The following is a 54,086-nucleotide window of genomic DNA, read 5'->3' as shown; positions in this document are numbered from 1 at the left end:
ATCGATGGCGTATTTTGGTGGTTATTTTAGGTTCTCTGAACTCCAAACCTGAAGACAAATTTGATCAGAATTTAAGCAGATATAGTTACTTTTTGTTTGCTATACGCAGAATCGTAAAAGCTCAAACGTTATTTACTTCTGAGAGTATTATAAAATGGACTTGGATGACTTGCAATTGAAGGTGTGCCACTCTAATATAGGGTAAAGCTAACGGTAACACACCAAAGCACGTCATTACTTTCTTTTTTAATAAGGAGTCCAAAGTGGGAACCCATCGCATTGTTGGATGGCCTTTTATACCAACTGGCAACTACTATAAAGGCGACATGACTTGGTCTGTCCTGATTATTACACCCTGAGGCCTCAGGAGTCACGAGTAACAGACGTGGTTAGTTAGTGTTGGTCACCTCAGCAAATTGCATTATCCACCCTAACGTTCCTGCATTACCTTTAACGGGTTTTCACATAGTGCGAGCGAGATGAGAAACAACGAAGTGTTTTATAGCTTGGAAACACATTAATTAACTTCTCTTATTCCTTGTTACATTTAGTTTACATTAAAATAAAGTTACATATTTACACACGAGTTACTCTCACTTTGGGTATAAACTTTCACAAACTTATAGAACCTAAGTTTTTTTAAGTGAAGTTTGATACAATTTTAGACATCGGTTTGTACGGTTTTCATCCCTACCCACATATATAGTACGAAAGTGTATTTTTTATTCTCTAAACTATCAAAGTGCCCAATTTAGGTTCAAACCACAGTACACCACATTTTATAAGCTGACATGACAAAATAATCATGTAGTGACGTAAAACCTAATATGTGGAAACCTCTCTGGTCCTCTCTCCACTATGGCCCTTCCTCCAAAATCAGATATTTTTCACCATTCAACTATCAAAACCGTTTACGTTTGGACATCCGGCGGTTTTGCTGACGTGAACGCCGCATGGAGATGGGCCCACTTGTCGGTATTACCCCCTCTCTTTTCTTTTCGTCTCCTTCTTTATCTCTCCTCTCTCTCATCTCATTTCTGTCATCTCTTCAGACGGCTAGCTGACGGTGGGCTGATAGAGACGTAGCGGCTAGCAGGCTGAGCAGGGACCAGCAGGCGGGCAGCCGGTGGGCGCGGGAGCCGGGCGGGATATCGGAGCAGGGACCGGTGGTCGGCCAGGCGGCAGATGTGGGTGTCGGCACGGGAGGCGGGCGGCAGCGGCCCCTGTGCTCGGCCAAGGCCGGTGGAGGCTTCCGTGTCACCTTTGGCGGGTGCATCGCGCGCCGGAGATGGAGGGTGGGGGCGTCGCGCTGCACGCCGAGACGGAGGAGGGTGAAGGGGAGCCACTTCACTGACTTCCAATTGAACTAGTTGACTTCCAAATTGAGCCCACAAACATTCAAATCGAGCCAACAAGCATCCAATTCAAGGTAACCAATATCCAAATCGAGCTTGTTCACCTGACGGATTGAGCTTTTCCATGGGACGGGAAGATAACAGGAGGCAAGGAAAAGTATGGTGTTGCCTGGCTCGAGCTCACCTTGGGCCTACTCCATGGCCTCACCTCCGCCCCTAGCCACGACTGCCCGTCACTGCAGCCGGCCAGTCTTGCATCGCTACAAGAGGCTGCGGTGGCGGCGGCTGCCGCTGCAGGGAAGCCGTATTAGCCGGCGCGGGGGGAGAACCCCCCCCCCCCCCTCGTCGCACCACACCCCCGGCAAGAGCTTCGCGAAAACGTGGTGCAAGTCGTTGCCGGTTGGCCCGCTTGTCTCTGTCAGCCGGACTCTCTCCGGCAAGGTTGCTCTGGACGCTCCGGCGAGGAACGCAGAGAACACGATGAACACTCGATGAACTCAGTTGAACACGAGAGAATATTTTGGAGTCGCGCTAACTAGCGACGTTTTCTGTCTATCTCTTATAAATAGTAAAGCCTACAAAGGAAAGGGAGAGGCAGGACACGATCTGCTCTCCTGCATGCGCGCCATGATCCGTAAGATGCGTGCGCCATCCCGCACGCCGGGTCATGCCGCGCGACGCGGACACGAACGCCACGACGTGAACTCGCACGTCTCTGGCCGTTACAAGACGCGGCTCTGATCCAGATGACCCGGAACGCAGAGCCCCACAAGCTAACAGAAAAGCAAAACCGAATGCTAACTGAAACTGGGTAAAACGAACACAAGTTTATTCCTAACATTTCACCCCCTAAACTTGATGTTCACTGACAATCTTGGCGACCCCCAACTGAATGCGCAGTTCACAGAACTTGTCGCGTCCAAGCGGCTTCGTCAGAATGTCAGCGAGTTGCTCCTCAGTCCGGACATGTTCAACATCCATCTTCCCATCTCCAATGCAATTCCGAATGAAATGATAACGAACATCTATGTGCTTACTTCTTTCATGGAAAACAGGATTCTTACTGAGTGCAATTGCGGATTGACTGTCCATCTTCAGAGTGAATTTCTTCAGCTGCTCTCTTCAACTCTGAAAGAAGCTGTGCCAGCCAGGTGCCTTGACAGGCTGCCGTCGTCCCTGCGATATACTCTGCTTCACAGGAAGACAGCGCCACCACCTTTTGCTTCTGTGACTGCCAACTCGCAGCACATGGGCCGAAGAAGAACAGAACACCAGTGGTGCTCTTTCTTGTGTCGATGTCGCCGCCCATGTCTGCGTCGCTGAAACCGAGCAGCTTTGCCTCAGCTCCAGCCCTCTTGTAGCAGCAGCCGTAGTCGATCGTCCCCGCCATGTACCGGAGGATCCTCTTCACCGCCGCCAAGTGCTCGGTGGTTGGTGCTTCCATGAACCTGCTCACGTAGCCCACAGCAAAAGCAATGTCCGGCCTCGTGTGCACCAGGTACCTAAGGGAGCCAACTATCCCACGATACTCGGTGGCGTCGACTGGTGGAGCGTCGCTGATCTTGCTGAGCTTCAGCCTGGGCTCCATGGGAGTGTGACAAGGGTTGCAGCCGCCCATGCCCGCCTTGTCGAGCACCTTCCGCGCGTACGCAGCCTGGGAAAGGTTGATGCCATCGCCTCTCTGAGTCACCTCGATGCCCAGGTAGAAACTGAGCAACCCAAGGTCACTCATCTTGAACTGGGCCTGCATCTCGAGCTTGAAGTTGCCGATCTCGGTGGCGTCGCTGCCGGTGATGACGAGGTCGTCGACGTACACTCCCACGAGCAGCCGGGAGGAGCCATGTCCTCGTGTGTACACCGCGTGCTCGGAGTCGCTGTTGGTGAAGCCGAGGGCGTGCAGAGTCTGATCCAGCTTGGCGTTCCAGGCGCGAGGGGCTTGCCGCAGCCCGTACAGGGCCTTGGTGAGTCGCAGCACCTTGTGTTCCAGCCCCTCGACGACGAAACCTTGCGGCTGTAGAACGTACACCTCCTCCTGCAGCTCACCGTTGAGGAACGCCGACTTGACGTCCATATGGTGAACTGCCCATCCTTCTTGGGACGCGAGAGCCAGCAGCAGGCGCACTGATTCAATACGCGCCACTGGTGCGAAGACTTCCTCAAAGTCCACTCCCTGCTGCTGCACGTATCCCTTGGCAACGAGCCTCGCCTTGTGCTTGATGATCTCCCCGGCGCTGTTCTTCTTTACCTTGAAGACCCACTTGAGGCCGATTGGCCGGTGGCCGGCGGGAAGGGTCTCTAGGTGCCAGGTGTTGTTACTCTCGATGGACTCCATCTCCTCCAGCATGGCCTGTCGCCACGGCTGGTGCTGCTCGGCCTCGGCGAAAGAGGCTGGCTCCTCCCCAATCTGCAGGTGCAGCTCGGCGTCGAGGTTGCGGGGAGCGAGGCCGGGCGGTGTCGCTAGCCCAAGAACGTTGTCGACAGCGCGGTAGCGGGGCGTGACGTCGTCATTGTCGGAGTCGAGGTACTCGTGGGCGTCAGGCGGCGGCGACACGAACACAGGTGTTGGAGTTGTTTCCACTGCGCCCGTGTTCGAGGTCGTTGGAGGCAGGGGCGGATACAGGAGGGGGGCTAGGGGGCTCAAGCCCCCCCTAAGCTCCCCTAATTACACGTAAAACACTGTAGCAAGACCTCCAAATCACCATTAAATCTTCACACAAATCAACATCTCTATTGTTTCAGCCCCCCCTGCCTCCAATCCTGCATCCGCCACTGGTTGGAGGAGTGGGTGCGCCGTGCCCAGGTGACGAGCTCGACGTGCCCTGGTTGCTGATGATGTCCTCCACGGCGTAGTCGATGACGAACTCGGGGTTGCGCTCGGCCTCGTCGCTGTACGCCACGCTCCAGTTCCAACTCTCGTGTTCCTGGAACACGGCATCTCGTGACACGTGCACGCGCCGCGCCACCGGGTTGTAGAAACGCCATGCCTTGGCGCCGGGCTCATAGCCGATGAAGACCATGGCTGTACTCCTGTCGTCGAGCTTCTTGAGGTGAGGACGCGCCGACTTGACGTACGCGACGCAGCCGAAGGTGCGCAGGTGCTCGACATCCGGCTTGTGTCCGTGCCAAGCCTCGAACGGGGTCTTGCCCGTCACACTCTTGGTTGGAGCCCGGTTAGGGAGGTGCACGGCGGTGGTGACGGCCTCGCCCCAGAACGCCGCCGGGAGGCCCCTGGTCTTCAGGAGACTGCGCGCCATGGTGACGACGGACTGGTTCCTTCGCTCGACGACACCGTTCTGCTGCGGCGTGTAGGGGGCGGAGTGCTGGCGCTTGATGCCGTGCTTGGCGCAGTGCTCGACGAAGGTGACGGAGGTGAACTCACCCCCGTTGTCCGTGCGTAGGACGCGCAGGCGACGGCCCGTCTCCACCTCGACGCGGGCCTGGAACTGCTGCACCGCCGCCAGTGCTTCTCCCTTGTTCGTCAGCAGGAACAGCCACATGTAGCGGCTGTGGTCATCGACGAGTAGTAGGAAGAACGCCTTCCCTCCTGGTGTCGCCGGAGAGATGGGCCCGCAGAGGTCGCCGTGGACCAAGTCGAGGAGCCCGTCGGCGCGCCGCTTCGCCTGAGCAGGGAACGGCTTCCGCTTCAGCTTGGTGGTGGCGCACCCGGTGCAGAGTTGGTGAACCTGCTCCACGTAGGGGAGCCCGTCCACCATCTTGTCCTTCCCCAGCTTCCGCAGGGCGTCGAAGTGCAGGTGGCCGTAGCGCTCATGCCAGAGCCATGGCCTGTCGTCGCGTCGTGCCGCCAGTCAGAGTGGCCGAGCGACCTTGACCCGCAGCTTGTACAGCCGGTTCCCGGAGCGCCTCACCTTGACGAGGAGGCGCTGGTTCTCGTCACGGATGCGCAGGATCCCGTGCTTGATGTGGACGTCGCAGTCGCCCTCGTCGAGCTGCCCGAGGCTTATAATGTTGGTGGTGAGCCTCGGGATGAAGTACACCCCCGTGACGGGAGTGTGTTCGCCGGTCTTCCCTTCCAGAACCACCGTCCCGGCACCTTCGATCGGCACCGCGGAGCCATCGCCGAATCTGACGACGCCGCAGATCTTGTTGTCGAGGTCCTGGAATGCGGAGCGGCACCCGGACATGTGGTTGGTGGCGCCGGTGTCCAGGTGCCACACCGAATCGTCGCGGTCGTCATCCCCATCGTCGAGCTGGGCGAAGACCTTCGCCTCGACAATCTCGAGCGGCCGGCGCTTGCCAGCGGCGTGCGGAGGGGGCGAGGCGGAGCCCTGCGGAAGGGGATCGGAGGTCGCGTGCGGAGGGGGCGAGGCGGAGCCCTGCGGATCGGAGGTCAACGTCGCCCACGCCATCAGTAGTGCGGGCTCGTTATCCTCCTCATCCGCCTGGGCCAGATGGGCCTCATCCCGCAGCCTGGACCTGCATTCTTTGGCCCAGTGGCCCTTCTTTCCACAATACTTGCACTTATCAGACTTCTTGGGCTGGCTCGTACCTTCTCCGGCCCCTGGAGCTTGGCGCACGCCGCTGTTAGCACGGCCACGCCCACGGGATCCGCCGCCGCGCTTGTTCCCCGCGCCGCCGCTGGAGCTCCCCTTCTCTCCGGGGCCTCCGCTGATCTTGAGTTTCGCCATCCACTCCTCCTGTGTCAGGAGGAGCCGGCCCTGGCTATCGACGACGGGCGGCGGCTTGCGGCGTTGCTCCACGGCGCGCAGACGACCGGTCACCTCCTCGACGGAGATGGTGTTGAGGTCGAGGAGAGTCTCGATGGAGATCGCCACCTGGGAGAGGTCCTCGGGAACAACCTGAAGCATCTTGCGCACCACCTCCGCCTCCGTGATGTTGTCGCCGAGGATGCGCAGGTTGTTGGCGAGTCCGGTGAGGCGCATGGAGAAGACCTCTGCCGTCTCGCCGTCCTTCCATCCCATCGCCGCGAACTCCCGTCAGAGCTGCTGGGCGTTCGATTCGCGCACGCGCTGGACGCCGACGCGGATCATCTTCACCGCCTCCCACGCAGCTTGCGCAGTGCGCTTGCCACGAAGTGCGGGCAGCATCTCCGCCGGGACGGAGCGCAGGATGGCCGCCATCGCCAGGCGGTCGTCGCGGTACTCGATGATATCGTCCTCCTCGGGCTCGATCGCATACCAGATGCCTTGAGCTTCCATGTCCACCTGCATGAGCATGACCCATTCCTGATAATTGGAACGGGTGAGCATGGGGTACTGCACCGATGCACCGGTCTCCTTGACAGTGCGCCGGATGATCACTTCCGGCGGACGGCGGCCACGGCGTGGTGTAGGCGAGAGCGATGGACGGCGGCGGCGCGGCGGCGTGTGCGACCGCCCGCCGTGCGGCTGCGAGGACATCAGGTCCCTGGATGGTTAGCTCTGAGGCCAAATGTCAGCCGGACTCTCTCCGGCAAGGTTGCTCTGGACGCTCCGGCGAGGAACGCAGAGAACACGATGAACACTCGATGAACTCAGTTGAACACGAGAGAATATTTTGGAGTCGCGCTAACTAGCGACGTTTTTTGTCTATCTCTTATAAACAGTAAAGGCTACAAAGGAAAGGGAGAGGCAGGACACGATCTGCTCTCCTGCATGCGCGCCATGATCCGTAAGATGCGTGCGCCATCCCGCACGCCGGGTCATGCCGCGCGACGCGGACACGAACGCCACGACGTGAACTCGCACGTCTCTGGCCGTTACAAGACGCGGCTCTGATCCAGATGACCCGGAACGCAGAGCCCCACAAGCTAACAGAAAAGCAAAACCGAATGCTAACTGAAACTGGGTAAAACGAACACAAGTTTATTCCTAACAGTCTCTCCACCCTCGCCGGCGAGGCCATTGATGGCTGAACCCGCACCGCTCGGCTGCAGCGGGCTTGGGCATCGGCAGAGGGCTCGGCTGCAGCGGGCTCAGGCTCGGCGACGCGGGACGGTGGAGGAGTTGCCCGACGCAGGAGGTGAGAGGATTCACAGATTCGAGTTGAGAGGAGAGATAAAAAGGCGCTAGTATGTGGGCTCAACTTTCACGGTCCACATCAGCGAAACAAACCACCGGATGGCCAAATATAAACATCTTTCATAATTGAAGATATTTAATTTTGGAGTTCAATGATCAAAATCAAACCGACTCTAAAGATAATGGTCAAAAATAAATTTTAAAATATTATTTTAGCAATACAATTTTAGTAGAAATTTTATGGACATTATGTAATTGCTATTCCACTGTGTGGTGATAGATCACCGTTGTATTATTCGATCTATCTTCGCACCTTCCTGTTACATCCACCAATATGCTTCCCCATCCCACTCTTTAGCTGATTTGCTCAGCTTTAAGATCAAATTTGCACCTATATAAAAAGGTAAATTTGTAGGAGTGTGTTTAGTTAGTGAAAAAGTTTGGATTATGGTATTGTAGCACATTTTGTTGTTACTTGATAAATAATATTCAATCATAGACTAATTATATTTAAAAGATTTATCTTGTGCTAATCAGTTAGACTGCATAGTTAGTTATTTTTTTTCAATTTTATTTAATGCTCCGTGCATATGTCAAAAGATTCGATGTGACAGGTACCGTCGAATTTTTTTTGGGAACTAAACAAGGTCTAAACAAAGTCTAGATATACTTATGTGCCTATGTGGAATCTCTCTGGGATTGTTTAGTTCGAGGGGCTAAACTTTAGTCTATGTCACATCAAAGAGAATCTTAATATTTAGAAATATTAAATAAAAATTAATTATAAAACTAACTACAGAACCCTAGGGCTAAACTGCGAGACGAATCTAATGAGGTATGCTAGTCCATGAGTAACGAATGGTTACTGTAGCATCATTGTAGCAATCATTAATTAATTTGACCCATTAGATTCGTCTCGCGAATTAGCACTCAGCTGTCATAAAATATTTATAAACAGATTTTATTTGATACTTCAAAATAATAAAATTCTTTTTATATGATAAAGACTAAAAAAAATCTTGGAAAACAAACCAGGCACTTCAGCGTGTGCGTGGGGGCGGCTGACACAGCGCGCCGACGTGGCGTCCTACACCACCAAGGCGTCCCGAGCCGGACGTGGCAGCTTCCCATTGGCTGCCACCACGTCCCGCACCCTCCCATTGGCCGGAACAAGTCACGCGACGGCCTTTTCCTCGCAACTGCCGGCCCCGCCAGCCGGATCGGCCGATCCCCACCGTCCCGTCTCCCCGTCGCCCAATCTCAGCCGTCCGTCCGCTCCGCGGCGCCCACTTCAAATACCCCCCTCGCCCCTTCTCCCCCTCGCGGACGCCTTCGCTCGCTCTGGTTGGAAGGTTTCGAGAAACTCCCCGGCCCGAGGAGATCGGGAGCGAGAGGATGATGGGAGGGCGCGCGCTGCTGCTGCTGCTCGTCTCGGCGCTGCTCGTTCAGATCCGCGCCTCCGACCCGGTAATCTTAGCGAACCAATAGAGGCTGTTTATTTTTTTCCTTGGAATTATGGGGGCGAGATTTGTAATGGTTCGTGCGGGTTCTGATGGTGTTGCTTGCAGCTGCTGTACGAGTCGTTCGACGAGGACTTCGAGGGGAGGTGGGTCGTCTCCAAGAAGGACGAGTACCAAGGTATGCGCGCGCATCTACCTCTCTCCCCTCGCGTGCGAGCTTGTTGTGGTTGGCTCGATCGGTGCCAGATCCGGGGGTTTAGTAGGTGTTTTGGGGCGGCTTCTTGTGAGATCTTAGTTGTTGGTGTCGTAAATTAGGAGCGATAAGTAAATCGCGCAATTGCTTGTGAGATCCACGGGTGTGTGTACGGTGGTTTGGTTTGAATGCTAGTGTCAGTCAAGTATGAGCTCTAGTCAGATTAGATCATTAGATGTGCCTTGCTGGCAGGACCCGCCCTAGATGCAGAGTTTGTACCTTATTATTTTCTTGATACACTGAGCTGATAACCTAGCACAGCGTGTTTTGGCTGGTAGGATAGGAAGCTATAGGATCATTATAGTGACCGGCTGTTTGTGCGCCCATTGTTCCGATGATAATGTGGTGTGCTTAATTGAACTGTTTTTCTGACACTCTCAGGATGTGTTGATATGGCCATGTGATTTCAAATATGGAATTTGTGTGATAAGCCTGTGTCATGGAGAGATATTATAGATAATTCCATGTATTTTTATGTGATGATGCACTGAGTTGAGATCACAACATCTGACCTACATTTACTTATAATATGTTAACACACTTCAAATGTATTAACTTTGTAATCCATATTTGGATGTCTGTTAGATTTTGACATTTTGCTGGTATTTGTCTGTTGAACGTTATTCCCTGGTCATATCTTTCTGTTCGTTATTTTTTTTCATTGTACCAGTGTCATCGACTAAGAATTGACATACTCTGGTTTGCAGGTGTATGGAAGCGTGCCAAGAGTGATGGGCATGAGGACTATGGCCTCCTTGTTAGTGAGAAGGCCAGGAAATATGCCATAATCAAGGAGCTTGAGGAGCCAGTTACTTTGAAGGATGGGACAGTAGTCCTGCAGTTTGAAGTAAGGCTCCAGAATGGCCTTGAGTGTGGAGGTGCCTATATTAAGTACATCCGCCCTCAGGAGGCTGGATGGGATGCCAAGGAGTTTGATAATGAGACTCCATACACTATCATGTTTGGTCCAGACAAGTGTGGGTCAACCAACAAGGTGCATTTCATCCTTAAGCACAAGAACCCCAAGACTGGAAAGTATGTTGAGCATCACCTCAAGTTTCCGCCTTCTGTCCCATATGACAAGCTGTCACATGTCTACACGGCTATCATGAAGCCAGACAATGAGGTGAGAATTTTGATCGATGGGGAGGAAAAGAAGAAGGCAAACTTCCTGTCTGCTGATGATTTTGAGCCAGCGCTCATCCCATCCAAGACCATTCCAGACCCTGATGACAAGAAGCCAGAGGATTGGGATGAGAGAGCTAAAATCCCTGATCCGAATGCAGTGAAGCCTGATGACTGGGATGAGGATGCCCCGATGGAAATTGAGGATGTGGAAGCCACCAAGCCTGAGGGATGGCTGGATGACGAGCCTGAGGAGATTGATGATCCCGAGGCAAGCAAGCCTGAGGACTGGGATGATGAGGAGGATGGTGAATGGGAGGCACCAAAGATTGACAACCCTAAGTGTGAAGAGGCACCTGGATGTGGTGAGTGGAAGAGGCCAATGAAGCAGAACCCAGCTTACAAGGGCAAGTGGCATGCACCCCTGATTGACAACCCCAACTACAAGGGAATCTGGAAGCCTCAGGAGATCCCCAACCCTGAGTACTTTGAACTTGACAAGCCTGACTTTGATCCAATTGCTGCTGTTGGAATTGAGATCTGGACGATGCAGGATGGCATCCTGTTTGACAATATTTTGATTGCTGATGATGAGAAGGTTGCCACCTTCATCCTAGAGAAGACCTGGAAGCCCAAGTACGAAGTTGAGAAGGAAAAGGAGAAGGCTGAGGAGGCTGCTGCTGCTGCAGATGGTCTTTCTGAGTTCCAGGTAATCCTGTCTTCTGGTTGTTTACAATCATTATTACTGTTAATTTCTTTACTGGATTGTGTTTCCATTTTATCACTAACTTGATTTGCCACCGCATTGCAGAAGAAGGTTTTTGACATCCTATACAAGATTGCTGATGTTCGGTTCTTGGCACCCTACAAGACCAAGATCATTGTGAGTTCTGGAAATATTTGCTAACCTCTCCTGTCAAACATCTTAATGTGTTGTCTAGAAAATGACATGTTCACCCTATCATGTTCTCAGGATGTGATTGAGAAGGGAGAGAAGCAGCCCAACATCACTATTGGCATCTTGGTTTCGGTTGTTGTCGTCTTTGTGACCGTGCTCTTCAGGATCCTGTTTGGTGGCAAGAAGCCTGCTGTAAGTTCTTCCCAATTGTTTTACTGCCCTCTTCATCCTGAATATGAAGAGAAGCTCAACCCACAATTGCTTGTTGCAGGCTCCAGTGAAACCTGTAGTTGAGGCGAAGAAGCCCAAGGCCACCGAGACTGATGGTGCTGGAAGCAGCGGCGACAAGGTGGAGAAAGAGGACGACGAGAAGGAGGAGACCGGCGACAAGGTGGAGAAAGAGGAGGACGAGAAGGAGGAGACCGCAGCGCCACGCCGGAGGTCCCGAAGGGAGACATAGAGCCTTATTTTTGACGTGTTTGGCCCCTCTGGCACCTGCTTTTTTTGAGAACTTGCCTCTTAATATTTTGAGTGTATAATAGGAGCGTCATGTCACCTCTGCTGCTTCCCAGCTGATGATTTGTTGTTTACATGGTTAGACCATCAGGAAGGACCCTTCACGAGCAGTAGAAGTTAGTTGGTGTCTGTCGTTTGTGTGCTGTGCCTGACATTTTATAATCGCTTTGAATCAGACAGGTGATTGTTTTCTAGTAGATCGAATGAAGGAACATTTCAGATTTTACAACTGTTCAGAAAGGTGAATGCATCGTTATATTTTTAGTTAGGTGATATTTGTCTTTTCATTCTGGTCCACCGAAAATTTTGCTACTGTTTGGGTGATTGATGTGTTTTGGATTCACCAAAAGTTTCAGCAGGGGATCAAGTGGTTTGAACTGAATGCTTGACAGCAGCAAGGTTTGAACTGAATGCTTGACAGCAGGTTGCTGCCTGGGTGTTCCATTAGATTAAATTAATCACCGTGTTCTGTTGGTGTACTAGCCTCCAGTCCTATAGTATTTTCCTCTCACACTGCTCCAGCGCCAGTCTGGAGCCACCAATCAGGCAATAGTATTTTTTTCTCACACAACTCCAACTCCAGCCTGCCGAACGGAGGCAATTATACTGCAATGGTGAATCCATCTAAAAGTGAAAATTGACAAAAAGTTAGCTGAACCAGCGGAAAGTCTTTTCCTCGTGATCTTCAGTGTGTGCAAATGCTACTCACACTTAGCAGTGTGAATGAATGAATGGGTTGAAAATGAGTCTTCCAGTTAGCAGTGTGAGTGAATGGCTTGAAAATGCACCTTACAGGTCGTCGTCATCTCAGTCGGCAGGATGAACTCTGTCCGGCGCCAATCATTGTCTAATATCTAGAAATTAGTGTATATATTTTGTTTTTTCTTTTACTTAAGTTGCAAAGGATTTCATACAGTCTATTTCATCACTGTACCTTACCGTGCGAGCAGGGTTTTAATCAAATTAAATTTTAGACCCATATCTGCTAATTGCACCTATTTTACTGAAAAAAATACAAAGTGCGAAAAATGCAATGTTGGAAACAAATTGAATGGATCCAACAGCTCCAAGCTGGGCCTGCCTAAACAGCTCACAAGAATAAATCAGCAAATAACCATATCTTACCTTACGATCCCTGGCCAATTCCCTGGCCGTCCGATCGGGCGCGCGGACGGCCTAGATCTTATGTTTTTCGGTCATTTTACACAAAAGTCTTTGAACTTTCTTAAAATACAACCCGCCGTCCACCCTTCTCTTTCAAAACATTTTTCGAATAAGCCCCTAACATTTTATGCAATCAATATGCAGTCCACCACCCTCCCGCCGGCCACCGACGCGCGCCCCATGAGCCGGCCGCGCGCCGCGAGGCCTCACCCGCCCCGGCCCAAGCTCACTGGAGAGAGAGAAGGGACGGCGGGAGCGGAGGAGCACAGGCGGCGGCGACGGCGCGCGCTCGAGCGCGGCGGCCATGGCACGGAGCGGACCTCCAGCGTGGCGGAGACGGCGGCCATGGCCGGCTCGGGACGGCGCGTCCCTCATCCCTCCCCCCTCCCTAGACGGTGCGGCCCTCCTCCCTCCCCCTTCCTTTGCCGGCGCGAGCGGCGGAGACGGTGGCCACTGCTGGCCACTTCCCCCCGGCTCCCGGCGACCTCGGCGCGAGCAGGGTGCGAGCGTGGCAGCTCCGTCCGCCCTGGAGCGGGCTAGGGGCGCATGCACGGCAGCCGCAGCCAACCCTGCGTGGGCGTGGGGCTTCGGGTGAGCCAGCCTCGGCGCGGCGTGACCAGGCGGCGCTACAGGCTGCCAAAGGCGTAAGCGGCGGGTCGACCGGATGCCTGAGGCAGACTAGCAGCGCGGCCCTGCGAGTTCTCTAGAAGGTGAACAGTACAAGCTAATAAGAACTCCACTTTCGTACTAATCCATGCAAAGATTTGTGAAAATCATAGGAAAATAATTATAGATCCAAATAATGTGAAATTAATTTGGTTAGATTCATAATTTTATCCTCTACCCGTGGAAAATATGTTTTACATATCTTACTCTAGCCAAAATTTCTTTATTTTATTATAATGTGCAGAATTTGATAAATGCAAAATAAATTTCCTAGGGTTCTACAAATTGCAACACCAATTTTATTGGATCTGGTGTGATGTGCCGTTACATGGAGAAATGCATATACGCAACCATCTTTGCATTATAATTTTTTATGCTTTAGTTGCCTTATGTTGCGATTTTTTTGCGTGTATATATTAAATATTCTCTTTGCATTATGTTCTGTTAAATGGTTTGACAGAGGTTACGATAGCACAATATGGGGGTGAATTTCCACCTGGATACAGATACAATAGCAGACAGAAGCTTCAAGAGGTACCTGCGATGCTAAACAACCACATTTAGCCTTGTGTTAGTGGATCTGAACTGAACAACTTGCCTCACAGGCTGGGCAATGTCTGTTCTAAGTTGCCTCACAGGCTGGACAATGTCTGTTCTGTTAGAAGCATGTATCTTCGAGTTAAAAAAAAAGCAACTGAAGCTTGAGTGCATCAGGATCAGCCCATTCATGTCTTGTAATTTTCCCTGTTGCTATGCTTTTATAAAATGCAAACAAGTTTTAGTGCTTAGCTTTTTAGCCTTTCTAACCAAGCTTCTTCAGGTAGATAGGGTCTGATTAGCAAAACCAGCAACACAAACACAGTACAGTACAACCATTTCCAAAGCTACAATTTTTGAGAAAAGTTGGTGTTCGAAAACAAAGTTTGGCTCACCTTTTCAAGAGACTGCATATATGCCGGCTACCATTTTCCAACAAAAAATACATGGAATTAACTTTCATCGTTAATCCAAAAGATATTCTAGCTAAATGCAAATTCAGAAGCATCAATCTCATATGGCCATTTGAATTGGCTTTAGTGAACAGACTGTGCAATTGGAAATAGTCACCAATTATAACTATCTTTCATTGTTATATGTTGCTCAATTTGTCATCTTACCTTTTATTCACATACAAATGCACTCAATGACATTTGGTTTGTAGTTGCTATTGTAGTTGTTGTCCCCTACCTATGGAAATATCATCAGCAAGCATTTTGATGTCTGCTTTTAGCTGCATGGAGATCTTACAAGTGCACTCTGTATTGCATCCTATTAATTCAATGAAGCTAGAATACCATGCTTCCTTAATTTTTGTTCAAAAAGTGATTTAGTGAACCTTAGGATATTTAATTAGGAGCTTCCTATGTATAGTATCTCACTTTGAGATTTTTATTTGTAAAAATACATAATTATCGATCATGAATCAACATCAATAATAACTTTCATAAGTTAGCCTAACTTTTACAAGAACAGATAGGTACTTGAGATAAACACTATATTAGATTCAGTAGAAATACATCGTTAAAAGATCTCTTCCTTGTAAGATTGATTGATTGGCTTCTGCTTTCCTTGCATGCAGGCGAAGACCGTGCCACTTGCAATTGACCAGCCACAGTAGCTGGTCCTCTCCTCTGGTGCTCGTCGCTTGCTCAACTGCTGCTTCATAGCACTTGGTACAAAACCGAACCTGATTGGAGGGAAGACCGTCAGTAATTTTGGTGCAGCAGAAGGTAGCTAATAAAATGTGCTTATGCACCCATTTGTCTTATGCTGAAGCTGAATTGAACCTTGTGTCTCCCTGACTATATTGGTTGAATATCTAGGTTTATGTAGATAAGTCTGTATTTGATCCACCTTTACCAAACAAAAATTAAACCTTAAATTTGATCTGTAGTCACCTAAATTTTGTTGTGATCAATTGAATGCATAATATTCACCATCTATGCATTGTATTTAACTAATCATCGATTTTTTTAATAAATCTAGCTTTGTACTTTGCTACTTGTTGAGCTACAGAGCTTTTTCAAACAACTAGAAACTAATACATGTAACACATACAGCTTATTACCTAAAAATAATACTTTCTCAAGTAATAATCCTACAACTACCATTTTTTATTTGTTGCTACCTTTTAAACTTGAAAGTGTTGCAAGACGCCTATGATTAAAATCAAACTACATAGCTCACCCATTAGCTTCAACGGGCAAAGTCATTTAATTATAAGAACTACAGCCTCCTAAGACTTACTATAAGAACTCACTTCTGCCATACATATTCCTTTGCACCTTCTTTAGCCATCAGGAATTGAAGCTGCCTCCAGTGTTTTGCCAAGAACCCAAATGCTGCTATAACCTTTGTAAGTTACTATCACCGAAGAAGTAATCTACCATCTTATCTATTTAGTAGACTGTATTATTATGCTCTTTCTATTCCTCACACATTCAGAATGCCCAGCGCAGATAAACTAATGTAGAGGTTTGATTCTTTTCAAAAAATATGCTTTGCCTTATATTTGACCTGCTCTTCCTGTTACATTTACAGACAATAAATTTACTTTGCCATTATTACATCGTTTGACTCTATACTGCGCTTGTAGTAGACAGCTTGATGCCTAGATCATTTTGCAAACTGACGCACCTCTCACAGGTCCGCGCGCGATTTGTGATTGTAGCTTAAACACACAAATGTCTTGAAAATCAAAAAGTGTACAATGTAAAAGTTCAACATTTCAAAACCTACAACATTGTTGCATATCAAATTTTAAAATTCAAAACTCTTTTGTAATTTCTTTGCACAAATGTTTATATTTTAACAAAAGATACACTTGAAAAGAAAAGTTGCTCAATAATTCAAAATCTAAAATAATTTTAAAGCGCAAAATTTCAAATTAAGATGCTTTTACAATTTGCTTACAAAAATATTTATATGATCGCATGATGAATAAACAAAGTACTACAAAAAAAAAATCCAATGTATGGTTAGTATTCTACAAGTTTATGTGCCTTTTAAATTGAATTTTATACAACATATTCTCTTCATGCCGATCACCACAAAGGCTATCATTTTTTTCTATCTATGCTTTTGTTTCTATCGAATACCACTGGTTCATCCACTGGCCAACCGCGGCAAAGCTGCGGCGTTTTCTAGTTTCATATGGAGAAACGAGTATCAAAACAGAACGACTAGACATCATCTAAAAAAATCTAAAACAGTTCTAGGGCGTCTATTATTCCCTGAATTTCGGCCAAGGGGCAAAGAGCCAAGGAGTGCTGTGACTGGGCCCAAAACCTGAATTGGCTCAACGGAGACTATTGCGTTCAGTATCCTCAGAGATTAGCATCTATATACGAGTCACTGTATGCACATAAACTTCTTTTCTGCCAAAATATATGTAAGGATCACCGGGGTGTCCGACCCTAGAGGGGGAGGGGGTGAATAGGGTCGCTAATCGCTTTCTATCCTAGGACTCAATCCATTTGCATGAGATAAACCTAACATGTCCTACACATGCTAGTTATGACTAAGGTTTATCTATGCTACTCTCTACTTACCCCTAAAAGACTTGCAACCTATAGCCAATCATAATAAATTAACTAGGAAAGTAAAGGTACGCAAGATAGAGTAAATGCGGAAACGTAATACAGTAAGTAAAGAGGTAAGGGAGAGAATATGCAAACTCCCGTGAAGACACCAAGACACACGATTTAACGTGGTTCGGTTAGGACACCAAGTCCCTCCCTACGTCCACGGCCACTTGTCCAACAAGAACAAGTGTGATGCCAAGTCTCTTCGCTTGGTCACCGTCTTGAGTTCGTCACCAAGACTTCCGGCAAGCAAAGGCTAAGTGGCGCCAAGTCACCAAGACAAAGCCACCGCCACCGTCTCTCTCAAAGCGTCACCAACGTCACCGTCTTCACTATCGGAGCTTCTCACCAAGAGGGGTCTCCTTCCCCGCACAAAGTGTCGTTGCCTCTCCACACTAAGTCGGAAGGTCACACGACGAGTACACGGTTGCTTGCCGCAGCAAGACTTTGCTCAAGGTTGATCTCGCAAGATCAAGTCCTCCCAAGCGCTAAGCTTTTCAAGCTCACACTTGCACTAAGCTATTCTAAGCTTGAATGTGGCACTAAGCTCAATATGGTGGATGAAGTTGATGTTGATCTTTAAAAGAACTTCCAGAGTCTCCAACAACCTCAAATGACCCGGCCTTGGGGGTATATATAGGCAACACAAGCAAATATAGCCGTTGGAGAAAAGCTGCCAGAAAAATACTTAACGCCGGTTAATCCGACGCACCTCCAATAGCCATCGTCGGTTCAACCGGTGATACTAAACTGCCCGCCTTAAAAACTAGCCGTTACGTGTACGGGCAATCAACCGATGCTGCGTCGGTTTAACCGGTGAGTGTAGTTGTCCTGTGAACTCTAAAAATAAACTCTCTGGGCAACTGCACCGACGTTCACCAAGACCCAATCGTCGGTTCATCCGGTGTATAGACCTTGCCTCAGCTTCTAGGTCCATTGCACCGACGTATTCAACTTCCCTAACGTCAGTTCAACCGGTGAAACCATAATTCCTGGTGTGCTCCAAGTCAATGTACCGACATATGTGATTTTCTCAGCGTCGGTTCAACCGGTGATACTAAAGTATCTCTGTCTTGATTTCTTTGACTTGGATTTCTTCATGGTCTCTTCAATTCTTGTCCTTCAGCGGAACCACCGTAGGCACGGCTCTTCGGGCCTAGCTATGCCTATCTTCTCTTTATCATCACTTGAACCTAAAAGCCTGAGAATGATCATCTTAACAATCATATTAGTTCAAGTGTTGTGTTGTCTATATCAATCACCAAAATATTATATTGAAATATGGCATGAGAGGTCATTTTCGCTACAAAATGGCTAAGGGTTGATGCTATGCTCATATAGTGTGATGGAGGAGCTCATTGCATATGAGACATGACATGGAGTTATGTGACCAAAGTGGAGAAGATCAAGACAAGGCTTGGCTTGATGGACCGGTTGCAATGGAGAAGGGCAAGTCAAGGCTTTGAAGCGAGGGACCGCGAGGCGGTGAAGCTTGGGCAAGATTTGGCGATGATGGATCGAGGCAACGGTGAAGAGCGAGCAAGGTCAAGATCGATGGACCAAAGAGATCATGTGATGATATGGAGTGGATCATATCATTCAAGAAAGATCAAGCCAAGTGTTGACTCATGATGATGATCAAAACGCTTGATGAAGTTTGGTGCTTGTGAGGCATCAATATTTGGGAAGATGAAATGGAATGCGCAAGGCAAAGGTATGACTTGTAGGGCATTTCATTTCACCGGTCAAAGGTTGTGTAGATAAGTGCATGACCGGATTTAGGATAGATGGCCGTACTATCAAGAGGGGCAAACTTGTTTGTATATCGGTCATCTAGTGCCACTTGAGCGATCTAACATTGTGATGTTGCTAGGATTGAGTGGCGTGGTGAGATCAAGTGAAAATCCTTTGAAAATGTTTGTGAAATGCTAACACACATGCACATGGTGTTGTTCACGTGGTGGTGTTGGCACATTTGCAAAGGAGAAGGTGTTGGAGTTGATGTTGATCAACTTGTGGGAAAAAGAAGTGACGGGCGGACAGTCCGCAAGTATAATTCATTTTTGTCCAAAGAGGTTGCAGCTCTGTTTGGGCTTGAAGGCCGTACTGCGGATGGTCCACCCCTGGGGTGCGGACAGTCTGCAGGTGTTTTAAAGAAATCATCCAGAGAGGTTGTTTCTCTGGCTTGGGCTGAAAGGTTGGACTGCGGACTGTCCGGCCAAGGGGAGTGGACGGTCCACAGGTCACTTAACAAATTGACCAGAGACGTGTTGGGTCTCTGGTGGGATTTAAGAGTGAAGGGCGGACGGTCCGCCCCTGGGGTGCGGACGGTCCGCAGGTAAGTTGAGAAATTGTCCAGAGACGATTTTGCTTCTGGTGGGTTGCACGATGTGAAGGGCGGACGGTCCGCCCAAGGGGTGCGGACGGTCCGCCCCTCAAACTTTAAGTTTGTCCATAGACGCTGTCTCTTTGAGTGTTCGGAGTGTCTGAACGGCGGACGGTCTGCCAATAGGGCGTGGACAGTCCGCGAAGGGCACTAACGGTCGACTCTGACACATAATCATTGCAGATCTAGCCGTTGGGTTTGAATGGCGGACAGTCCAGTTTTTGTGAGACGGACAGTCCGCGAAAACTCTATTTTCACGGGTTTCGAGTATAACGGCTAGTTTGTGGCATCCCTCTATAAATAGAGGGTGTGGCTGGCCATTTGTTGTTGCTGAGCACCTTGGGGACTTGGTGTCCATGTGTGAGAGTGCTTGAGAGCCCTCTACTCGCTCTAACTTGATAGTAATCATCCGATCGAGTGAGAGAGCGATTCTAGTGCGATTGCTTTGAGAAATTGCATCGAGTGGCACTAGGTGATCGTGTTGCAAGCCGGTGTGCTTGTTACTCTTGGAGGTTGCCACCTCCTAGACGGCTTGGTGGCAAGAGGTTCCGTTGAAACCCGCAAGAAAATTGTGCGGTGCTCCGGAGAAGAGATTGTGAGGGGTATTGTGCTCACCCCGCGGGAGCCGCGAAGAGCAACTCTAGTTGAGCGAGACGTGAAGAGCAACAAGTGGTTCGGCCGGATCATGTGCTAGAGCTCGGTGTGAGCACTCCACGTGGGAGAGTGTGACTTGAGAGTCACCACTACCAAGAGGATCGGCGGCAACCTTGGAGCTTGTCTCAACGGAGATTAGCTTGGTGGCAACCAAGTGAACCTCGGGATAAAAATCACCGTGTCTATTTTGTCTACTCTTCTCGGTGGTTTGCATTCTCCAAATCACAAGCCTTGTATTTACATTCATCTATATTTTGTGCTTGTGTAGTTGCTCTCTAGTGATTAGTTAGCTTGTGTAGCTTGCTAATCATCTTCTTGCTTGTGTAGCTAGAAGTAGAGATCCTAGTGTAACTAGTTAGCTTGTGTAGCTTAATTAGTTGCTCTTGCTTAGATTGTGTAGCTAAGTAAGTTGAGCTCTTAGATTTGGATTGTGTATCCTTGTCCTTGAGCATCTAGTGAGCTTAGGTTTGGCTTTGTGCTTTTGCTCATTAGAATTGTGTAGGAGCTCCCCCGGTTTGTGAAGTACTAGTGCTTAGGCTTGTGTGGCTTGGCATTAGAATTGTCAGGAGAGTTCTTACTAGCTTGGCACTCCATTTGCTTTGTGTAGGATCTTTTTGGAGGTGCCTTAGAGTCATAGTTATTGGGGTGAAGTCTTGGCTAAGCGAATAGTTTCAATTCCTCATAAGTTTCGGTTAGCTAGCGCGATTATTTTTTAGAAAGGACTATTCACCCCCCTCTAGTCCGCCATCTCGACCCTACAGTTGAGCACACCCTATGAAGTACCTATTGCGGGTATATTTGTTTTGTGTATACTTGAGATATTTGAGGTGTTTGGAGACCATACCTGTAATGGGTGCCATCGGGACCATTGCGGTGGATAGCCATCGGCGGACCATTGCGGTGGATACGCCTTATGATGAAGATGCTCGCCTTAGCAAGTAAGGACGAGTTAGTGATCCTGGTGATAGGACTATATTAAGCGTGCACACCACTTATCCATTATATGGGTGGATCCGGTCCGAGCTAGCTGTGCGTAGCACCAAGCCTATAGGAGGGTGTGGTATCATTGCAGGGAAGGAGGTGATAACCTCACATTCCCCGAATAGCAGGATTTTGCAGGATCCAGGTGTAGGGAGGCTTCACAGCCTCGGGGCGACCTCTTGCGGGAGGATGCACCCCAAACCCGGGAAAGCGGGATGGTGGCCGTAGCTGCTAGTTTCATGATAGTAGACCAGTGTCTCATCGTTTAGGTGGCCGACAAATTGCCTGGCTTCGATTTGAGTGGGTTAGGTGTACAACCCCTGCAGGTGAAAATTATAGGTATATCCTCGGTCATGGACATCTTTTGATCTGACGTCACTTTCATAGATTAGTGCTACTTATCTTCTACCTCCCTTAAGTGCTGATTTTCCTGACTGGGGCAGCTGAGGTGCGAGAAGAGGAGTTCTCGCATCGACTTGATGGTTTGAAAGGTGTGTGTTAACCCGGGAACCTGAGATGCCAATTGAGGTGTTTTGGTTGACGATATAACTTGCTTGCTGCTTGGATAGGATAAACCCCAGCCTTATCTATTGGCTATTCTTTATAATATTTAGCACTCCACCTAAAGCTTGCATACAGGTAGTGACATGAACCTATCCCGTTTCTTGGGGATAATTTGGTAGTTGTAGGATCCAACTCAGAGATCAATCCCGATGACGGTGGATGAATCAATTGTGGCCCGTGCTTCGCTCAAGTTTGCATGTGGATGAGCGTTCCCTAAGATGAAGGGTGGCCCTGAAGCTTAGCTACCGTTTCCATTTTCTATTTGACTCATTTTATCCCAAGGGTCTTATACTAGAAATTCGTAATACAATTGTTTGGATTATGTAATATCTAACTCCATGTTATGATTTAATGTGTTGTATGACTGTGATAATTCATCTAAAATGAGTTCTTCATGTGGCAACGCTTGATCCTGTGGCAACGCTTGATCCAGGAACTATCACGATGATACAGGACGGAGCCAGATTCTCATCTCCGGAACCCAGTTCGTTTAGAATATGACATCCTTTATTTCTCACACTGTCAACTAGATGGCGTCATTACCTGCAAGATATCAACTTCTGGTATGTTACTTTCAAAATCTGATTCCTAGAAGTTTACGGTTTTAGTTTCATTTGTAGAGCCTAACACAAACTGGACCGTCACGTACGCCTTTCTCCCCAACCCACCCTTGAAACGAACCCGACCACATCATCTGTTTAAAAAACCCATAAGTCATAAGTCAGAATTATTTGTGACAATACCTTGTCATGCCATAAATTAAGAACTATACTAAGATAGCACCATACCATATAGGGGTGCAAATGAGTGACCTTTAGGTGTACCTCCAATCATTTTTACTTCAAAATTTTGCACTACTTTTCTAAAATGGGATTTCACTCTGAAGAAGTAGTACAAAATTTTGAAATAAAGAGGGTTGAAGGTGCGCCTAAGGGCCATCCATTTGCACCCTTAATACCACAGTTGTGAACCATTTGTGATAGAATTTTAACAATTTGTGATAACCTCAAGTATCACCGGAGCTTACACAAAAGGTTTTACGATAAAATGTACCAGCATTATGTGGTAGCTCTGTCGGCCGGTCCTTTTAATTTGGAGGGAATGCTGTGCTAGTTTTAGTATATAGTATTATGAAAAAAGTCTAAATTACTCCCATCAACTATAGCCAAAGTATGGATAGCTCCCTAAACTATCGCTTGGTTCATTTTATCCCCAAACTATGCCATTTGGTTCAAATTATCCCATAGTATAATTTATTTTTTATTTCTCCATGCATAGGTGGAGGTTTAAGTTGAAATTTTATAAGATAATAGTAAACACCATACTCATATTAGAAAAAATACATCATAATTTTTATCATTATTTTGATAGGTTAGGATACTTAATAATAAATTAATCATTGAAGTTCAAAGTTATATGAAAACTAATGGGAAAATTATAATTTGTTTTTCTAAATATGCATTGTGATGTCCACTACTACTCTGCAAAATTTTAAATTAAAATATGACTTGTGTATGGAGAAACAAAAAAGATAAATTGTATTATGGAGTAAAATAAACTAAATAACATACTTTAGGGGTAAATTGAATTAAGTTATAGTTTAAGGGGTTATCCAGACTTTGGCTATAGTTGAGGGGAGTAAATTGAACTTTTTCCTTATTGTGGAAAATCCTTCTCTTTCCCATGGCCCAGTGTTAACGCTAACATTTTCATTTATAAAAAACGCTAACATTTTCATTTCCAAATTCTTCATTGTTACCATTATCAAATACATTTGATGATTTAAAAAGCATAACAAATTGATTCTATATGTCCATGACTATGGATATGGTAGTTTCGGCATTAAACTTAATGCATCTTTACTGTCATCAGAAAGTGTGTCAAACATATCATAAGTTTGAAGTTTCTTCTAATTGATAAGATTTCTTGCTAAGAAATAAACTCTAGGACTCAACGAGAGAATGAAAATAAAAGAAAAGAGCACAAAAGGGGAGACGATTAACTAACTGCTAAACCGAGTGCAAGTTGTTTGATCAAGGACTTAACGAACTCCTCCTTATTTGTGTGGCCAGGCTGAATAGATATCTCAACTGCCCTGCATATCATTTCTTTGATGAAAGACATGGCAAGTATCGCGTGCAGTGGAATGTTGGGGTCCGTCCCGCAGCATGCTTCACTCGAGCTTTATCCAGCATCATTCGGGATATAATCATCAGGAAATTTGGTCCCTTCGACCATGTAATAGAGGTGGACATGAAGCAGGCGGCAGTTATGGGAGTTCGTCGGTTCGACATTTTTGATGTGCTGCATATCAAGGTGGCAGAGCAGCTCGGGCTGCTCGAACATAAATACGACATGGTAGACGCTGAGCTGCGGTACTATACCTACGACATGGAGAAGAAGCAGGATGACACAGTCTCACCCCTGGAGCTAAAATATTCCATAGCTCCTCAAATAGCGCAACATCTATGGAACAAGAAGTACCTGCTGGTGGTTCAGAACCTGGACAGGCCAATAAAGCCCATCGAGATTTATGATATGACAGAGGGCATATGGCTTCCTGCCCCTTTGTGGAAGAATTCTTCGTGGATCATATCCACCACCTCCCAAGATGTCTATGACAGGAGCAAGCCAAAATATGACTGTGTCATCAAATCCTTTGCTGGGGATGATATATTGATTCTCACACTGCATTCCCTGAAACAAGCGGCCAAGTACATCTCTGTTGCGGTTGGCCATGGAGAGGACAAGTATTGGCATCAAGTGGCCCTCCAGTGCTTTCACTACGCCATGCTGCACATTCCCCACTATTCAACTGTAGTTGACACGCCAGAGTGTGATGCCCAGGCCAATGCTAGCTCATCAGATGAGTTGATCCGCCACTGGGCTGCCCAATGCCTCCTTACTGTCATGAAGCCAAGTGTCCAAGAAACAATGGGGGAGGACACTGACAGCTACCACTGTAAGTACTATGGTGATGATGTATATCAACTTGGAAATGTCATCCTCGAGGCTTTTTGGGAGTATTCGTTGCTGCAGCTGCCTTTTTCTCCTGCAACGAAAGGTGATGAAGCCACAATATCTGCTGCACACTTCCTAGCATATCATAGCCTTGTTGTAGAGCCCCTCACATCCGATGAACTCTGCGAGGGAAATCACTCTCAGCTGTTGGAGCACATGCAGTGGATCTCGTATGTGGGTGACCAAGGATTATGGCATGTAAGCAGAGAATGGTTGAGCCAGGAAGCTGGTGGCCCAACCATGCTTAGTATAAGGTATTGCTCACAACAGTCAAGGTTGTTCATGAAGCTTGAATCTGATCATCATTTCTTGGCCACGCTCCATTGTCTCCGTGCTCTTGATCTTTCCTACACTCCACTAGAATCACTACCTCCTTCAATCTGCTACCTCCAAAAACTCCAATTTCTTTCCCTTAGGGGCTGCTATAACCTCAGGAGTCCATTCAGCTTCCCAGATACTGAAATTACTCTCTGTGAAAACAACAGAAACAAAAAGCTCACCTTGCTATACCTCGATCTCTCCTATTCGAATATAAGCACATTCCAGTGCGACTTCTTCCATAGCATGCCTTATCTAAAAGAGCTCCTACTTGTTAGGTGCTCCAACCTTGAGGAGTTGCCACCCTCCATTGCTGTGTTGTCTAGTCTAACAACACTTGAAATCATAGGTACTCAAATAAAATCTTTCCCTATAGAGATATTTGAAGAAATGGGGAAGTTCCAATCACTCAAGCTGATTGACAACAAGCTGCTAGGGCTAACAGAGATAAAATTGGATGGTCATAGTACCCTTAATTCATTCTCATTGATTGGTGCACCTCTTACAAAACGATTGTCTTTGCTCGGATGTAGAAAGCTAGAATCCGTGGACATTAAGGAGGTTGATGCTTTGGAGGAGCTTGATCTATCTGCTACGGCTATCAAGGATCTCCCAGACAACATCCCTAATCTGCCCCAGCTTAGGTGATTGCTTCTCATCGGCGTTCCTTCCCTAAGAAGATTTCCTTGGCATAAGCTGCGTAGATTCCCAGATGTGTTTTGCTTGGATCCATGCTCAGATCGAGCTGTTAATCATCATTGCAGTCCACAAGTTGCTCAGGTGTGCATAAGTGATTCCAGATTGTTTTATAGATTCAATGAGAGCACCGAGAATTCAGTCAAGTTTTTTGGACTTTTGAAATCTTTCTATGTTCAAGTTGCATCATGCAAGGTCACAACTCGGAAGATACATGATGAAGAAGAAATGGTGAAAACCAACAAGCTTCATGCGTCATTGGAAGCCTATGCTGATGTACACCGTGGCTATCTGACAGACGGATTCTCGATTGTGTCAATGGATGACGTACCTCCCTTTCAGGAGAGTGAACGTCATGTGGAGATCTCAGCAGTGGATCGGTATCCCCATGGTCTAAAGTATCTTCTGGAAGCCACTAAATCAATTAGCATGTCAGACGATTCTCACGTCTCGTGCCTAACTGAGTTATTTGGATGTGCTGGAGGAATGCAAGCTCCAGCGGTGCCATCGGATGGTGCTTGTCTTTAATCATTCGTTTTATAACCTGGGGCTGACTCTGAAGAATGCACATGTCTCTCATCTCAAAAGTGTGACGCATTTCTACAAACGACCGAATTTTGATGGTAATTTCCATACACTGAAGCACCTCCGGCTGGAGCATTGCCCGAGGTTGGAAGGCGTCATGCCACGTGGATCTGCGCTGCCAAGTCTTGTGACGCTCGACATCCTCTTCTGCTACAATCTCAAGGCAATTTTCTACCGCAATTATCTGCCTTCTTCTAGTTTCGAGCTCCCATGTCTTCGGAGGCTACACCTCCAGGAGCTGCCCCTGCTGGAGCATCTTCGCGACAAAGACGCCGTCCTGGCCGCACCTGCATGGGAGGAGCTCCACGTCCGTGGGTGCTGGAGCTTGCGCCGCCTCCCGCGCCTCGACCAACGACCAGGCAAGAAGGCCGTGACGGTGAGCGGGGAGCGTGCCTGGTTGACCAAGCTCCGCTGGGACGACCAGCAGGACGGCTCGCACCGCGGCAGCTACGAGCCCAGGCTCCCCCCGGCGTCCGCCTCCATCCGCGAGCGTGTCATCATCAAGACCTATCTCAGGTGAAGGAATTGAGCCATGCCCAAGCCGCAAGCTCATCGAGTTACACAAGGTACGCGATGTGATTTTCAGTCAGCATTAGCTTGCCATATCATGTACTTACTAGCATTATCCACCAAATCAGCTTCCAACGTTACTGATTAGATTTGTCGATTCCACAGACCACAGCATCCTCCGTCCCACTCACCCACGCCACCGCCGCCAATTGCAAGCGCCCGTCCAGAGTTTCACCACGCCCGCCCGTTCGCGTCGATCTCCAGTTTCCGAATAAGAGGTTCATTTGGTTTGTCTGCTGGCTGCTTCGTCGTCCTCGTCCCACCCACAGCAGGCCGGCGCATTCAGCGGTGGCAGCAGCTCAACCAGATTGCAGTGTTTGATGCTTCAATAACGTGTGTTTTGTAGTGTTGTGTGCTTGCTTCTATCAGTTCGTGCAGTGACTTTGATTTGTTTGATTGCCGGTGTGAAACTTTGTGTCTTGTTTTATTTGTCGTTCCCACTCATGATCAGCATGGCCACCTCGATCGGCTTGTTAAATTATATTACTATACTGTAATCTACGTCGTCGTAGTGTGCGTTCGCTGCGTGCGTACGTGTTGTCGTTGAACTTGCTGTTATTGTCTGATTATATGGATTGAATTGGCATATATATTACCGTGTTTGCTTTTTGTGAAATCAATAAAGTTTGTTTAATTTGGTACGTGTTGCTTCATCTAGCTAGTACTGGATGTTTGCTTTGTGGGCTCATCAGCGCGGCTGCTAATCTGTTAGGTATAAGTAAATTATGCTTAAGTAGCGGCAGCACACTGTGGATCGAGTTTTTTTTAAAAAAAAAAATTGAAAAATGGTGTATGGAGTTTCTATGTAAGTAGGAATTCCTAATTCAAGGTGTGTAGACTCGAGTCTGGACACTAGGAAATGACTTGGATTGGATACCTCGGCACAATTGGGCTCATCTTAGCAACCAAAACTAGGCATATAGCCCGCGCATTTGCGTGGCTAGTATTAAAAATTTAAACATTTGCATGTCGTCGTATCCTTACCTAAAGGTTATACTAACTTTTTACCGTACATCATCTTGTTCATTATCATAAATTATGTCTTATTGTTAATTAAAACAATTCAACTATAATTTACCTGTAATAACAATTTGATTAGTTGAGCTTTAATAATATTATGCAGATAATTATTCTTATTTTCATTTTATTTTGATTGATTGTTGTTAGCTTTAGTTTTTATTAATAGTATATATTTGTAACTGATACATAGCTAAATGGTATTTTATATTTAATTTTTCATAATGGCATTTTTGGGTGATTTTTAATTAGGCACATGGGTATTTTAGTCTAATTTTTATCGTAATGGCAGTGGTGAGTAATTTATATTTTTCTATTTTCTCTGATTAACGTGAAAATTTCTAGGCCTTGAGAGCGAACGTGTAAGCTCCGTTTGTTGGCCAAATAATAAGATAATAGATTCAATCAGCATTAGATACTCCAGACGTCACTGGGTAACTTAGAGCATCTCCAAGAGTTTACCAAATTTTACTTGGCAAATCTTGTGTTTTGCCAACTTCTAAAAAGATATGCCAAGTAAAAAAAGAGCTCATCTCCAATAGTTTGGCATAATTCACTTGCTAAACCCAGATATAACTTACATCAGGATCCTGAGAGAGAAACAAAATTATGTTTATGCCCTTCCACCTCATGAAAACTTACATCAGGAACCCTGAGACAGAAACAAAATTATTTTTATGCCCTTCCACCTCTTCTAATACGGACGGATGCGCCGCGGATACGAGCGCACATATATACGCGCGCGGATGCTCTTTTTTCGAACTTGGCATAAATGACAACCTGGGATGGGGAACTGTTGGAGAAGGTTTTTTCTGTTTTTGCCAAAAAAATAAGAATAGCAACCGGAGATGGGAAACTCTTGGAGATGCTCTTATTGGTTTAGGAAGAAGCACAAGGTAGAAGTAAAGCACCGGTAGGCTGCAGATTTGTCTGAAACCTTTGTTACTTTACTCTTTACTCTTTACATCTTTTATTTATTCCTTTATAAATAGAAAAAGAGAGCACTGCCGGATGTTCAAACGACCAATATGCCTTTACTCTTTAATTACTTTGAAGTACTAATAACCCTCCGACTCTTCCTCTTTTTTAGTATAACTAGCACGTGTGCCCGTGCATTGCTACGAAAAAAAATACTTACTACATTATTTTACTTTGAATCTCACAAGCACTACTGTGTGATTGCTGGCGTACGCGTTCTTGGTCGTCGCCGAGAAGCCAACAACAACATACTCCGGCAGCAAGCTTGACAAATCCACGGTTGCTGCGGTGGTGTAAGCGTCGCTTCCGATGATCAGGGTGACGTCCAGCCTCCTCGTGCTGTTGTCGTAGACGACTGTCACGGACATCACACCGATGTCGTCAGGCAAGACCTCGTAGAGGGACGGGCATAATTAACGGAAACCGACGAACCGAACCTAATCCGAATTTCTTATTTGACGCTCGTTCGCCGGCACCCATCGCAGCGAACGCCCCATATCAGTCCATGCCCTCTACTCCACTTTTCCTTTTCGGTATCCGTGTCGCGTTGCTGTCCGCACCCACTTTTATTTTTTGAATTCCGTGACATTTTTACTCCCCCTGCCTGCCACCCATTACCAATTCCGATTCCAATCCCCCCTATCCCCCGCCATCCCTTCAGTGTCCCGATATTTTTCACCGCCCCCCAAAATCAGACGCGCCGCGCTCAATCTCGCTGCCGCGTCGAGGTTCTCGCCGGCCGGCGATTTTCCTTCCTCGCCGTGCGGGAGCCGTGCCGAGAGAGGAGGGGACCCTCGCGCGTTCGTCCTGGGAGAGCGGCTCGCCGCGTTCGCCCTCGTCAAGCGCCAACTACCGCTTCAATCTCGGCGCATGCAGCGTCATCCTCGTCGGCCGCTGATTCGTCCTCGTCGAGCGGGAGTCACGACGAGAGCGGGACCGCGCTGGCGATTCGTTATTGCCGAGAGGGAGGCGCGCGGGAGCAAGGGGGGCTCGTCATTCTCTTCGCCGGCGATTTGTGGTCGTTCTCGCCGAAGGGGGAGACGCACCGGGAGTGAGGGCGGGTTCACGCGTCGATCTCGTCGCCCGACGATTCGTCCTCACCAAGGGGAGGCGCGCCGGGAGCGAGGGTGGCGCACTCCCGTGCGTGATTTTATCCGGCGGCCTGGGGGTGATTCATCTTTCGTTGAGGGAGCACGCTGCGAAGGGAGGGACGACTCCGTGCGCAGGGACCTGCACTCCATTCGCAGGTTTGTCCCCCTTCCTCGCGGGTTCTTACTTTTTTTTATTGGAATTCATGTCAGGTAGTTTCGAAGGATTTTAGATGTGAAATTTTTCATGCTACACGCAGAGCTTGCCATTCGATGTTTGGTCAGTTTTTGTACATCTACTTTATTCTGATTCGACTACATGGTTGAGAGAGGAAAAAATACAGAGAAGACTTATAGTCTGCACATGTGCAATGAATGAGCAGTAGGGGAAGCAGAACATTTTGAAATTTCATGTTAGCATAAATAGTTTAATGGGGACCGCCTATTTTCTCCTGACTCTTTTTGAATAGCAATACAAACTAGTAATATGACTTGCTATCTGTGTCAAGATAAATCTACTAAAAACAGAAAATAAAATAGAGGAGGGTGTTTGTGTGGTTCAGTTGCCCCGCACCTACATAACACCATCGCTCAACTTAAATTTAACAAGAATGTTAAGGAGTCAAGGATCCTGAGCCCACTATTTTTTATTATCTACGAGCCCTTTTTTTTTGCATCTGCCGAAGATTTAGCCTAAACTCACTGACTGGGATGAGCTCGATTAAATTATGGTATTATCAGGTTCGTGAGCGGTTCTTCATAAGTTGAGCTATTAAATGTATTGCTAAGCGCTCAATCAGATAGTGCTTTCTCCATGGAAGGTTTTATTTTTCTTGGTAGGTTTGATGTTCTTATTTACTTAAAAGTAACTGCCTATAAAGTTTTGGACCTACGGAGGATAAAGCGTTCAAATGTTCTAGTTAAATATGTTAGAAAGTTCATAGTCTTATATCTGAAAAGGTTTTGGAACTAAAAGTTTGCTGATGTGGTAGTACAAAGTTTATAGTGCCAGGTTTGAAAGTTTTTGGAACTACAAAGTTTTATTAATCAGATACTGAGTCTTGGGCCAAGACAATGAGAAAAGATTGAGACAAGGCTGAGCATCATTTTCTGCATTTGAGATTTCTGCGTTTTCTACAATGGATATGCTCTTTTAGGAGGCCCTGGGGATCATTTTTTATTCATATCAAGTTTCTGTACTTCTCTGTGGGGGACCTACTTGCTATTACCTGTGTTCCACGCAATATGGTTACTGCAAAGATTCTGATGCCATATCTATCCTATTCTTGCAGATAGCATTCTTACACTAGTTCAGGTAGTTAAGGAATCAATTCAAATATAATTGTTTCCAACTGATGCGCCTAAACTTAGATTCTGGTGTGATCAGCAGTTAAAATGTTCTACTGTTTTCTAGCTGCCATATCATGAACTTGGAACATACACAATATATTAATGATGCATCCCTAGTTGATAGAGAACAAAGGGAATTCATTCCAATATTTATATATGATGTATATCATGTGGCCATCTAAACATATCATTTTTCTATACGCTTTGCTGAATAAGCTGTTTGAGCTATCCAATGGTTATGGGTGTTTCAAGTATTCATTCTTTTGCTAGCTGCACCAGTTGGTAGTTGGGTATTTGCCATTAATTGAATACCCTGATTGCAATTTTTTGGTCCACATGGCAGTGGCACAGTGCCTCTGCAGTTTACTGTAGAGGATTTTTTGTTCCCCTGCACTACATGTATGTAAGGACTGATTGACATGCAAATGCAAATAGTTTTGTTGGAGAGGGACATGACACTGAGAGGGGTTTTCTAACTACCTTAGAGGGAGGGTTTTCCTGTCCCTTTCATTTTATTTGCTCTCCACCAACTCTGATTAATTAGGCCATTGCCTGGTCTGTGTTGTGTGTGAGACTGGTGTGTGCTCTCTATCTCCTAGTGTCGTATAGATGAGAGATCTTTCTTATTCAGAATGCACAAAAATAGTAAAAGATATCTCATCTGTTATGTTCAGTCAATTGTTAGGCGTTTAAGTTCTACAGCATAGGCAAGGGCCCTCCCTATCACAAGCAACATGTACAACCGATTTTTTCAGCGTCACGACTGTAATCTTGTCTGTTTTCGAATGTTCTTTTTGGCAAGGCACTTATGCTTAACTTTCATCAGAAAAACATTTAAGCCCTAGTGAGCTATTCTAGGAAACCGGTAACCCCTAGTGAGCCTATACGACTTATGTGTTACTGGTCACTTGTTGCAAGCATTGGTCAGGCACCCACTTTTTGCTATGTAGGGGTCTTTTTAGTTTTTTCTTTTCTTTGAATGCCTTCTTCCCGGTACTTCAGCCATCAGTTTTTATACAACTTCATTTTGGAAGCTTATGCCCTACTAGCCACTTCATGCAAGCATTAGTCAGGTAGCTATTTTTTGCCATGTAATTAAGTACCCAGATTATTTTCATGCCACAACAAACTCCCAAGGAATTATATACATAATAATCTCATCAATTTCTCCAATAGATAACTTGCTAGTAAAAAATTATATGTATTTAAAAGTTTTAAGTATACCATTACAAAGTTTTACTAAACCATGTACAAAGTTTTCTGATTGTGGTTTTAAAGTTAGTGGTGTACAAAGTTTATAAATGTATATCTTCAAAGTTGCTCTATATAAAGTTTTTTGATACGTCCCCAAATTTTGCTAAGTTGTTTTAGAAAGTTTTTCTGTGTCTATTTAAAAGGTTTGTTTCCATCTTCAAGTTGTTAAGTTTTCTGGATTCAAATTTATGGCTTTCTACCATTTTTCTACATTCAATGTTCCGATAATCCAAATTTTGATTATAATACAATTTTTTGATTCAATGTTCTGGATTCAAGTTGGTCAGTTGTGATCGCAAAGTTTTTTCAAATGATGTTGAAAGCTGGACTTTTAATATATAATTTGAAAGTTTTTCATATCCAGTCTCAAAGATTTATAGGCATTTACTTAAAAGTTTTGGATTGTGCACATTTATTTATATATGAAGTTTCAGATTTGCCCTCAGATAAATTTTTACTAAAAAGCCCCTAACATGTGCTTTCAAAGTTTTTGTATTTGCAAAGTTTTCAATCCAGGTGTACAAAGTCTATAATATGCTTGTATAAAGTTGAAAATATTTTAGTATAAAGTTTTCAATCCAATAGTATAAAGTTTTTGAATTTACTGTATAAAGCATGTCATTGAAAATATTTTAGTTGAAAGTTTACTGGTTTGTCTTGTCAATGCCTTTTCTGCTCATATTTTTTTTCTTGTGTATAAAGTCAAGATGCTCTGAACATATGTTTTTACAATAACCATTTTCAAATGCGCTAGTACAAAAATCCTGCAGCCGTTACTGTAAAGTTTTAAGAACTGCAAAGTAGGGTGTACAAACTTTATAATGTGATAGCATAAATTTACAATGTCTTAGTGGAAAGTTCATAAATTTGGACTCAAAGTTAAGATTTACAAAGGCTTTGGATCTTTTGTAGAAGGACATTTTCAAACTTTTGTAGTTCAAAATGCTCAATGGAAACTTTTCCAACTTTATATTTTTGAAGTTCTAATTATCTTCCAACAAAAAACAGCCCTAATTATCTTACCATTTTTTTATTTCTCTTTGCAGGACATTCTTTTTAAGGCACATCCTCTAGATTTTGAGTGACAGGACCAATGGAGAAGAAGGTATGTATATATATTTGTTTGCTATTTTTTGTCTTATGGTCCAGTTTGAGATGTATGTATGATTACTCAATTCCATTACTAGCATAGGTCTCTAAATTTAACTTACATACAGAGTTCTTGATTCAGTGCTTCATTACAAAGTCGCAGACTCTGGTGTATAAAGTTTGAAAACATGCTAGTACAAAGTTTTTTTTTCATTTTTTCTGCACACAGCGCATGCTCTGAATTAAAGTTTGATTTAAACATGTTTTCATATCTACAAATACATGTATTTTTAAGTTTTCAATATGCATTTCTTTGTCATGGGCAGTCGGAGGTCTTATGGGCCGGCTAGTCAGGCCCATTAGGGTTAGGTTTAGGGATTAGATTAGGTCTTACTTAGGAGTCAAGGAACCCTCTCTATATATAAAGAGAGGAGATATGTCATTCAAGGCAGGTAAGAATTATGAGAAATCAATCTAGTCCCAATCCCCAATTCATCTCCCCAGTCTAGATCCAATCCCAACCTAATCAGCCGTCGCCGTCCGGCTATCTTCCCGGCGGATGTCTACCCCGTTATGAACAAGATTCATAATAACTAGTATCAGATTGCTCGGGTTCCCCTTCCATGGCCACCATGGAATCCCTGCAAAAGGCGATTGAAGACATGAACACCATGATGACCAAGATGAACTCCACCCTGGAGACCCTGGCGCCGCTGGCCCCAAGCGCCGCTGACCTAGCGGCCCTGCCGAGCAAGGTCGCAGATCTGCTGAAGATGATGAATGACGCCGGCAACCATCTTCAATCTGTTGGCGTCGCTGTTCAGCATCTAGAAGCGGGAGAAAGCTCGTCTGGGTCCAGCGTGCAGCCGCCGACGCCGCCGTCCTTCCGCGTCCGCGTGGGGCGATTACACCTCCGCTTCGTCAGGCGGAAAGCACCGTCAGCTAGGCGCCTGTTGCCACAAACCGGCCGCCCATGGCGCCCATGGTGCCGGCCGCAGCAAGGTCGCCTCCGTGGTCCGCTGCCTGCAAGCGCGTGATGCAGGTCGATGCGAGGCCACCGCCACCGATGGCCGCTGCGGGGTTGCCTCCGCTGGCAGCCATGGAGGGCTTCTTTGAGTCACCGCGTGCCGCCGCCCTTCCGCTCGGCCTTGCAGGTTTCCACTGCATCTCCTCAGCCACAGATTGCGGCAATGAACGGGGTGACGGAGCGTGCCTTACCCGTGGGGAGAGACACGGAGCTAGGCTTGTGGTGGGCCAAAAAAGCTGCTGTTTGGCTAGTGGGCCGCCACATAATTCATGACACAGCAGTTCACGTGCAGCCCACAAGTCTGCAATTTCCATGGGAGCCAGGAGTTGTCATGTTTGCTCCATTTGAGTGCTTCCTGGGGGGATTTGTTGCTGCGTGCACACCTAATTGCGGGTTGCATGCGAGTTACTAGGAGGGGTTGGTGGCGCATGGGTGGAGGTGCTTCTGCCTTCTCTCTCTGCATGCGTCAGGATGGGGTCCACCTAAATTCCGGAGAGCTCCACAAATTGAGTCTTTCAAATTAGTTTGTCTTAATAGGAAATAAGAAAATAAGCCAAGATGTAAAAGGCTTATTTTTTAGGTGTTTAATTTCGAAAGAGTCATGTCGTCTTTATAAGCAGGGTGTGTTGCAGCTCAGGACGAGCTGCTCAAAAAGAGGGGAGCAATGTCATGGGCAGTCGGAGGTCTTATGGGCCGGCTGGTCAGGCCCATTAGGGTTAGGTTTAGGGATTAGATTAGGTCTTACTTAGGAGTCAAGGAACCCTCTCTATATATAAAGAGAGGAGATATGACATTCAAGGCAGGCAAGAATTATGAGAAATCAATCTAGTCCCAATCCCCAATTCATCTCCCCAGTCTAGACCCAATCCCAACCTAATCAGTCGTCGCCGTCCGGCTATCTTCCCGGCAGATGTCTACCCCGTTATGAACTAGATTCATAACATTTTTTTGTAAAGTTTTTTGATATACAATATTAGAGCTTTTTTGAATATATGATAGCAACAATGTTTTCACAATCATTATACACTTTTCGATTATTATTATTCAAAAGTTATAGGTAGTAGTACAAATGAGAATTTGTTAGTAATCTGCAGTTTTTTTTCTGCCTTTCTCTATTTGTTGCACACAGCTGCGATAGCGGTATATTTGTCATGAAACTCATGCAAAGCCATGATGGCGAGAAGCAACACCTGTTCAAACCAGTGAGTACACTTTTCCTTACCCCCACCTCTACTTTTTTCAAGGTTCATGAGTACTCAAAAATATATTTACTTACTTATTCAAAGATCAGAGTTTCATATTTTACAGTTTGGGACTACAAAGTTTATTAGTGTGCTAGTACAAAGTTCACAGTTTCAGATATCAAAGTTTTTTCGGATCACCAAAATGTAATTATGTGCTAGTACAAAGTTCATAGTTTTAGATTTCATAGTTTTCTTTTTTTTTTGTTTGTGTGTGATTGTGTGTGTGTGTGGGGGGGGGGGAGGGGGCTATAGCAGTTTTACTAGTGTGGTAGTACAAAGTTTAATGTTTTCAGTTTTCCAAGTTTTGGGGTGGGGGTGGGGGACCAGGGAGTCTATTATTGTGCTACTACAAAGTTCACATATTTTTTCATTTTCAAAGTTTCTATGGCTGCAAAACTTTATTACTGTTGTACTACAAAGTTCATGGCTTTGTTTTTCAAAGTTTTTTTTCTGGAGCTACAAAAGTTCATAGGTACATATTTCAAAGTTTTCTAGGAAGCTAATAAAATTTATTAATGTGATAGTAAAAATTTCATAGCATCAGGTTCAAAAGTTTTTTTCAAACTATTATGAAACTCCCCTTATTGTAATATAAAGTTTATAGCTTCAGAGTTCAAAGTTTTTCAGAACTATAAACCAGGTTGCATTTTCTTTTTCTCTTTTTTATTTTCATTCTTTCTAATGTAGAAAATATCTTAAATAGAATTTTGTGTTTTTTCTCTCGCACAGGAAGATGCAAAACCATTGCGTGAATGCATATCCTACTACTTGCTGATACACCCATGCAAAGAAAAGTACGAAACCCTTGTTGAAATAAAAAACATATTAAGCATGCATGTAAGTCCATCTGTGAATATCTTTTTTGTTCAGTTTGCAAACTTATTATATATAACAGTTGAACACAAGAGTCACATTTTTCATTTCCAAAATTTTTCAGAGCGTGACCATCGAGTTCTATAAGTGAAGATGGTGGTGTGCAGTTTATGGTTACAAAAAAGATGACCTTATTCGATGTATATTATGGACGCATACGTTGGAGAACAATAGCCAATCAGTTTTTTTTATTTTTTTAAACAAAAAATCCACCCTCCTATACGTCTGAGCATGAGATCCCGGAGAATTGTTTCACATTTTAATTAAATATTTGTGACTTTTTTGTTCCTATTTTTCTCAATGTTTTTTCTTTTAGTTACACATTCATATGCATGTGAAACCCCCCGCTCATTCAATCACCCACACACCCGCTGTCCCGAAAAAAAAAGTAGAAGGCAGAGTAGAGCACGGAACCAATGGTCAAATCCGTATTCGCTACTTTTTGCATGTGCTCTGTTTGTTTAATACTAGATGCGATCTATCTGCAATTAGCTAGATGTCAATTCCGTAGCCTTTGTTTGGATAGCGTGCATGCTAATCTAGATGAGATGCGGTACCAATAGTGTCTTGTAGATCTTTTCTGATTCTACATGTTTATGACATCTAGCATGTTTAGCATCTCGTATTTTGGTTGCTTACCTAACCCTGCTAGTACCAGATTGATCTATCTATGCATATGCATGTTTTTTTTGGATCCTGTAGATTTGATTACGTACGTACATCAGACACTTGAGCGCGGCGCCGGCTACCCCAGCGTGCATGGCCTTTGGCCCCCTGCGCGTCCGCCGGCGACTCCATCCGTGCAACACGTGAGCTTGCCTGAAGTCAGCTCTATGTATATCTCGTATGCGCCGCCTGAAGTCAGCCTCACGAGTATCCTTTACTGCCTGCGGCAACGCGCTGCGCCGACTGCCATAGTTATCGTTGGCCCTGATGCGCCGCCGCCGCCGCCGTCCACCACAAGCACTCCGTGGATCTCGCGCGAGTACAACCGCTCCCACCGTTTTTCTGGTTTATTATTAACACCGGATGTTGTTGGTAATTCGGTAGCTGTATATTCTATGGTTCATACCCTGAAGCGTATACATGATAGTCTCATGTCACGGTGTTTAACCAATGGCAGTTTTCACATGATTGCTTTTACCCTGTTATATGTATGTATTTGTCGCACATAATTAAGTCCAGAAGTACTTTACAATGCATACTAGCTCTCTGATCTTGAAAGGGTTTTAAGCTTGGCTATTTAAAGTTTTGATGCAAGCACCGTTAATCTATATGCGGCAGCTTATGCTCTTTTTTTTTCTCATAAGTTTTATTTCTATCTCTTCCATGCTTTTATTACGTGATTGTTTTTCTGTTGCTGGACATATGTTTAACTGCTATTAGGCCTCCTTCCAGTACTAGAAAATCATTAATATGCATGAAAAATCTAGGAATTGCATCTGACCATATCAAACTGATTTATCTAAGTTATATTCATGTGTACTTACCTGAAGTGATCTTATAGGCAATGGGTGAAGTCGCGGCAAGGCAGTTCGATTGCCTCATGTTGAATGGCAAGAACTACCAGACCTGGGTTGTGGACTGTCAGTTCCACTTGGCAGCTATGCAGTTGACTCATACAATCACTCCACGTGCGGATGGTGCACCTGCAATCCCAGCACATGAGATTGCTAAGGCTTCTATTTTTCTGAGGCACCATATCCGCAAAGATCTCAAGCAGGAGTATCTTGAGGTGCGTGACTCGCTTAAGCTGTGGTTAGCGCTCGAGGAGCGTTTTGGCAAGCAAAGGACTGTGGTCCTCCCTCAGGCCAGGCGTGATTGGTCACAATTGCGCTTCCTCGACTCTGCACTTCACCGTATTGTTGGACAGCTTCGCTTCGGTGGGCAGAGGGTCACAGATGCCGAGATGATTGAGAAGACTCTCGAGACCTTCCACCCTTCAAATATGGTGCTCCAGCAGCAGTACCGTAATAATAGGTACAGAAAGTATTCTGAACTTATTAATGTCCTTCTTGCTGCCGAGACTCAAAATGAGCTCTTGATGAAAAATTTTAATATGCGCCCTGTTGGCTCAAATGCATTGCCTGAAGCACATGCAAGTTTTCACAAGAAGAATAAGACCTTTTACAAGAAAGGCATGTACAGTAAGAAGCAAGGACATAATGAGGGGAAGTTCTAGAAGCAATTTAACAAAGGCCAGAAGCCTCGCGGCCAAGGAAAATGCAAGGCCCAGAACGGCCAGAAAGGTGATGCAAATACGAGTGAGCACCCAAACAAGGGTTGTTTCCGTTGTGGATCAATGAACCATTGGTCTCGCCAATGTAGGACTGAACCGCACCTGATCCAGATGTATCAGGATTGGAAGAAGCGTCAAAATCCAGAGGCTCATTTTGTTCAGGCACCTGTTGATGCCGTGACTGGAGAGCACGTTGCGGTGCTACCCCAATCTGTCCAGAAGATAGATGATACTTCTACTGCTATGGATGTTGATCCAACTGATGCCTCTGCTCCAGCTACCAGGATGGCGACATTGATTGCAACCTCGATGAAGAGGACACCCTCGACGATGATTATGGGGACATGGAGTAGTTTCCGAGTCATCAGTCATTTGCCTAGATTACTTGGATTCAGTTTAGTTTACTCAGTTTGATTTATTTCCAGAAGAATTATTATGGTCGTGATGTAATAATGCTCTCCTTGAGCAAACTAAATTATTTGCTTGCACTGGTCGATTAGCGTTTGGATCTTATATGGTTTCCTGGATTAGTATTAAATTTGTGGCTTTATCTTGTTCCGTACATGCATGCATGCTATGTTTATTCCATATAAGTTATACTATACATGCCCATAGTTTGTTACGGATACATAACTCAATTAATGATATTTTAATGGAACAAGGGTGCATCGTACAGTCCTATGGAGGCTGAAGAAGAGGATTATTGCCTAGTCGATAGCGCTGCCACAAACTCAATATTGAGAGATACGAAATATTTTCAGACATTACAGAAACGAACTGAAAATGTTCTCACGATTGCCGGCGCATCGTTGGCTCCGGTCGAGCTGTTGTGGTCCTCCCAAATGATACTAGGATTTTTGTAGATGAAGCTTTCCTATATCCGGGAGCTGAGTGTAATCTTCTTACATTTAAAGACATCCGTCGTAGTGGCTATCATATTACCACTGCATGCCAAAGAGGTGCTGAATACCTCAATATAACGGAGTCTGAAGATACCCAAATAAAAGTGGTCGAGAAAACGACTGGCGCCTTCTCTGGATTGTATTACACAAAAATTAAGCCCTCTTTAGAATATGTTGCGATGTCAACTATATTTAAAAATCCAGAATCTTTTAGGATCTGGCATGAAAGGCTTGGTCACTCTGGATTAGGCATGATGCGAAAAATTATAAATAGCTCTATTGGTCATGGAATTAAAACAAGTCAGTTTCCTAAACCAGAAGATCTTAACAATTATTATAAGTGATTCGATCTCAGGCCTCGGTCAACCGAAATCACCGAAAACACCCAAGTTGAGCCATTAACATTTTTGGTCCAAGCCAAATCTGAAACCTGTTAGCTATGCCAAATGGCCACATCAGCACACCATCATTCATTACACGTGACGCGCACCTTATCCAAAGCTCCAAGCCTCCGACTGCCCAGACTCGCCGACACCAGCACCGCCCGCCGCCTCCCTGTCTTCACCAATCCTCTCCCGCTAGCTGCAGCCTGCAGGAACGAGCCATCCCCTTCCTCTGTTCCTTCTCCCTCACCTCCAAATCACTCACCGCCAGGCGCCAGCACCCCGTATAGTGGCCGTGCGTCGGCGCAGCAGGCGGCGGGCCCGCTGGCCGTTGATGCGGCTGCTGCGCAGCGGGGCCAGGGGGCGCGCGTCTGCGGCCTGCCAGCAGCCGGCTAGGCGACACGGCACGGTCGGAGACAGGGGGCCACGGCTGCAGGGTGCAGGCTGGCCGGGGGCGCGGAGCACGGAGCGCGGAGGCCGGAGGTGACGGCACGATGCGGCGCGACGACACGATGCGGCGCGTCGGGACGGCCTGGCTGGCAGGCGCGGGCAGGCGGAGGCGCTGGCGGGCGGCGGGGCCGGCGGACGCCGATTGGAGGTGGTCGCGTCGGACTTAGGTTGGTGCTGCGCGATGGAGGAAGGCGCTGGAGGACGAGCAGGGGCCGCATCTGCTGCTGCCGCCGCCGCTGCAAGCCGCCGCCGACAGGAAGGGGAGGCCGAAACCGTGAACTCGCTGAGTTACTCAGTGTTTATTATTAAAAATTTTATTTTAGTACCTACGTATATTTACTTCTGTCACTTGTGTCAACTTGGTCAATCGGGACGCAGATGGGTGGGAAGTGATTGGACCAGACTCCTAGATTAGGAAATTACTAGATTGCACACTTGTGGGTAGAGTGTGTAATCTCCTCTCAGATTTTGTGTCTGACCGGTTTGTGGACTGGTCTGACCGGTAGAGCTGGGCAGATCATGGGTACCGGTCGGACCGGATGTGCAAAGGCAGAATAGGAAGAAGTGTAGTTGTAGGCCTTCATCTTGAACTTTGGTTTTGCCAGTTGTAAAATTTGCAAATTATATGTATATCTATATTTGTATATGTTTGAACTGGGTTTGTAAAATTATTATATCGTAGTATGTCATGTTGTTGTATTTTCAAATTATATGTCGTGCTTGTATCATCTGCGCTCACCTTCGCGTGAGACTACCGGTGTTGTTTCGATCGGACCGTGGGTTGAGAAAGGACTGTCAAATTAAACTCATTTTATCTAACATAATTAAAACTACACAGTAAAACTTGTTAAAAAATATATTTTATAGTTTTATCCTACAGAGCATGAAAACATGAAACTAACAAACTTAGTTTTACATTTTTCCTATTTTTCTAAAATTTTCTATGAAATTTACAAGTTTCAGCTGAAGTTGCAAATCTAACACCACTGGTCAGGTCAGACCGGTCTATCAAACTGGTCAAACCGGCTGTGATCGTGTGACACTGAAACGGTTGATCGGAAGTTCCAAACCATGGGTCGGAAGTTTCGGTGACCGTCGAAAGTTTTGGACTACTCCCGACAAGGGGTGCTCAGCCAATTGGGTTTAAGTGCGTCGGAAGTTCCAACATGGGTGTCGGGAGTTCCGATAAAACAAATCTGGCTACTACTAGTCGGACCGGTCCTACTCTAATACTGGCCACGTTACCGAGACCGGTTCCTCCAATCGGTCAGACCGGCTGGCCAAAACTAAACCCCAGCTAAGTCAGAATCCTGGTATAGTTTTCTAATTTAATTTAACATGATTCTTCTTAATTGTAACTATTCCGTAACTTCTAAATATACTAACACACGAAGAATCCACTAACACATCAAACTACATTTTCTGGACATGAAACTTTTTATAGTGGATTACACATGTCTAAATCAAATAACTGCCAAAATTTCATAATTTTTGGACTAATAGATCGGTATAAACAATTTAAATAAGTCTAAACACCATTTAAATTCTAACAGGAGCAAAAAGGACATTTCACAAGAATAAATATTTTTCTCTAGTAGATATAGATATACCCAATCTAACAAAACTAATTTTGTATTTTTAGGATATTTTTTAATTTGTTAATCAATCTACAAGTTTTCGTCAAATGAATAAAACACCCCTACCGGTCAGACTGGATGTTTCAACTGGTCAGACCGGTGCTAACTGGGACTATGGCCATGGCCGACAGGGCGGCGAGCTGCTCTAGCCGGCGGCGAGGAGTAGGCCCTACATGACCTACAAGACAAGGTGCAACCATTGGTGGGTGATGTACACGAAGAAATCGAGCTGAGCATGGCCGGCGGCGTGGAGGTGGTGTCGACCGGCGGCAAGGCGTGAGAACGAATGTGAAAAGTCAGTGAACGCGGCGGAACGTGGAGAGCACCAGCTTTAGGAGGTAACTTACGGTCGATTTGAGCCATGGGGTAGGCGAAATGGTGGCCGGAGCTAGGAACTCGACGGTGAGGGGCGGATGCACTGTTCACAGGCGGTCTGTGTCGCTGGGGATGCTACTCCGGTGAGGGACTCGACCGGCCGGGTGGGGGCATCGAAGGAGGAGCTCGTGAGGCTGCAGCCTGTGCAAGGAATTAAACTTCGGTGGCTTGTGTGAGGAGTATTGGCGACGAGGGCGAGCTCGAGCTTGAGCTCGTTAATGGAGGCACGAGGAGGAAGAAGAAGGAAGCAGGGAGAGGGAGAGGAGGAAAATATCCGGGGCGCCAACTCAGATATAAGGATGAGGACAGTCGACGCCGAGGATGGCCGGCGCGTGGCCACGGCGCGCTCGCCAGCGAGGATGCTCGACGCGTGGCCGCCGTGATCCATGCTCTGCACGGTGGGCTGGGCTACCGTCTGACCGGCCGGCATACAAACTCAGTTCAAACATATACAAATATAAATATACATGTAATTTGCAAATTTTACAACTGTCAAAACCAAAGTTCAAGATGAAGACCTACAACTACACTACTTCCTATTTTGTCTTTGCACAACCGGTCCGACCGGTTCACCCAACCGGTCCAACCGGTACCCGCGATCTGCCCAGCTCTACCGGTCGGACCGGTCCACGAACCGGTCAAACCGGTCGGCTCAAAATCTGAGAGGAGATTACACATTCTATCCACCAGTGTGCAATCTAGTAATTTACTAGTCTAGGAGTCTGGTCCAATCACCTCCCACCCCTCTGCATCCCGACGGACAAACATGACACAGCAGGAGCAGAAGTCAATGTCCGTAGGTCCTAGAATAAAATTTTGAAGAACAAACCCTGAGCAACTAATACTCAACAAGACTTACCCGACTATGGGTATACTTAGCCCATTATCTAGACATGCAAGGTTTTCTGGCTGATAGTATATTTTGCGGAAAAGCGACTAAAGTAGATCCTTATTTTCAGTATTTTAGCTCAATATTTTATATAGATAAATTATCCACTAATATTTGCATATCTAAAGCAATCATGGTAAACATTGAGTATTAGTTCAGGATAATCATTACCATATGTCATTCATGTTCCATAAAGAATTACTACGATGCGGTACTGTGACCAAAGTGCTCATATTCGAGAGCGACTGACGGCGAATTGATCCGATTTAACCTTACAAGGTGGACCTAACCAACACGGCACACATAAACCCCGTCGGACCACATGCACCGACCATTCCCCTCCCCGCCTCGAACTATAGGACCACCCCACCATCATATAGTCAGCCGAGCCCTATGAGGGACCACCAAAAGTAAAAACATACATCCCCAATTCTCCGCGGCCACTCGACTACCCTAGGAAGTGAGTTGAGTCATATACTTTCGAAGTGAGGCAGTACTAGACTTACCGGTTTTGACTACCTCCTACTCCCGGCATGCGGTTAGTACAATTCAAACTCGATCAGCAGGGCCAGACAACGAATGGTCCTCTACCAACACAGACGGGGCTACTCCTTTCCTGCTCGGTCTCCAAATCCTTTTTTTTTCTCCATATTCCATTACTCCATAGCTGCGAATTTATAGAGACATCCCATATCTCACGAGTAACAGAAAATTACTCGACTTCTACTGAGTCCTATTTAGCATGGCAAGGCAATCAACTTACACATACTAGTATAGGACTCATGGAACCTAGAAATTATGCATCTAAGATTTCATTCAACTCCGACAAACCTAATGCACAATTACTTCATTATATACATTGCACAAATTTAAATTAGGGGTTATGCACTGGTGCTTGCCTTCAGGCTGCTACTTTGCACTTAGGTTAGCTGGGCCTTGGCCCGAATCCTTGGAACCCACCTTCTGGGCTTGCTCCGCTTGGTCATGCGGCTCCGCGACCACCACTTCATATACCACCTCCTCAGTCACTGTTTCTACATGTATGAACATGACATGAGAAATGCAGACATGATTTGCAACTTAAAATAATCATTGGTCGAATATAACTACAAATGATCTACACAAATATGTGCCCGCTTGTCAAAAATACCCCAAAACCCGGAGTATCTGAATGTACTTTCGAAGTATCCGGACCCCCAAGTCCGGAGAATTCGGACCTAACACCGGAGTATCCGGGCTGCTCGCAAATTCTAACAAAAAGGGAAATCTAAACTCAAATCTGGAGTATCCGGATTTCCAAATCCGAAGTATCTGGGCTTTTTCCCGAAGTTTTCCCCAGAGTGTCTGGGCAAACCTAATAAAAGGTAATCTACTGTGCATGCCATGGGGTGCGGCGGCGCGCACGGCGTACCCAGGGCACCGGCGAGGAAAAAGTGCGGAGAAAGGCCGAGGAAGGTTGAGGGCTCACCTGGAAATTGATTCAAGGGTTGAAAGCCGAAGAAGAGGTCCCGAAAGAGGTCGTCGGTGTTGAGGATGGATCTCCGAGCAGCCAACAATAGTGGACGGCTGTGGGGAGCCGATTTCGGCCGAGGAATGGATCAAACGGGCTTGGGGAAAGTGGAGAACGAGGAGAGGAGGATGCTCGTGGAAGGAATCAACGATCTGGTGGACGAAGATGGGGAAACGACCCCAGCTAGGGGAGGAAGAAGAAAGAAAGAAGAGAGAGCTGAGTGAGAGTGGAGAGGCTAAGATTTGGGTTTAAATACGCCCAACCGTTTCGTCCGGAGTTTCCGGGCCTACGGCCGGAGTATCCGGGGAGGGTGTTACAATCCTCCTCCCTAAAAGAAATATCATCCCGAGATTTATGGTGAAGGTGCCAAATTGAATGGAAAACGGGAGGTTATGTACCTTGGTGAGTTTGTAGCAACTTAGGATATCTGAACTGAATAAATTCCTCCATTTCCCAAGTAGTTTCTCGCTCGGAGTGATTACTCCACTGAACTTTATAGAAATTACTAACTTGATTCCGAGTAACCCGAGTCTTGTGATCAACAATTTTTACTGGATGCTCCGGACAAACAAGATCAGGCTCCAACTGTAAATTCTCCCTATCAATAACCTCAGTTGGAACACGGAGGCACTTCTTGAGCTGAGAGACATGGAATATATTATGAACTGCTGACAATTGTGAAGGAAGCTCCACTCGATATACTACCGGTCCACATTATTCAATAATAGGAAAAGGTCCAATATATCGAGGTGCCAATTTTCCCTTTACTCCAAACCTTTGAACACCTTTCATCAGGGACACCCGAAGATAAACCTGATCACCAACTTGGAATACCAGGGGCCGACGTCTCTTATCCGCATAACTCTTCTGCCAACATTGTGCAATTTTTAAATTCTCCTGTATGACCCGAACTTGTTTTTCAGCCTCACCAACTATATCGGATCCAAAAATATTTCTTTCACTGGCTTTTTACCAGTTCAATGGAGTTCTACATCCTCGCCCATATAATGCCTCAAAAGGAGCCATTTTTATACTTTCTTGATAGTTGTTATTATAAGAGAATTCCGCCAAATGTAGACACTCATCCCATTTCTTGCTGTAGGAGAGTGCACAAGCTCTGAGCATATCTTCCAGAATTTGATTGATCCTCTCTGTCTAACCATCGGTCTGGGGATGGTAAGCTGAACTACAAATAAGTTGAGTATCAAGGGCTGCGTGGAAGTGCTCCCAAAAGCGTGCAAACGAATTGGGCACCACGGTCAGAAATGATAGTTCTGGGTACCCCATGTAAACTCAGGATACGACTGATATACAGCTCGGCATAATGTTGTGCCCTATAGATGGTTTTCACAGGGAGGAAATGGGCTGACTTCGTGAGACGGTCCACAATAACCCAGATAGAGTCATAACCTTTTGAAGTCTTGGGTAGGCCCACAATGAAATCCATACTAATGTCCTCCCACTTCCATGATGGAATACTCAAGGGCTGCAAAGGACCAGCTGATCTCAAATGGCTCGTTTTAACCCTCCGACAAGTGTCACATTCCGACACATACTTGGCAATTTCTCGCTTCATCCTTGTCCACCAAAATCGCTATTTCAAATCTTGGTACATTTTATTACTGCCGGGGTGGATAGAATACCTAGAAAGATGAGCTTCATCAAGAATTAGCTTCCATAGCTCCAAATCTTTAGGTACCATTAACGGTTTCTAAACCATAGAACACCAGCCTCATCTAAACGAAAACACTCCACCTTCGGGTCATTTTCAGCAAGTCTTTGACGAATCTTTTGCATCCCAACGTTATGTTCTTGAGAAGAAATAATCCGATCCCGAAGAGTAGGCATGAGGGTAATGTTGGTAAGAGTACCTTCAGATACAACGATCAAATTCAACTTCTCCATTTCTTGGCACAAAGTTTGATGCAAAGCGGTGGCTGAGATGCAGTTGCAATTGACTTTTCTACTCAATGCATCTGCGACAACATTGGCTTTACCCGAGTGATAATGAATCTCCAAATCATAATCCTTGATTAATTCCAACCACCATCTCTGAAGTAAATTCAACTCATTCTGGGTGAAGATATACTTGAGACTTTTGTGGTCCGAGTATATATAAACAGAATTGCCCAGGAGATAATGACGCCAAATCTTCAAGGCATGAACCACGACTGTGAGTTCTAAGTCATGAGTAGCATAATTCTCCTCATGTCGCCTGAGGGCTCTTGAAGTATAAGCGACCACCCAACAGTATTGCATGAGAACACACCCGAGACCCGTACCAGATGCATCACAATATACATCAAAGGGTCGAGTAATATCTGATTAAGCCAATACCAGAGCCGATGTCAGAAGTTTTCGCAAAGTCTGAAAAGCCTGTTCACATTTGACATCCCAATTAAACTTCACTCTTTTCTTAAGCAATTCGGTCATGGGCTTAGCAATTTTTGAAAAATCCGGGATGAACCGCCGGTAATAACCTGCTAGCCCAAGAAAACTCCAAATCTCCGGAACAGATGTGGGCGCTTTCCAATTTAAAACATCCTGAATTTTACTAGGGTTAACAGAAATTCCACCCTCCGAAATGATATGGCCCAAAAAGGATAAAATGGCCATATATAGTACATGGTTAAATTATACTAGGTGGCAACATTAATATATTCACTAACCTCCAGCACATTAGTTTCCATTACAAATTACATTCTTGCTCAAATTACTGACTTCATTGCCGTGATCTTTTCATGAGTACTGGCATGAAAGGCTCAGAGGTATAGATTGTGGTTTCTACAGGTACACTAACAAATGATGGACGTGAGTAGGACGAGTACAAAATGGCTAGATGTATATTAGGGAGAGTACGTATGTATGCCACCACAAGTCTACGTATATTGCCCTATATATTGATTGGCAAATTTTGTTGGAAAGGACGTAGGACGTAAGCCGATCGTGCATCATGGCATTCATCATTTTGAAATTGCATTCTAGAGTATGTCTTAGTAGGGTTATTCGATGAGTGTCCTAGGGTTATAAAAAGGCACCAGTGTGCAGTGTTGGCATAGGAATCCGGACATTCCGGATAAATGTCTGGATAGTCCGGACATTGTGAACATGGTGTGGATACTTAGATATTTCGGAGATAAGTCCGAATATTCCGAACTTTGTATTCGGACATTATGGATGAAAATCCGGATATTCTGGGCTTGATATAGAAAATTTCCTGCAACTTGATTCAATGCTTTGTTTTCTGCATTTTTCCATGATTTACATATTAGTTGCTGTCATGATTATTTTCACGTAATCAGGATAATGTGACTAAATCAATCATGGCTGAATGCAGAATGGCAGAAGATGGTTCTGGGCCGCTGCCACCGCCGTCGCCGCCCGATTTGGCTCAAGCCATTGCAGCTATGCTGACCGGGCGTAATGAGCAGACAGAGCTCCTCCGTCAGCTTGTACAGCAAGGTGCAGCACCGCGGCCAGGAAACCACAATCACCATCAGCTGCCTTTCCTGGGTACCAGGAGTTTTTGGGTACTTAGCCACCGCTTTTTCATAAGGCGGATGAGCCATTAGAAGCTGACAGCTGGCTCCGGACCATAGAGTCAAAGTTCACCTTGTACCCATACAATGAAAATGACAAGCCAGCTTTTGCAGCTCAGCAACTTAGAGGTCCGCACATACGTGGTGGGATAACCACGTGGCTATGTTCCTTGCTGGCACTCGGTTTTCTTGGAATGAGTTCAAAGAAGCTTTTAGGGCACATCATATCCCTACAGGTGTCATTCGAAGAAAGCTTACAGAGTTCCTTGCTCTGAAATAGGGCAATAACACTGTGATGCAATATGCCCAGGCTTTCAACACTTTATCTCAGTACGCTGGCTATCACGTGGACAATGATGAGAAGAAGCAAGCTTGCTTCTAGCAGGGGCTTAGCAGCAAGCTCCCAGACCGCCTGGCAATATTTAAATTCAACACCTTTAGTGAGCTAGTCAATGGGGCTATTGTTTAGAAGGATGCCCACTTGGCTCACAAGGCAGAAAAGAAAAGAAAAGCACCAGCAGCGGGATCTTCTAGCAGCACCCAACAGGGGTTCCGCCTCGTGCAGTCTGGGCCATAGCGAGCCCCTTTTCAGCACCATTTTGCGTATAGACCACAACAGCAGCAGTAGGGATATAGGCCACCTCAGTACACCCAACCATAGGGGACTATCATACCTTCTACTCTTCCACAGAATGTGCAGAAGATCTGGGTGCCGCAACCGGGGGTGCGCCCGAGTTTGTTTCCATGCTACAACTGTGGGCAGATTGGTCACTTTGCACGTGACTGTCAGATGCCACCTAAGCAAGGCTAGCATTCGAAAAAATAGAATCAAAAGCCGAAAGTGGCTCACTTCAAGTCAGGGCAGGTGCACTACACTACCCTTGAGAGTATCCCCGAGGGAGCTCCAGTGATGGCGGATACATTTTCAGTGAATAACCAACCTGTTACCATATTATTTAATTCGGGTGCATCTCACACCTTTATTAGCAAGGAGTGTGCCCTCAGACTTGGGTTGGAGATGGAATGTATGAAAAGTTCTTACAATATTCACTCACCTGGGGGTCAAATAATTACTAACCAAGTGACCAGACAAGTACCCCTGCAGTTACAGGGAAAAATCTACCCCCACATATTTCATAATTTTGCCGGCCCAAAGAGTGGATATTATACTAGACACGAACTGGATGGAAGAACAAGGAGTTCTTTTAGACACTCTTTCATAGACTGTGCACATCAATTCTTCTCTCCATGGTCCTGTGACCTTGCATCTTAAGAACCATACCTCCTTGACCCATATGGTGACTCACACTGAGGGCAAAAATCTGGCTGACATACCAGTGGTGTGTGAATATCCAGATGTTTTTTTTGATGATTTACCCGGTATGCCACCAGATCGTAATGTTGACTTTGCCATTGAACTGCAATCGGAAACAGCGCTGATCTCTAGAAAACCTTATCGGATCCCACCCAATGAACTAGCAGAGCTAAAGAAGCAATTGCAGGAGTTGCTTGATAAGGGATATATCCGTCCTAGCACTTCACCTTGGGGCTGTCCAGCGCTTTTAGTTAAAAAGAAAGATCAAAGTCTCAGGATGTGTGTGGACTATAGGCCTTTAAATGCTGTCACAATCAAAAACAAATATCCACTTCTCCGAATTGACATCTTATTTGATCAGCTAGTCGGGGCTAAAGTATTTTCAAAAATTGATCTCCGCCCGGGTTATCATCAGATAAAACTCCGAGCAGAGGATATTCTCAAGACAGCCTTCTCTACCCGATATGAGCTTTATGAATATCTGGTTATGTCATTTGGGTTGACAAATGCCCCGGCGCATTTCATATATCTTATGAAATCGGTATTCATGCCTGAGTTGGATAAGTTTGTCGTGGTTTTCATTGACGACATTCTTATATATTCCAAGAATGAAGAAGAATATGCAGAGCATCTTCGCATTGTTCTCCAGCGGCTTAGAGAGCATAAGTTATATGCCAAATTCAGTAAATGTGACTTTTGGCTCAAGGAGGTCCAATTTGTGGGCCATATCATTTCAGAGGGTGGAATTTCTGTTGACCCTAGTAAAATTCAGGATGTTTTAAATTGGAAAGCGCCCACATATGTTCCGGAGATTCGGAATTTTCTTGGGCTAGCATGTTATTACCGGCGGTTCGTCCTGAATTTTTCAAAAATTACTAAGCCCATGACCGAATTGCTTAAGAAAGGAGTGAGGTTTAATTGGGATATCAAATGTGAACAGGCTTTTCAGACTTTGCGAAAACTTCTGACATCGGCTCCGGTATTGGCTCAACCGGATATTACTCGACCTTTGATGTATATTGTGATGCATCTGGTACAGTTCTCGGGTGTGTTCTCATGCAAGACCGTCGGGTGATCGCTTATGCTTCAAGAGCCCTCAGGCGACATGAGGAGAATTATGCTACTCATGACTTAGAACTCGTGATTCACGCCTTGAAGATTTGGCATCATTATCTCCTGGGCAATCCTGTTCATATATACTCGGACCACTCAAATATATCTTCACCCAGAATGAGTTGAATTTACGTTAGAGACGATGGTTGGAATTAATCAAAGATTATGATTTGAAAATTCATTATCACCCGGGTAAAGCCAATGTTGTCGCCGATGCATTGAGTAGAAAAGTCAATTGCGACTGCATCTCAGCCCCTGCTTTGCATCAAACTTTGTGCCAAGAAATGGAGAAGTTGAATTTGATCATTGTATCTGAAGGTACTCCTACCAACATTACCCTCATGCCAACTCTTCGGATGGATAGTCCCATACTGAAAGTTGAGGGGGAAGTGAACCAACTTAAATAGTCGGTCGCGGGAAGCATATTAATTCCGGATCGATCCTTTTGCGCAAAGCGAGGACAAAAGCGTAAGAGAGTTAATTAGCAGGTGTGGTCTACTCAACGTGTAGAGTGGATCTGAGCCGTTATCCCGGGCCGGGTCGTTACACTCTTCTCCCTCCTCCTGCTGCCATTGCCGGCAATTCATCACCCACTGCGCATTTCCGATCGATTCGCCACATCTACGGCTTCACCTCGACGACCCGCAGCTCCACCGCTCTCCCTCGCCGTGCTGAGCTCCCGACGACCGCCTCCACCCGCCTCAGTTGCCAACCTGAGCCCGTCGCCCCGATTCGCCGTCGTCGGTAGGCCTCTGGCTAATTGCTTTCGCCCTCGTCCTCCCCTCGAGCTCCCGCACCCATTGCACCCCTCACCGGCCTCTCTCGTCCACTGTGCAGGGCCGGAGGAGATGAAGGAGGAGCCGGTTGGGGACCTGCTGCTGTGCCTCGCACGGGAGGTCCAGAGGAGGAGAGAGTGGGCGGCAGAGAGGGAACCTGGAAGCCTCGTGAGATCCCCAACCCTGAGTACTTCGAGCTTGACAAGCCTGACTTTGATCCAATTGCTGCTACGGGAATTGATATCTGGACGATGCAGGATGCCATCCTGTTTGACAATATTTTGGTTGCTGGTGATGAGAAGGTTGCCACCTCCATCCTAGAGAAGACCTGAAAGCCTAAGTACTTAGGACAAGTACATTGGTCTAGTCTAATAGGCAGTCTCATGTATTGCCACGTCATCTTAAGACGATGTAAAAGATAATACATACAATGAGGTATCTTATAACTTGTCTTATAGTAAATACATAATTCCATAATTTGTGCATAGAAAAAAAAACATTGTGAGTTGCATGGCAACAACTCGTACAATGGTGAAAATGTGGTTTCATACTCCTAAATTTTAGCCTATGAGATGGTTTCCTTACGAAACAACCACCTTATTCTCTTTCTCCACTCTCTCTCCGCTACATAATAAAAAATCCTACATGGACTTACATAAGACCGCTGACGTGTAGCAATGTACTTGCCCTTAGTTGAGAAGGAAAAGGAGAAGGCTGAGGAGACGGCGGCTGCTGCTGCAGATGGTCTTTCTGAGTTCCAGGTAATCCTGTCTTCCGGTTGTTTACAACTAGTGGTTATGCACGTGCCCAGGAACGTGTTTAAAACTAATTCTACATCAATTCTACAGAGGTCCATAATATACTCCATGATGTAAGAGTTCCACCAAATGGACAGATCAAGAATATATATCACATATTGGTCAGCAACTAATGGACAGATCAAACAAAATAAATTAACAATAATAATAGTTCAACAAAAATATTATATCACATCCACCGTATGATCTTGTCTTGATTCATTATTAATTATTGATTGGTACATGAATTTAAAATATGGTCTAATTGATGCAACACCAGAATGCCAGACTCGAAAAAATGTTGTAAGATCCTTCTCCATTAGCCCACCTGCACATGTATCACTATTCACAAATAAGACATTAATATTATCAAAAATAAATATTTATAGCTGCACGATACTTATTATGGCATAAAAGATATTTTATCAGTGAATATGGAGGGGTAAAATACTTGTACACAATGGGAGCACAATTGGTGCTTGAAATCTTGCCAAGCATCAGTGCCAGGCATCACATGGATAATTAGCTTCTCGCTATGAAAGACTGCTTTTCACACCTCAAACATCTTTCATTCATATTACTGCAACTTTATAATGTGAGTTTTAATTTATGTGCCATAAAAAACACATGGAAAGGGATAGTCAAACATGTGTGCTTCCTTTGTTCAGTCTCACCTCTAGGCCATCTCCTACTTTAGATTAGATAACAGTTAGTGCTGCACGTACAAGTGACCACGAAAGCAGAACAAGTGACCATGAAAGCAGAATAAGGCAACTTACAGCAGCCTGATCTTGTTACAGTCGTGCTATGCCGAATAGGTGTGCAACGTTCTCAGATGTGAGGCCAATTGGGAAAAGACAATTACGTGCTTGAGAACCAACATCTTGTCATTCATCTTATCAGAGGGCAAAACCCATCTGTCCAGAATAAACAGAACCCATCATGCCATTGCTCTAAGAAATTGATTAACACTTCTAGATAAAGAAAATTGATTAACGGGAGAGCAAGCTGAAACTACATATACCTAACCAGGTCAAATTTTACATCATCTTCAATTTGAAAATGCAAGGTCTAATATACCATGACATCAGTATTGGTTTTATTGGAAAAAGATTTCTTTACTTAGTATTCCATGTAAAGCAACACAGGTCTGATATATCATGATATCAAAAAGATTCGCACGTCCTCAAAAATGACGGCGTCAAAACAGGAAGGAACCACGCAAGGCAAGGGATAAAAGGAAAGCAAAGACCCGCTAACCTCGAGAGCAACGCTGCCGCCGAAGCTGGATACAACCCTAAGAACAACGGGAGCAGGACTGTTCCTTTAGGCAGGGGATCATCAGAGTCGAGGCCTGTCCGTGCCACATTGGAGTAGCACTGTAACTGAAATAAGCAACACAAGTTTAACAAATTAGAGTCTGTTATG

The 54,086-nt window shown here is 45.7% G+C and overlaps 3 protein-coding genes, 1 long non-coding RNA gene and 1 pseudogene across 8 annotated transcripts; all 5 read left to right on the top strand.

The window, feature by feature from the left end:
* Nucleotides 1-8,600: 8,600 nt before the first annotated feature.
* On the top strand, nucleotides 8,601-11,853 carry LOC120640842 (calnexin homolog). 2 transcript variants are annotated; one of them, XM_039916764.1, is made up of 7 exons: nucleotides 8,601-8,800; nucleotides 8,902-8,971; nucleotides 9,754-10,880; nucleotides 10,983-11,054; nucleotides 11,145-11,261; nucleotides 11,341-11,418; nucleotides 11,461-11,853. In XM_039916764.1, the coding sequence occupies exons 1-7, from the start codon at nucleotides 8,729-8,731 to the stop codon at nucleotides 11,527-11,529; spliced, it is 1,605 nt and encodes a 534-aa protein (XP_039772698.1). In that variant the 5' UTR covers nucleotides 8,601-8,728; the 3' UTR covers nucleotides 11,530-11,853. The 2 variants fall into 2 exon arrangements, with proteins under 2 accessions (XP_039772698.1, XP_039772697.1); XM_039916763.1 differs by having other exon boundaries at nucleotides 11,341-11,853.
* A 1,128-nt stretch (nucleotides 11,854-12,981) lies between these two features.
* Nucleotides 12,982-27,392, top strand: LOC120640841. Of its 4 annotated transcripts, XM_039916759.1 has the most exons (7): nucleotides 12,982-13,459; nucleotides 13,876-13,949; nucleotides 15,034-15,184; nucleotides 15,749-15,810; nucleotides 22,057-22,186; nucleotides 23,696-26,809; nucleotides 26,919-27,392. In XM_039916759.1, exon 6 carries the CDS (start codon nucleotides 23,877-23,879, stop codon nucleotides 25,608-25,610), a length of 1,734 nt encoding a protein of 577 aa, XP_039772693.1. In that variant the 5' UTR covers nucleotides 12,982-13,459; nucleotides 13,876-13,949; nucleotides 15,034-15,184; nucleotides 15,749-15,810; nucleotides 22,057-22,186; nucleotides 23,696-23,876; the 3' UTR covers nucleotides 25,611-26,809; nucleotides 26,919-27,392. The 4 variants fall into 4 exon arrangements, with proteins under 4 accessions (XP_039772693.1, XP_039772696.1, XP_039772695.1 ...); XM_039916762.1 differs by lacking the exon at nucleotides 13,876-13,949; XM_039916761.1 differs by lacking the exon at nucleotides 15,749-15,810.
* Nucleotides 27,393-29,783: 2,391 nt separating this feature from the next.
* LOC120640844 lies at nucleotides 29,784-37,024 on the top strand. The gene is made up of 5 exons (XR_005662017.1): nucleotides 29,784-30,055; nucleotides 33,547-33,605; nucleotides 35,746-35,818; nucleotides 36,590-36,697; nucleotides 36,798-37,024. It is a non-coding gene; the product is annotated as an uncharacterized LOC120640844 (long non-coding RNA).
* Nucleotides 37,025-38,243: 1,219 nt separating this feature from the next.
* On the top strand, nucleotides 38,244-39,325 carry LOC120640097. Its single transcript, XM_039915984.1, has 3 exons — nucleotides 38,244-38,875; nucleotides 39,062-39,160; nucleotides 39,250-39,325. Exons 1-3 carry the CDS (start codon nucleotides 38,244-38,246, stop codon nucleotides 39,323-39,325), a joined length of 807 nt encoding a protein of 268 aa, XP_039771918.1.
* Nucleotides 39,326-48,441: 9,116 nt separating this feature from the next.
* Nucleotides 48,442-54,086, top strand: part of LOC120640096 — a 9,061-nt pseudogene continuing 3,416 nt past the window's right edge.

This window comes from Panicum virgatum, chromosome 7K (genome assembly GCF_016808335.1).
Source record: "Panicum virgatum strain AP13 chromosome 7K, P.virgatum_v5, whole genome shotgun sequence".
In the NCBI taxonomy this organism is placed as follows: domain Eukaryota; kingdom Viridiplantae; phylum Streptophyta; class Magnoliopsida; order Poales; family Poaceae; genus Panicum; species Panicum virgatum.
Note: the sequence above shows the minus strand (reverse complement) of the source record. Positions and strands in the feature narration are given on the sequence as shown.

Excerpts from the sequence above, each read along its gene's own strand:
- LOC120640842 (XM_039916763.1), top strand. The coding sequence starts at position 8,729 with ATGATGGGAGGGCGCGCGCTGCTGCTGCTGCTCGTCTCGGCGCTGCTC. Across the intron at positions 8,801-8,901 it reads AGATCCGCGCCTCCGACCCG|CTGCTGTACGAGTCGTTCGA; the intron begins GTAATCTTAGCG and ends TGTTGCTTGCAG. Across the intron at positions 8,972-9,753 it reads CAAGAAGGACGAGTACCAAG|GTGTATGGAAGCGTGCCAAG; the intron begins GTATGCGCGCGC and ends TCTGGTTTGCAG.
- LOC120640841 (XM_039916762.1), top strand. The coding sequence starts at position 23,877 with ATGAAGCAGGCGGCAGTTATGGGAGTTCGTCGGTTCGACATTTTTGAT.
- LOC120640097 (XM_039915984.1), top strand. The coding sequence starts at position 38,244 with ATGGGTGAAGTCGCGGCAAGGCAGTTCGATTGCCTCATGTTGAATGGC. Across the intron at positions 38,876-39,061 it reads ACCTTTTACAAGAAAGGCAT|GACTGAACCGCACCTGATCC; the intron begins GTACAGTAAGAA and ends TCGCCAATGTAG. Across the intron at positions 39,161-39,249 it reads GTTGATGCCGTGACTGGAGA|CTACCAGGATGGCGACATTG; the intron begins GCACGTTGCGGT and ends CCTCTGCTCCAG.